The 71,084-nt window shown below is 46.0% G+C and overlaps 4 protein-coding genes and 1 long non-coding RNA gene across 6 annotated transcripts; 2 read left to right on the top strand and 3 right to left on the bottom strand.

Moving 5' to 3' along the window:
* Nucleotides 1-26,630: 26,630 nt before the first annotated feature.
* LOC123051680 (uncharacterized) lies at nt 26,631-27,981 on the bottom strand. The gene is made up of 2 exons (XR_006424231.1): nt 27,453-27,981; nt 26,631-27,270 (listed from the first exon to the last, which is right to left on the bottom strand). It is a non-coding gene; the product is annotated as an uncharacterized lncRNA (long non-coding RNA).
* Nucleotides 27,982-28,969: 988 nt separating this feature from the next.
* Nucleotides 28,970-35,199, bottom strand: LOC123051679 (endo-1,4-beta-xylanase 1). Of its 2 annotated transcripts, none has more exons than XM_044474642.1 (9): nt 34,994-35,199; nt 33,490-33,851; nt 33,263-33,404; nt 32,517-32,881; nt 32,271-32,430; nt 31,591-31,928; nt 31,242-31,419; nt 30,513-31,046; nt 28,970-30,312 (listed from the first exon to the last, which is right to left on the bottom strand). In XM_044474642.1, the coding sequence occupies exons 2-9, from the start codon at nt 33,813-33,815 to the stop codon at nt 29,197-29,199; spliced, it is 3,159 nt and encodes a 1,052-aa protein (XP_044330577.1). In that variant the 5' UTR covers nt 33,816-33,851; nt 34,994-35,199; the 3' UTR covers nt 28,970-29,196. The 2 variants fall into 2 exon arrangements, with proteins under 2 accessions (XP_044330577.1, XP_044330576.1); XM_044474641.1 differs by lacking the exon at nt 34,994-35,199 and adding an exon at nt 34,362-34,629.
* Nucleotides 35,200-43,038: 7,839 nt separating this feature from the next.
* On the top strand, nt 43,039-44,389 carry LOC123048798 (momilactone A synthase). The gene is made up of 2 exons (XM_044471827.1): nt 43,039-43,191; nt 43,284-44,389. Exons 1-2 carry the CDS (start codon nt 43,160-43,162, stop codon nt 44,188-44,190), a joined length of 939 nt encoding a protein of 312 aa, XP_044327762.1. The 5' UTR covers nt 43,039-43,159; the 3' UTR covers nt 44,191-44,389.
* Nucleotides 44,390-46,735: 2,346 nt separating this feature from the next.
* On the top strand, nt 46,736-50,822 carry LOC123051677 (probable membrane-associated 30 kDa protein, chloroplastic). The gene is made up of 11 exons (XM_044474639.1): nt 46,736-47,017; nt 47,649-47,777; nt 47,868-47,978; nt 48,248-48,312; nt 48,395-48,476; nt 48,760-48,834; nt 49,001-49,071; nt 49,153-49,235; nt 49,945-50,009; nt 50,090-50,164; nt 50,410-50,822. The coding sequence occupies exons 1-11, from the start codon at nt 46,868-46,870 to the stop codon at nt 50,503-50,505; spliced, it is 1,002 nt and encodes a 333-aa protein (XP_044330574.1). The 5' UTR covers nt 46,736-46,867; the 3' UTR covers nt 50,506-50,822.
* Nucleotides 50,823-52,725: 1,903 nt separating this feature from the next.
* On the bottom strand, nt 52,726-54,211 carry LOC123051678 (momilactone A synthase). Its single transcript, XM_044474640.1, has 2 exons — nt 53,994-54,211; nt 52,726-53,844 (listed from the first exon to the last, which is right to left on the bottom strand). Exons 1-2 carry the CDS (start codon nt 54,020-54,022, stop codon nt 52,959-52,961), a joined length of 915 nt encoding a protein of 304 aa, XP_044330575.1. The 5' UTR covers nt 54,023-54,211; the 3' UTR covers nt 52,726-52,958.
* Between the last annotated feature and the right edge of the window lie 16,873 nt (nt 54,212-71,084).

Below are 71,084 nucleotides of genomic sequence, written 5' to 3'. Positions count from 1 at the left end.
AGCTTTCACCACCCATAACATCTTCACAGACTACGACAACGTCTTCCCCACCGATGAGCGCATGCACACTCTGCCGTACCCCATCAACAACACCGCGGAGGAGCAGTGAAGGGCGCCCGGAGGAGGAGCAAGGAGGAGCCTGGTGGAGAAGCGGTGGCCATCTATCTATCTATCTATCTTTTTTAGCTAAAAAATCTATCTATCTATATTTGTCTTGGTGTTATTTAAGTTGTAAGCGTACTATTAATTCATGTTGTGGGCTTTGGTTGGCCCGAATTATCTATATTTATTATACAAAGTTTTCCAATGGTTGGGCTTTTTTGGAACCGTTTTAATCTCTGGCATTTTAGTCATAGGAAAAAATTGTCTCAAAAAAAGTCATAGGAAGAAAACAATCACGCGCCGCCCCTCTCATCCAATGCAGAACCGCCGCCACCATCGTCCTTCCCCTCACCCATCGCCATTACAACCGTGACATCTCCTCCCTCTCCTTCTCCTCCTTCTCGTGGCCACAACTTTGCTCGTCTCCTCTTCCACATCCAACCCCCTTCTTCCATCCACGCAAGAACCTCGATGGAGGAGCAGATCGCTGGCGGCGACCAGGTCAAGATGGCCAGGTTGATGGAGATCCGTTCTTGGTTTAACAACATAAGGCAGTTGAACTAGACGGCAATGGCCACTTTCAGGGAAATGACATCCAGGGAGAAGAAAAAGCTTTTTCCCCCGCCCGCACAACCGAGGCACGACATCGAGATCCTCCTGTGGGCGATGGAGCAGGCCAATTCGTCCAGCCCATGGGACAGGCGCAGGTGGTGGGTGTTCAGATCCAGGGTAGAGCATCCACTGGATCAGGAACCCACGGTGCACGAGGTGCCGTTGCAGATTGTGGAGCCTCCAACCGAGTCGAAGATGACTCCGAAGCGCAAGAGGAGGAGGACAGTGGTCACGACATCGCTTCCCCGCCGTTCTCCACGCTTCCCTCGCCGCTCCCCTCAACTAAACGGCGGCGGTACCGTTGTTTAGAGTAAGCTTCCCCACTCCTAATCTTCCTACTGCTCATACTTACAGTCATGGTGGTAGTGATTGAGCACATGCTTTTGGGGGCTGGATTATGATGTATATGAACCCTAGGCTAAATTTGTACTGTTGTAGTGGTAGTATTTGATGTTCACCTGCACTTCTACTCCAAAAATTTGTTATGTGTCTTTCTATTATTAAGTGCTTGATACTATATTTGAACCTTTTTTTGAGTTGTTGATTGCTTTTTGGTAGAGCTACCAGCTCTTATGGAGATGCTCATGTTGTATGTCTTGTTCTCCATGATTTGTACTAGCATTCTGTGCAATTAGATGCCATGACAAGCCATGTAGCATATTTATTTATTGCCTCCAACATGCCATCATTTTACTTTGTGCATATTAGCAAGTATAAATTTGTCAGCTATAAAACTTTGCGAATTTGCTTGATGGTTCCCACTAAACTATAAACCCCCCTTTTTTCAAAGTAAGCCACTGACATCCGGGTCCCACGGCAGTCACGCACACACAAATGCTCCTAGTCATGTGGCCCCTGGCCCACTGGTCATCCTCGATGGCTAGCCAACCTCAGTGTGCCTCTACCAATAACAGCAGCCCTTTCTATTATAAAACTATGCAACTTTGCTTGAAGGTTGCCACTAAAAATAGAACTCCTATGGCCATGCTTCCTAAAAATTATTTGCATTATGTTGTCAATACTTTCATGCCATGCCTTTTGTTGCTATGACAAGTTTATGTTGCATGGTAAAATCTTGCTCTGAAGTGGCCATGTTAATATAATTGTTTGATGTTAAAAGTAAGTTGCACTTGTGAGCTTGGTTTTGTTTGCTTGTTGTAACCATCATGTCAACACTGTTTGTCATTATAACTATTTCAGCATAACTGTAATTTTCACTAAGTCCTAACCTGTAACAGAAACTTTGCCATTCGTGTTTCGCAGGAAAAAACTGGAGTTCACAAGGCTGGAGACCTGGAGTTGTGAGGCTAGGAGGCTGATGGCGCTGCTGCTGACTGATCCTTCTTCTTCCAGCTTTTGTTCCTCCTTCTCTCTACTCGTTGGATTCCTGGGCTACATCCCTATGTGTTGTTAATGTATTAAGTTGATCCTTTGAATTTATTGTATTAGATTTAATGTGGAAGTACCTTAATCTCTACGAAAGAGATGTTGGTTCTATGACTGATAATTTCTAGGTGCATGCTTAAATTCAATATTTAGGGATTTTTTTTGAATTGTTTGGATTGCTTACCACATGTGTCACGTGGTCAATATTTAGGGATTATTAACATATGAAAACAACAATTCGATCACCTATGTAAATGTGTACAACATAATTTTCAAGATAAATTGAAACATGACACGTGCACATGCAATTTGCCAACAAGTCCAGTTGTAGTAGAAAAAGACAGCATGTGCACGTATCCAACCGTGCCTCCTACGATTTTGTTCCATGCTTTTGTCGCCACATGTCTTTGGAAGTAAAAAAATATAAGGTGATTTTCTCATAATAAACCGTTTTGGAGAGAAATTTGCAACCAACCAAAAATATCTACTACCTGCAACTTGGCCCCCGTGGGGAGATTGGACCGACTCCTAGATTATAGGGTGAGGCCATCGTGATCGTGAGAGGAGAATTCTTTTTTTCGAGGGAAGGTAGGAATTTTGTGTGGTTACAAAATGGACCTTATTGTAATTAAGGAAATTATTATTTAACAGAAACCTTGCTATTTTCAAGCCATTATAAAAATAACTAAATTGTTTTGGAAAAAAAGTTGATTATGGGTTAGTTCATTTTGTGGACACATACGTGTAGTGGTGCATGCTGTGGGCCCAGGTGTCTCTAGGTGCATGCAGTGTATCATGCTGGCTAGGGGTGCACAAGGTAGTAACCTGGTGAATCGGGGTGAAAGTCTTGTGCTAATTCTATTTTGTGGTGTGCGACATATGAGTCTACCCGGGGGGAATGCTTGGCTTGGGGGCCGGTGTAAGTGGTGTGGGTCTACTGCATAAGTGGTGCGCCACGTGAGTCTAGACGGCGGGGGTGCATGGTTTGGATCTATTGGAAATATGCCCTAGAGGCAATAATAAATGGTTATTATTATATTTCTTTGTTCATGGTAATTGTCTATTGTTCATGCTATAATTGTATTATCCGGAAATCGTAATACATGTGTGAATACATAGACCACAACGTGTCCCTAGTAAGCCTCTAGTTGACTAGCTCGTTGATCAACAGATAGTCATGGTTTCCTGACTATGGACATTGGATGTCATTGATAACGGGATCACATCATTAGGAGAATGATGTGATGGACAGGACCCAATCCTAAGCATAGCATAAAAGATCGTGTAGTTTCGTTTGCTAGAGCTTTTCCAATGTCAAGTATCTTTTCCTTAGACCATGAGATCGTGCAACTCCCGGATACCGTAGGAGTGCTTTGGGTGTGCCAAACGTCACAACGTAACTGGGTGACTATAAAGGTGCACTACGGGTATCTCCGAAAGTGTCTGTTGGGTTGGCACGGATCGAGACTGGGATTTGTCACTCCGTGTGACGGAGAGGTATCTCTGGGCCCACTCGGTAATGCATCATCATAATGAGCTCAATGTGACTAAGGCGTTAGTCACGGGATCATGCATTGCGGTACGAGTAAAGAGACTTGCCGGTAACGAGATTGAACAAGGTATTGGGATACCGACGATCGAATCTCGGGCAAGTAACATACCGATTGACAAAGGGAATTGCATACGGATTGATTGAATCCTCGACACCGTGGTTCATCCGATGAGATCATCGTGGAGCATGTGGGAGCCAACATGGGTATCCAGATCCCGCTGTTGGTTATTGACCGGAGAGGCGTCTCGGTCATGTCTGCATGTCTCCCGAACCCGTAGGGTCTACACACTTAAGGTCCGGTGACGCTAGGGTTGTAGAGATATATGTATGCAGAAACCCGAAAGTTGTTCGGAGTCCCGGATGAGATCCCGGACGTCACGAGAGGTTCCGGAATGGTCCGGAGGTGAAGAATTATATATAGGAAGTCCAGTTTCGGCCACCGGGAAAGTTTCGGGGGTTACCGGTATTGTACCGGGACCACCGGAAGGGTCCCGGGGGTCCACCGGGTGGGGCCACCTGTCCCGGAGGGCCCCGTGGGCTGAAAGTGGAAGGCAACCAGCCCTTAGTGTGCTGGGGCGCCCCCCTTGGGCCTTCCCCCATGCGCCTAGGGTTGGGAACCCTAGGGGGAGCTTCCCCCTTGCCTTGGGGGGCAAGGCACCCCTTTCCACCCCTTGGCCGCCGCCCCCCAACCCTAGATGGGTTTTGGCCGCCCCCCCCCTCCCAAGGGGGCCTATATAAAGGGGGGAGGGAGGGCAGCAAACTACAGCCTTGGGCGCCTCCCTCCTCCCCTGCAACCTCTCTCTCTCTCTCTCTCTCTCTCTCTCTCTCTCTCTCTCTCTCTCTCTCTCTCGCAGAAGCTCGGCGAAACCCTGCCGGAGACCCGCTACATCCACCACCACGCCGTCGTGCTGCTGGATCTCCATCAACCTCTCCTTCCCCCTTGCTGGATCAAGAAGGAGGAGACGTCGCTGCACCGTACGTGTGTTGAACGCGGAGGTGCCGTCCGTTCGGCACTCAGTCATCGGTGATTTGGATCACGGCGAGTACGACTCCGTCATCCACGTTCATTGGAACGCTTCCGCTCACGATCTACAAGGGTAGGTAGATGCACTCCCTTCCCCTCGTTGCTAGTATACTCCATAGATGCATCTTGGTGAGCGTAGGAAAATTTTAAAATTATGCTACGATTCCCAACAGTGGCATCATGAGCCAGGCCTATGCGTAGTTACTATGCACGAGTAGAACACAAAGCAGTTGTGGGCGTTGAGTTTGCCAATTCTTCTTGCCGCTACTAGTCTTTTCTTGTTTCGGCGGCATTGTAGGATGAAGCGGCCCGGACCGACCTTACACGTACACTTACGTGAGACAGGTTCCACCGACTGACATGCACAAGTTGCATAAGGTGGCTAGCGGGTGTCTGTCTCTCCTACTTTAGTCGGAACGGATTCGATGAAAAGGGTCCTTATGAAGGGTAAATAGAAATTGGCAAATCACGTTGTGGTCATACGTAGGTAAGAAACGTTCTTGCTAGAAACCTACAAACCACGTAAAAACTTGCAACAACAATTAGAGGACGTCTAACTTGTTTTTGCAGCATATGCCTTGTGATGTGATATGGCCAGAAGATGTGATGAATGATATATGTGATGTATGAGATTGATCATATTCTTGTAATAGGAATCACGACTTGCACGTCGATGAGTATGACAACCGGCAGGAGCCATAGGAGTTGTCTTTATTATTTTGCATGACCTGCGTGTCATTGAATAACGCCATGTAAATTACTTTACTTTGTTGCTAAACGCGTTAGCCATAGAAGTAGAAGTAATCGTTGGCGTGACGACTTCATGAAGACACAATGCTGGAGATCATGATGATGGAGATCATGGTGTCATGCCGGTGACAAAGATGATCATGGTGCCCCGAAGATGGAGATCAAAGGAGCATAATGATATTGGCCATATCATGTCATTATTTGATTGCATGTGATGTTTATCATGTTTTTGCATCTTATTTGCTTAGAACGACGGTAGTAAGTAAGATGATCCCTTATAATAATTTCAAGAAAGTGTTCACCCTAACTGTGCACCGTTGCGAAGGTTCGTTGTTTCGAAGCACCACGTGATGATCGGGTGTGATAGATTCTAACGTTCGAATACAACGGGTGTTGACGAGCCTAGCATGTACAGACATGGCCTCGGAACACACGCAATACACTTAGGTTAACTTGACGAGCCTAGCATGTACAGACATGGCCTCGGAACACGGAGGACCGAAAGGTCGAGCATGAGTCGTATAGAAGATACGATCAACATGGAGATGTTCACCGATCTTGACTAGTCCGTCTCACGTGATGATCGGACACGGCCTAGTTAAGCTCGGATCATGTTTCACTTAGATGACGAGAGGGATGTCTATCTGAGTGGGAGTTCATTAAATGATTTGATTAGATGAACTCAATTATCATGAACTTAGTCTAAAATCTTTACACTATGTCTTGTAGATCAAATGGCCAACGTTGTCCTCAATTTCAACGCGTTCCTAGAGAAAACCAAGCTGAAAGATGATGGCAGCAACTATACGGACTGGGTCCGGAACCTGAGGCTCATCCTCATAGTAGCCAAGAAAGATTATGTCTTAGAAGCACCGCTAGGTGATGCACCAATCCCACAGAACCAAGACGTTATGAACGCTTGGCAATCACGTGCTGATGATTACTCCCTCGTTCAGTGCGGCATGCTTTACAGCTTAGAACCGGGTCTCCAAAAGCGTTTTGAGAAACATGGAGCATATGAGATGTTCGAGGAGCTGAAAGTGGTTTTTCAAGCTCATGCCCGGGTCGAGAGATATGATGTCTCCGACAAGTTCTTCAGCTGTAAAATGGAGGAGAACAGTTTTGTTAGTGAGCACATACTCAGAATGTCTGGGTTGCACAACCGCTTGTCTCAGCTGGGAGTTAATCTCCCGGATGACGCGGTCATTGACAGAATCCTCCAGTCGCTTCCACCAAGCTACAAGAGCTTTGTGATGAACTACAATATGCAGGGGATGGAAAAGACCATTCCCGAGGTATATTCAATGCTAAAATCAGCGGAAGGGGAGATCAGAAAAGAACATCAAGTGTTGATGGTGAATAAAACCACCAAGTTCAAGAAGGGCAAGGGTAAGAAGAACTTCAAGAAGGACGGCAAGGGAGTTGCCGCGCCCGGTAAACCAGTTACTGGGAAGAAGTCAAAGAATGGACCCAAACCCGGGACTGAGTGCTTTTATTGCAAGGGAAGTGGTCACTGGAAGCGGAACTGCCCCAAATATTTAGCGGACAAGAAGAAGGCCGGCAACACCCAAGGTATATGTGATATACAAGTAATTGATGTGTACCTTACCAGTACTCGTAGTAGCTCCTGGGTATTTGATACCGGTGCGGTTGCTCATATTTGTAACTCAAAGCAGGAACTACGGAATAAACGGAGACTGGCAAAGGACGAGGTGACGATGTGCGTCGGGAATGGTTCCAAGGTCGATGTGATCGCCGTCGGCACGCTACCTCTACATCTACCCACAGGGATTAGTTTTAAACCTTAATAATTGTTATTTAGTGCCAGCTTTGAGCATGAACATTGTGTCTGGATCTCGTTTAATTCGAGATGGCTACTCATTTAAATCCGAGAATAATGGTTGTTCCATTTATTTGAGAGATATGTTTTATGGTCATGCCCCGCTGGTCAATGGTTTATTTTTGATGAATCTCGAATGTGATGTTACACATGTTCATAGTGTGAATACCGAAAGATGTAAAGTTGATAACGATAGTCCCACATACTTGTGGCACTGCCGCCTTGATCACATTGGTGTCAAGCGCATGAAAAGCTCCATGCAGATGGACTTTTGGAGTCACTTGATTACGAATCATTTGTCACGTGCGAACCATGTTTCATGGGTAAGATGACCAAGACTCCGTTCTCCGGAACAATGGAGCGAGCAACCAACTTATTGGAAATCATACATACCGATGTGTGTGGTCCAATGAGTGTTGAGGCTCGCGGAGGATATCGTTATGTTCTCACTCTCACTGATGATTTAAGTAGATATGGATATGTCTACCTGATGAAACACAAGTCTAAAACCTTTGAAAAGTTCAAAGAATTTCAGAGTGAGGTTGAGAATCAACGTGACAGGAGAATAAAATTCCTACGATCAGATCGTGGTGGAGAATATTTAAGTCACGAGTTTGGTGCACACTTAAGGAAATGTGGAATAGTTTCACAGCTCACGCCGCCTGGAACACCTCAGAGAAATGGTGTGTCCGAACGTCGTAATCGCACTCTATTGGATATGGTGCGATCTATGATGTCTCTTACCGATTTACCGCTCTCATTTTGGGGTTATGCTTTAGAGACTGCCGCATTCACTTTAAATAGGGCTTCGTCGAAATCCGTTGAGACGACACCGTATGAATTATGGTTTGGGAAGAAACCTAAGCTGTTGTTTCTAAAAGTTTGGGGATCGATGCTTATGTCAAGAAACTTCAACCTGAAAAGCTCGAACCCAAATCGGAAAAATGCGTCTTCATAGGATACCCTAAGGAAACTATTGGGTATACCTTCTACCTCAGATCCGAAGGCAAGATCTTCGTTGCCAAGAACGGGTCCTTTCTGGAGAAGGAGTTTCTCTCAAAAGAATTGAGTGGGAGGAAAGTGGAACTTGATGAGGTGATAGTCACCCCTTCTGAACCGGAAAGTAGCGCAGCGCGGGAAAATGTTCCTATGGTGCCTACACCGACTGGGGAGGAAGTTAATGATGATGATCATGAAGCTTCGGATCAAGTTACTGAACTTCGTAGGTCCACAAGGACACGTTCCGCACCAGAGTGGTACGGCAACCCTGTCCTGGAAATCATGTTGTTAGACAACGGTGAACCTTCGAACTATGAAGAAGCGATGGCGGGCCCGGATTCCGACAAATGGCTAGAAGCCATGAAATCCGAGATAGAATCCATGTATGAAAACAAAGTATGGACTTTGACTGACTTGCCCAATGAGCGGCGAGCCATAGAAAACAAATGGATCTTTAAGAAGAAGACGGACGCAGATGGTAATGTGACCATCTACAAAGCTCGACTTGTCGCTAAGGGTTATCGACAAGTTCAAGGGGTTGACTACGATGAGACTTTCTCACCCGTAGCGAAGCTGAAGTCCGTCCGAATCATGTTAGCAATTGCCGCATACTATGATTATGAGATATGGCAGATCGACGTCAAAACGGCATTCCTTAACGGCTTCCTTAAGGAAGAGTTGTATATGATGCAGCCGGAAGGTTTTGTCGATCCTAAGAATGCTAACAAAGTATGCAAGCTCCAGCGCTCAATCTATGGGCTGGTGCAAGCATCTCGGAGTTGGAACATTCGCTTTGATGAGATGATCAAAGCGTTTGGGTTTACACAGACTTATGGAGAAGCCTGTGTTTACAAGAAAGTGAGTGGGAGCTCTGTAGCATTTCTCATATTATATGTGGATGACATATTATTGATGGGAAATGATATAGAATTCTTGGAAAGTATAAAGGCCTATTTGAATAAGTGTTTTTTAATGAAGGACCTTGGAGAAGCTGCTTATATATTAGGCATCAAGATCTATAGAGATAGATCAAGACGCCTCATTGGTCTTTCACAGAGTACATACCTTGACAAGATATTGAAGAAGTTCAGTATGGATCAGTCCAAGAAGGGGTTCTTGCCTGTATTGCAAGGTGTGCAATTGAGCACGGCTCAATGCCCGACCACGGCAGAAGATATAGAAGAGATGAGTGTCATCCCCTATGCCTTGGCCATAGGGTCTATTATGTATGCCATGCTGTGTACCAGACCTGATGTAAACCTTGCCGTAAGTTTGGTAGGAAGGTACCAAAGTAATCCCGGCAAGGAACACTGGACAGCGGTCAAGAATATCCTGAAGTACCTGAAGAGGACTAAGGATATGTTTCTCGTTTATGGAGGTGACGAAGAGCTCGTCGTAAAGGGTTACGTCGACGCTAGCTTCGACACAGATCTGGATGACTCGAAGTCACAGACCGGATACGTGTATATTTTGAATGGAGGAGCAGTAAGCTGGTGCAGTTGCAAGCAAAGCGTCGTGGCGGGATCTACATGTGAAGCGGAATACATGGCAGCCTCGGAGGCAGCACAGGAAGCAGTCTGGATGAAGGAGTTCATTACCGACCAAGGGGTGATTCCCAATGCGTCGGGCCCGATGACTCTCTTCTGTGACAACACTGGAGCTATTGCCCTTGCGAAGGAGCCCAGGTTTCACAGGAAGACCAGGCATATCAAGCGTCGCTTCAACTCCATTCGTGAAAGTGTTCAAAATGGAGACATAGATATTTGTAAAGTACACACGGACCTGAATGTAGCAGATCCGTTGACTAAACCTCTCCCTAGGGCAAAACATGATCAACACCAGGACGCAATGGGTGTTCGATTCATCACAATGTAACTAGATTATTGACTCTAGTGCAAGTGGGAGACTGTTGGAAATATGCCCTAGAGGCAATAATAAATGGTTATTATTATATTTCTTTGTTCATGGTAATTGTCTATTGTTCATGCTATAATTGTATTATCCGGAAATCGTAATACATGTGTGAATACATAGACCACAACGTGTCCCTAGTAAGCCTCTAGTTGACTAGCTCGTTGATCAATAGATAGTCATGGTTTACTGACTATGGACATTGGATGTCATTGATAACGGGATCACATCATTAGGAGAATGATGTGATGGACAGGACCCAATCCTAAGCATAGCATAAAAGATCGTGTAGTTTCGTTTGCTAGAGCTTTTCCAATGTCAAGTATCTTTTCCTTAGACCATGAGATCGTGCAACTCCCGGATACCGTAAGAGTGCTTTGGGTGTGCCAAACGTCACAACGTAACTGGGTGACTATAAAGGTGCACTACGGGTATCTCCGAAAGTGTCTGTTGGGTTGGCACGGATCGAGACTGGGATTTGTCACTCCGTGTGACGGAGAGGTATCTCTGGGCCCACTCGGTAATGCATCATCATAATGAGCTCAATGTGACTAAGGCGTTAGTCACGGGATCATGCATTGCGGTACGAGTAAAGAGACTTGCCGGTAACGAGATTGAACAAGGTATTGGGATACCGACGATCGAATCTCGGGCAAGTAACATACCGATTGACAAAGGGAATTGCATACGGATTGATTGAATCCTCGACATCTTGGTTCATCCGATGAGATCATCGTGGAGCATGTGGGATCCAACATGGGTATCCAGATCCCGCTGTTGGTTATTGACCGGAGAGGCGTCTCGGTCATGTCTGCATGTCTCCCGAACCCGTAGGGTCTACACACTTAAGGTCCGGTGACGCTAGGGTTGTAGAGATATATGTATGCGGAAACCCGAAAGTTGTTCGGAGTCCCGGATGAGATCCTGGACGTCACGAGAGGTTACGGAATGGTCCGGAGGTGAAGAATTATATATAGGAAGTCCAGTTTCGGCCACCGGGAAAGTTTCGGGGGTTACCGGTATTGTACCGGGACCACCGGAAGGGTCCCGGGGGTCCACCGGGTGGGGCCACCTGTCCCGGAGGGCCCCGTGGGCTGAAAGTGGAAGGGAACCAGCCCTTAGTGGGCTGGGGCGCCCCCCTTGGGCCTCCCCCCATGCGCCTAGGGTTGGGAACCCTAGGGGGGAGCTTCCCCCTTGCCTTGGGGGGCAAGGCACCCCTTTCCACCCCTTGGCCGCCGCCCCCCCAACCCTAGATGGGTTTTGGCCGGCCCCCCTCCCAACGGGGCCTATATAAAGGGGGGGAGGGAGGGCAGCAAACTACAGCCTTGGGCGCCTCCCTCCTCCCCTGCAACCTCTCTCTCTCTCTCTCTCGCAGAAGCTCGGCGAAGCCCTGCCGGAGACCCGCTACATCCACCACCACGCCGTCGTGCTGCTGGATCTCCATCAACCTCTCCTTCCCCCTTGCTGGATCAAGAAGGAGGAGACGTCGCTGCACCATACGTGTGTTGAACGCGGAGGTGCCGTCCGTTCGGCACTCAGTCATCGGTGATTTGGATCACGGCGAGTACGACTCCGTCATCCACGTTCATTGGAACGCTTCCGCTCGCGATCTACAAGGGTATGTAGATGCACTCCCTTTCCCTCGTTGCTAGTACACTCCATAGATGCATCTTGGTGAGCGTAGGAAAATTTTAAAATTATGCTACGATTCCCAACAGGATCTAGCTACCTTGAGGTAACGCATCCGGTTTGCCTACTGAGTGCGGGCCCGTTCCTCCGTTTTCATCGGTGCTTTCTCTTGGGTCAACGGAGAACAATCCAAACGCACATGCTAGGTCCCGGCCTTTCTTGGGTCCCGTGTGCCATATTCGGGACAGTTGCCGCATTTCTAGGGTAGTACATCGGGAATTCACAATCTATACCGCGGCCACATGAAATCAAAGCAGGGAATGGGGTAACAATCACATGCTAAGCTCTTTGGTCCATATATATGGGCCATGTGCCACCAAAGAGAAGGGCCACCTCGGAGCCATTGTCCATTGAGAGGAAACGAGTCTGGCCTATGAACGGTGTGCGGGGCCTACCCCTTCATCTGCTTCAGAACTCCGTGCCGCAAGATGTGGACCCTAGCAACCAAGGCTCGTCCCGTGCGCCGCACGCCAAATGGACCCACACCATGCATGCACGCGTGGCCAAGTAGACACTCACCGGTCAACCTTGACAATGTACACAAGACGCATGCGCACTCATTAGCCATCTAGCCCCCAGCCATGCACACCTAGCCAGCTTCACTCAAACCGTGCACCGTTTGCCAGGTTCACCCACACCATCCATCCATTATTGACCCCACCTCGGTTCGTTGGACCTCCGACACGAGTCCCTTCCCTCGGCATGCCAGGTATGTCAAAGCAACACGCCACTACACATATTGCACACCGAGATACGACGTCATTCACTAGTGCCAGCAAACCTGTGCACCTGAGCATCTCTACCCATGGTGGACACTAGCGCATGGTTAGGATCGAGAAGCCTAGCGGCACATGATGTCGGCCCGATTGGCTGGGGGTGCATGACATGGGTCCAGATGAAATGCATGGCATCGCATGGATCCACATTCCCCTGCCCAATACCAAACAGCGGGCATATACCAGACGAATCCAAGCGGTCGCTGACGAAGCTTGGAAGCCATGTGTTATGTGCATGCTGAATTTCAATATTTAGGAATTATTAACATACGAAAACAATAATTCAAGCGTCTATGTAAAGGTGTACAACATAATTTTCAATAAAAAATGAAACATGACACGTGCACATGCAACTTGCCAACAAGTGCACTTGTAGTACAAAAGGACAACATGTGCACGTATCCCACCATGCCTTCTACAATTTTTGTTCCATGTTTTTTCGCCACATATCTTTGGAAGGAAAAAAAAGAATGTGATTGTCCCATAAAAAACCGTGATGGCGAGATGGTTGCAACCAACCAAGATAGATAGTGCATGGAAGTTGTCCCCCGTGGGGAGATTGGATCGACCACTCCTAGATTATAGGGCGAGGCCACCGTGAACGTGATCGTGAGAGGGTGAAGAAGGATTCATTTTTTCGAGGGAAAGGAAGTAATTTTGTGGGTTTACAAAAAGGAATGCACCCCTTTTTGAGTGACAAAAAATGCACGTTATAATGTGTAATTAATGAAATTATAATTTAACAGAAACCTTGCTATTTTCAAGCAATTTAAAAACAACTTACTTGTTTTGGCAAAAAAATGTTGATAATGCGATAGTACATTTTTTGGACACTTACGTGTAGTGGTGCATGTTGTGGAAATCGGGGTGGAAGTCTTGTGCTAAGCTATTTTGCGGGGTGCGGCATATGAGTCTGCACGGGGAATGGTTGGCTTGGGGGCCGGCGTAAGTGATGTGGGTCTAGTGTCTAAGTGGTGCACCACGTGGGTCTAGACGGCGGGCGTGCATGGTTTGGATCTAGCTACCTTGAGGTAACGTGTCCGGTTTGCGCAATGAATGCGGGCCCGTTCCTCCATTTTCGTCGATGCTCTCTCTCGGGTCAACAGAGAACAATCCAAAAGCGCATGCAAGGTCCCGTCCTTTCTTGGAGCCCGCGCTTGCCATATTCGGGACATTTGCCGCATTTCTAGGGCAGTATCCTCGGAAATTCAGGATCTATACAGCGGCCACATGAAATCACAGCAGGGATTGGGGTGACCGTTCCATGCTAAGCTCTGGTCCATATATGTGCCATGTGCGACCAATGGGCAGGGCCGCCTCAGAGCCATTGTTAAGGGCAAAAAATGCCGGGTCTCGTCTGCCGCCGCTATAATCCGTGCAAATTCATGAGGGATCCAAATTTCTTGGGACCTTTCGCGGTGTGGGTGTGGTCGAACATCGAGAGCGGCACGCATAAGCCTTCACATAGGTTGTGTGTAAACGAGACCAAAACACATCCCGGAGCTAGCCATCGAGAGGGAACAAGTCCTGCTTGTGGACGAAGACTGGGGCCCGTCCCTTCATCTGCTTCAGAACTCTGTGCCGCAAGTTGTGGGCCCTACCCACCAAGGCACATCCCGTGCGCCGCACGCAAACTGGACCCACACCATGCATGCACGCATGGCCACATAGACAACCACCATTCAACCTTGATAATGTACAGATGACGCATGCGCACTCATTAGCCATCTAGCCCCCCAGCCATGCAAACCTAGCCACCTAAACTCAAACCATGCACCATTAGCCAGGTTGACCCACACCATACATCCAGCATTGACCCCATCGTGGTTCGTTGGACCTTCGACGAGCCCCTTCGGTATGCCAGGCACGCCAAAGAGACACGCGGCTACACATATTGCACACCGAGATCCGACGTCATTCACTAGTGCTAGCAAACCTGTCCACATGAGCATCTCTGCGCATGGTGGACACTAGCTCGTTGTTTGGATCGAGAAGGCTAGCGGCGCATGTTTTGGCCCGGTTGGCTCGGGGTGCATGATATGGGTCCAGACGAAACACATGGCATCGCGTGGATCAACATTCCCCTCCTCGGTACCGGACATCCGATATATGGCAGACGAATCCGCGCGGTTGCTGACGAAGTTTTGTCACATCCATTTGCCATTCCATTGTTTGTAAAGTTTTACAACATATTTTAGGACAAATATAAAACATGACACGTGCAGATGAAACAAGCCTACAAATTCAGTTGTCCCACTGTATGACTTTGTTCTGTGTAATGAGGGAGCAGTTGCATTACACAATTTTTTGAAGGGAAGTTGCATTACTCCTAAATCATGGCTGTGCACGATCAGGCTATTCATTTTAGTGAGAAGTTACATTTTGACGTGGCAAGACGTGGTGGTGTGAACAACGCACAGGGAGGTGTGAACGTGGCAACAACTTCTTTTGACTGCCCAGGACTAAATCGGCGGCTCCGCTTCCCCATTAGCATTTATCTCATCGCCGCCCCGCTCTTCCCGTCCTCTTCTCCATCCACAAATACGAGGGTTTTCTCCTCCCACGCCTCACCACTCGCCTGCCCATCCCGCCGCTGCACCTCCGCCGTCGAGATGCCCAAGCGCACCATGGGAGGGAGGGCCGACGCCATGGCGCACGAAGCATCCAAGCGCCGTGTGAAGCTGCACATGGAGAAACCCCTCCCCGCCGGCGAGGGGTCCAGCCGGCAGCAGGGCGGCCTTGACGTCGTCGACCACGTCCAGGCTCCGGTGCAGGTGTCACCTACGCCGGAGCAGGTGACTCCTCTGCCACGCCATCTGCCTCCTCTCCCGCAGCCCGTGGTCAACGTCGACGGCGTCGACGGCGACAACGACGAAGAAGAGGTCAGTCCTATTTTAGGAAATATCCTAGGTTTCCTTGTTCAGTCCCTTATCTATTTTTGGGCATGGCTAGGGTTTCTGCTTTTCTTCCATCTATGAAATCCGTACCTAGATTCATTAGATCTGGTAGGTTTCAAGGGCGGATCCACATGGGTGCATGGGTGTGGGGGTTGGCTCCTCATTGTATAGGTTATCTTGTTTTTAAGATCTACCAACCACTCCGATCCATGGCTCTCGTGCATCCAAAATGTGTTGATGCCAAATTTTAAGATAGATCTACCAACCACCCAAAAAAATTTGCCCGAAATTTCTTATATATGGTTCTTTTATTGCTAAATGGACTAAAAGTGGTGTAGTTTATGCACTAAACTTCATGTCAATTTGTATAAAACTAGCCTCTCACGCTTAATCTAGCAGACACATTTTTTGTCGTTCAATTTGCTCAACACCAATTGCTTGATTCCTGGAGTCCAATTACCATAGGCTGTAATATTTTAGACTTGTTATCATCCCTACTTGAAATATATTATTTGGTTGCTTATTTTCAGCATAATATTTTCTGCAAGTAAAGGATAACAACACCATGCCTTGTTTACGAAAATGTCATACTAAATAATCTTCATTTTCTGTCATTCATGTCTGTACTGTCAGTATGATGGAAAAATAATATTTTCACATGAACATTTTAGATATTACTCCTAACTCTTTAATTTCTTGAGTAACAGAAGCAGAGGCAGAAGAATGCCTTCTGGACTCAAAAGCCAACTTGATCTCAGCCGTTTGAAAAATATTGTTGTGGTTTTGGTTTGCAATATAAATTTTTGAACACCCAACTTTGAAATCCTGGATGCGAAGCTGTGTTGCTAGGTTGCATTAGTTTAGGCATGTATATGACATTTTTTGATCTATATAAAATATTCTGCTATTTATGTGGGACCAGGTAGCTGCTCTGGCTCCTCAGACGGAGCAGGTGTCTCCTCTGCCACGGGTGACGCCTCCTGTGCCCGAGCCTGTGGTCGTCGGCGATGTCAACAAAGAAGACGTTAGTCATCTATCTCCTTTAATTTTTTGTAAAATCCTAGGTGTGCTCTGGTCAGTCCTTTTGTCTATTTTTGGGGAAGGCCAGGGTTTCTTTTTATCTTTGATCGATGGACTCCATATCAATATTCTATAGATGTGTTAGGTAACTAGCTAGGTTACATGTGTTGAGCCCTGTATAGGCAATATTTTGATCTAGATAAATTATTCTGCTAATAAATCCACCTAGGTTTGGTGACTGTGCTAATACAAATACGTAGCTTGACCTTGGAATTGAATTGGTCATCCTGATCTTTTCTGTTTGGCCAGAATTGGTAAAGCTGCCAAATCTGCATCTGATCCGGCCCAACACTTTGTTCCTTTTGTGGGCCTGCACAAGTGGGAGGCAGAGAGAAAAGCGAGCGATGGCCCCAACCCCAACCCCACCCCCATTCCCAATCCCACCACACTTCGTTCTTTGCAGAGACAGAGAGGCGACGCGGAGGGCGACGGCTAGGGTTTGCCAAGCCGTCACCTTGGCCGCCCCCGTCGTCGTCAAATCGGCCGGATCCGCGTGGCCACCCACTCCCCCCTGCTCCGGCCACGATCCTCCACTGCTTCGTTGACAGCAACGTCCAACAACGGCACCTCTTATTCCCAATCCTGGTCACGCCGCCCGAAGCTCCGGTGGTGCCAGCTTCGAACAAGTCTACTCCGGCCCCATCTGGTACCACTTCGCAGGTAAGATTGATCTTCCATGCCCTTCGAATGTCGATCTGGCCTTAATTTTGCGATCTAGCAGCACCGCCCAAGTTAAAATCTGACACTTGCTTGTGTGCATGTTTCGGGTATTCGCAGATTTACTGTCAACTAGTAGGTCATATTGCAACAAGTAATTTTACAGCAAGATAATCTGACAATGTACTGCGTAATCATGGTTTTACTTGTTCGTATGGGTAGTAATGGGTAAACACTTTCGTGCAAGTAAGAGAAAAAGGTGGGTGTTGGCCAGCATACCTTGCTCGTCGACATAGCCTTCACTATGCTATCATCTTGCTTGACAAATGCTATCAAGTACTTTTTCCCCATGGAAAATGACCCCCCCCCCCACTGCTAGATATAGAAAAAGTATATCCACAGGAGCATACACATGTTTTGGTTTGTTGGGATAGTTTGGAGACTGTGTATATGTATTTGCTGATGCTTAGTTATTAAAAACTAAAAAGGCGAGCACAGAAGCAGTCCATGAGGAAATTTGTAATGATGGAATGAGGATCAGTTATAGTTTCATGTATTACTTGATGGTAGTATGATGATTAGTGCATATTTTGAAGGATTTGTCAAGTATAGACTGCTCTTGATTGGTGCATGTTTTTGATGATATGTGCACACATGTAATATTTTTGGTTGGTGCATATTTTTGCTGATTGTTGTTACTGCTTACTTGAATTATGTCAGCCTATCTCCAAGATATGGTATGGGCTTGTTGGGGTCAATGAAAATTTGTTGTGAGCTAGTAGTTCACATTGCAACAAATTCCTCACTGTTGGATTTTCTGCCATTATACTTCATAATCATGATTTTACTTGTTGGTATGGGTAGTAATGAGTAAATAAATAGCAAGTATACAAAAGGGTGACTATTGGTCAGCATACCTTGCTCGTTCTCATAGCCTTCACTATGTTGTCATCTTGCTTGAGAGATTCTATCATGTCCTTATTCTCACTGGAAATTGGAAAATTAACCTCCACAGCTACCTCTAAAAATGTTATGTACAGCAGCAAATGCATTATTTGTTTTGTTGGGACAATTTAAAGACTTTATATTTATTACCTGATGGTACCACACAACAGCCCATCAGGAAATTTGCAGTGATCAAAGGCAGATCAATTATAGTTTCACGTATTGCTCGATGAGAGCAGTCAATCATGGTTCATTTTTACATGGCTACTAATTGGTTGGTTACCAAGTTTTCTTGTCCAGCTCACAAAATTGTAACCTTGAAATATCCTAATTGGTTATGTCTGCCCAATGATTATGAGTCTAACCACTAGTCTTGACTAGTCGTGTGAATAGTTGTCGACTAGCTTTTTCGTGTAGATGTTTATACATGAACTACGTACTTAGCAAGAAGTATGCGAAAAGATTATTCACATTGTATATGGTGCTGACAAGTCCTAATGGAAGACTGATTTCGTATATCAATAACTAACATTTGTTCATTGCAATGCATGCAACAGGTTTGAATGGCAAGGGAAACCATCCTCATCAGCAGTGAAGAGAGTGATCACTGGACCACCTCAGATGATGCTTCAGATGGCACTTCACGTGGGAGTGGCGACTATAGCGGTGATGACGACACCTCTAGCGACTATGACACTGATGATAGTTCTGATGGAGATGGAGATGTGGACCACGATCCTATCTTGGCACTACGGGGTAAAGTTCTATATGGCTGGTCAGATATTAAATGAACCGTGAAATATCGAAAGTTGATGTTTGAGTGACACTTGATTACCACACATTGCTCTGTTTGGGTTCTAGATAACCTTCCAAATCAACATTGACTGAACTAGAGCTTACATAGAGCAGTGTTTAGTTGTTAGTTTAAATAAATCAAATATTCAATTTGCCCATGTTTCTATGAGATATTGCTGGGTGGATGTGATTGGGTTATCTATGTCCTTCATTTCTTGATCATTGGAGTAGGCATTGATCATTAACCCAGTGCTGATGTTCTAGATCTTACGTATGAAATTATTTACTACTCTGTCATCTTAATTTTTTTGATACAGGTCCGGGATACCTTGTGAGAAAAGGAACTTTCGAGGATCGCATCTTCTACGGCAACCATGTATCGCTAAACAAGGATCGGTGGGACTGTCTCAAATCCATAGTAAAGAAGTGCCAACCTACCATATCATACTATGTCAGCACCGTCACTCGCTCGGCAGCCATCAGAGGGAAGAGCAAGATGGTAAACACTTGGACTTTTCTTTTTGCAAATCATACTTCACTAGTGAAAATGCCATCATGTAGAGACAGAGAGGAGGACGGGCGTGGTTGTGCAAATCATACTTACTTTTTTTGTGCAAATCATACTTCATTTTTTATGTAACATTATTTATTTCCCCGTGCAATCAGTGCTTCTCAAAGGATTACAGTCAGGACTACCTCAAAGATTATCTGCGAAAGCCCATGGTTGTGCGTGTCACCAACGAACATTTTGAAGGTAATAAAAAGGTCTTGTTCAAGATGGGCAAGAAGGACGGGCGTGCGATCATGACGAAGAACTAGAGAGAAGTCGTTGAGGGCGCCAGAATGAAAGAAGATCAAATGGCTATCTTCAGGTTCATGGAAAGGAGTGGAGGTGGGCTTAGGGTGAACATGGTTAGTGGCATGAGGATTCGTTGACCCATGGCAGTAGTTTGACGCTAGTTTTATACTCTGATACTAGCCAGTAACTGCAAGTTGGTAGTATCAGCTTTTGGGTCCAGTAAGTGCAACTTAGTAGTAATTGGTACTTGGTAGTAACTGGTACTTTGGTGGTATAACTTTTGGGTCCGACTGGATATGAAGATCGTCCAGTAAGTGGAACTTGGCAGTAACTTGGTGGTAGTATGAATCCTATGTGGCGTAATGTACTTGCTATGCAAGTCTATATATATAACGCACCCTGGTACCCTCCTTGATATAATTACATTTATGGACTGCAATTATATTTCCTTTTTTTGCCACAGTGATGCTAGTATTTTTAGAATCAAATCTAACCGGGTTTCAAATGGATTAGACACTACTTTCATTGTTGAACAAGGTTTTTGTGTTGGCTAGTACGAGTTAGTTTGAAAATGCGGTTTGTATGTGTGTCGTACAAAAAAATGCAATGCAAAACAAAAACTTGCAGGTCGAAATGCAATGCAAAAAATGATGTTTCTGTTACTTTCGAGATGGCATGCTATTTTCGAAAACAGAGCAAACCAGCATGTTTTTTTAATTTGAAAAACATTATACTAAAAAACATGCTATCTTTTAAAAAGTGTAATTAAAAAAATGATGTTTTCAAAATCAGCACGCTGCTTTCAAAACAGCATATTTAAATATGCATGTAATTTTTGAAATCAGCATGCTATTTTAAAAACAGCATTATATTTTTAAAAACAGCGTTATATTTTTAAAAACAGCGTTATATTTTTAGAATGAGGTTGTTATTTTGAAATCAGCATGCTATTTTTAAAAACAACATATTCAAAAGAACATGATTTTTTTATATCAGCATGCTATTTTTGAAATCAGCATGCTATTTTAAAAGTAACATATTGAAAAGAGCATTATATTTTTTAAATAAGCATGCTATTTTTAAAATAAGCATGCTATTTTTCAAATTAGCATGATATTTTCGAAAACAGCATGCTATTTTAAAAGTAGCATATTGAAAAGAGCATTATATTTTTAAAAGTAGCATGTTATTTTTAAAATTAGCATGATATTTTTGAAATCAGCATGTTATTTTAAAAGTAGCATATTGAAAAGAGCATTATAATTTTAAAATTAGCATGCTATTTTTAAAATTAGCATGCTATTTTTAAAATAGCATGGTATTTTAAAAACAGTATATTCAAAGCAGCATGCTATTTTTAAATCAGCATATTCATTCTATTTTATTTTCAATTGAACATGCTTTTTTCAAATGAGTATGCTATTTTTAAAATATCAGTATGCTTATTTTCTATTTGAAAATAAACGATTCTCAAGGTTATTTGAAAACGAGGTTTCTATTAACGTTCTATTTTCTTATATATATAAATTTTTGGTTTCTTTTTTATATTTCAAGTATGAAATTTGACTACACTTTGAACAAATTTCAGCAATATATTATGTAAAAAATGAAAAATACACAAAACCAATCTCACTAAAAATGCATTGTTTCATCGATGTTGATAAATCATAACTAGCCTACCATGTCGACCCGTCCATAATAAAATGAGGGTGTACCAATCAAACGATGAATTCAGAAAAATAGTGGCAGTCCATCAAATAGGTCTAATACATCAGAAACAAGGTGGATCACGGCATGAAAAACTGTCTACTTTAGTTTGTTCTCAATTTTTCGACCCCAGAAATCCTTTTGTTTTCTCTGCTTGACCATGTGCATCTAAACATCCTGTCTCGACTTCACTTTAGCTTTCCTGCATGAAACAACGTTTGTTAATAGGATAGCAAAGAAGATTTGAGCATGTACAGTACACTATAACAGAAAAAACACTAACTTCACTGATTTTCTCTTCATAGCTACAGAAGCTAACTTGACAGCTCTTATTCGCTCAGCCTGTGGTACATTCCTAGCCTTTTTGTCTTCATCACCCCTTCGGCCTGTTCTTTACCGCCCTTCCTAGAGTCTTTCCTGGAAAAGTTAACAAACGTCAACATAGTACTAGCAAATACCCGACTTCTAGAGCGGACATGTAAGTACAGACACTAATTTCACTGGTTTTCCTCGCGCACCCTTGTCATCGTTCTTTTTCTTTCTCCCAGCATTGACATTTGGAGCGCCTTTGCATTTCCTGCAAAAAATGAAATAGATGAATCTGCAGTCAGCATTCGAAAACATGTTTAAGTACGCACAATTGTGCTAATGCCCACTTGTTTGGTTTTGTGTAATCCTCTTCTGCAACCTCCAATTGTCTCTTCCTAGCCCTCCTCAGCCCACCATCTTCTGCATCTGAATCTTCCTCTTCTTCCGCATCTGAATCTCCCTCTTCTTCTGCATCTGAATCTCCCTCTTCTTCTGCATCTAAATCTTCCTCTTCTTCTGTACCTGAATCTTCCTCTTCTTCTGTATCTACTCTGTCTCTTCTTCTGTATCTGTCTCTGACTCTTCTTCTGTATCTGACTCTGTCTCTTCTTTTTGCTTCTTCCTCCTTGTGCTATTTGATTTCTCTCATCTTTTCCTGTGTAAATTGAAGAAAAACATGTGAACACTCTCCGGGAGAACATATTAACACTGTAAGCATGTATGGAAATGAACAATGAGATTAACATATGCACTAACTTCGTTGCTTTTTTTGAATCTTCCTCTTCTTCTGTATATGAATCTGTGTCTTCTTCTATCTCTGAGTCTTTCTCTTTTCGCTTCTTCCTCCTTGTGACCTTTGATTTCCCCTATTTGTTCCTGAGTAAATTGAAGAAAAAGAGAGAACATATTAACATTGTAAGCATGTATGGAAATGAACAATGAGATAAACATGTGCACTAACTTCGTTGCTTTTTTTCCCTCTCATCCGCTCGCGCCTGGATTTAATCCTCTTGTTCGATTCTTCGGTAGTTGGTCTCCCTTTTGGAACTATTTTGATTGGATTTTTCACGTCATCAGTGCAGCATTCGTGAGCAGCAGAGAAGTATGCCGGCAAAGGAACAAACGATTTATGGCCTTCATCCAAATCAGTTTTTTCTCCATCAACCAATATACTCCGGAGGAGCTCCATCACCTGTTCTGACTGTGAATCGCTAGCTGCGGCTGTGAATAAAGCGTCACTAGCCATGTTGCGTAGTTGATGATACTTATTCATGTGATCAGACCATACATGAGTATTCGCAGTCCTCGAAGAAGGGAACGCTGGCTTGGCATGCATTGTCCATCTTTTCTTGACAATTTTTTTTGGAAATGTGCGTACACCAAGATGATCCAGAACGCAGAATATATGTGCGCATGGGTAATCCTGACTTTCCAACTTTTTACATTTACAAGCTGCATCATCCAGTCTTGCTCCTGTAAACAGACAAGTCACGTGATATATAAAATCCACAGGCTTAGCATCCACGCCTTGTGCATCCAACTTTTTTGCATCCAACTCCTCACTGTCCTTACCTTCCAAGTGATTGGGATCCTTAGCATCCAGGTTTTTGGCATGCAAGTCCACACCATCCTTGCCTTCCAAGTCATTGGGATCCTCAGCATCCAAGTTTTTTGCATGCAAGTCCTCAGCATCCTTACCTTCCAAGTCATTGGGATCCTCAGCATCCAAGTTTTTTGCATGCAAGTCCTCAGCATCCTTACCTTCCAAGTCATTGGGATCCTCAGCATCCAATTTTTTTGCATGCAAGTCCTCAGCATACTTACCTTCCTTACCTTGCAATTCTGTAGCATCCCTGCCATATGGGACTTTATCATATGGGGCTTTGCGCAAAACTCCAAACACGACCAAACCATCACATGCTACCCGGTCCGTGACCTGCCAATTTGTCCCTTCGACAATCTGACGCTTTACCTTTGGAAACATCACAGTTGTATAAATATAAGAGGCAGCAATCTCCAGAGGGTGTGCATTCAGCTTAGTGAAGGGTATCGTATGTGTTGCTACTGCGTCTAATGCTGCTTCATTCTTACGCATTATGGATACACAGTGCTCAACATGCTGCAACAAATCAACAAGCTGCATCTTCCTGTTCAGGTGCACATGAAGCCTTGAGTTGAGAGACTCACTCCTCTGATTACTCATCATGCCTAGGAAATATCTACCCTTTGTGTACGCAGCAGCCCATTTGTGTCGCAGCTCGTACATCCTGTTAACCCATGACGACCTCTTCCCCGTTGGTTTTATTTTGAACCGAACCTTATAAGCCTCCCATCTTTTCTCAAACTCATCAACATCCCAACGACGGTAAATGAATTCCCTAAATTCCTCAAGCTTTTTCTTGCGGAGGTGCATCACCATATTCTCCTCGATATGCCACGTGCACAAACGATGATCTGTTCCAGTCCAGACAGTAGCTATTGCTTTAGCCATTGAACCGTCCCCATCGGTGATTGCTGAAATGGGTGCCTTCTGGGACATTGCCTCCAAAAATACATGAAGAAGCCACTGGTATGATGCAACTGTCTCGTCTGACACTAGACCGACCCCAAACAAAACTGTGTTGCGGTGATGGTTCAGACCAACAAATGGAACAAACGGAAGTCTGTACTTGTTAGACCGGTATGTACTGTCGAACACCACGACACCACCAAAGGCAACATAGTCAATCCGGGATTGTGAATCAGCCCAGAATATGTTCCTCAAATGGCCTTCTTTGTCTTTTGTGTATTTGAAAAAGAATTCTGGGTCTGCTTTTTTCTGTGCAATCATATAGGTGAGCAAATATCTAGCATCACTGCCTTCTATCTTGCGCTTCTTCTGAATTGAAACATGGTTGTATAGATCTCGATCTATAAATCCAAGCTTGTCGGGACCTCCGGCATTCTTCTCCATTACATTCATAATCTGATGTGTTCGAAGTCCACCGACAGCATACTCGATGACATCGGCCTTTTGTGCGTCAGTCATTCTACGATGAGCCGTTAAGTAGGGAGTCATGTCAGCAGGGACAAACAGATGGTTATGCTTGTCCACAAAATTCTTGACGAACCAGAGGCCACTGCTATCTTGTAGCTCAACCTGAAAAAGAGCGGGACACCCACACCGAGAAAGACCCCTCGGTGTTTTTTTTCTTTCAGCTCTGTTAAAGTGCTTAAGGGCCCGCCATCCTTGTTTGCAGCACTTGTATGTCCTTCTGTATGCATTTTGTTTCGGACCCGGACCCCTGTACTTCAGATCATCCTTTCTAACACCAAACCCTATTTTTCTCGCATAGCCTACTAGAACATGTAGGCTTCTTCCTCAGTACTGAAAGTCTTCTTCACAATCTCTAAGTATTCCATACACTCATTCAGGTCTGAACCAGCCATGCCTTTATTATCAATTCCTTTACCTTGCATGTGTACATCATCCATGTCTATGCCATCCTTGCCTGCATCCTCATTATCCTTATCATCCATGCACATACCATCCATTCCTTTGGGGTCCATGGCTACGAAATCATTGTCCTTATCATCCATGCCTTTGCCTTCGTTGCCTCTATGACCCATGTCCTTGTCATCCTTGCCTGTATCACCCAAGTTTTTGCCATCGTTGCCTTTATCATCCATGTCGTTATGCTGCCAGCGAAAACAGATAGTCAATGTAACGGATGGATAGCATACGTTACCGAAATTATGCACTACTCTACTTAAATAATTGATTTAATTTTTCATATCGGATTCATGTACCTAACTCAGTCCTTGAAAAGCTGTAAGTAAATATGCCCTGACTAAATCCAGAAATTTGTAATTGATTGTACTAGCTCTAACTAATGATCTCCTAACTAAATCCAAAGTCGACGAGTCCTTCAAATGCCTTGATAGATCCACCCTGATAGATCAATTATCTCCAAACTCCATTCAAAATTATGTCCTAACTAAATCAAAATTATCTCCTAACAAAATCCAAAAGTATCTCCTAAGTAAATCCAAATTATCTCCTAACTAAATCCAAAATAAGTCCAAACTCCATACAAAATAATTATCTCCTAACTAAATCCAAAATATCTCGAAACTCAATTCAAAAGTATTTCCTAACTAAATCCAAAATAACTTTCTTTGAATCCAAATCTGCTGACAACTTTCTCATGCCACATAACCCTAACGAAGTCCTTCAATATGTCCTAGCTACATCCGACTTACACTTCCTTTCAATCGTAATCTCGTCACAACTTTCTGAAAACATAAACCCTAATCCTCACATGACATATCCTAAACCCTAACCAAATCCGATCGAAATCTCGTCACAACTTTCTTGAACGATAAACCCTAAACCTCACATGACATATCCGAAACCCGAATCAAATTCAACCCCTATTGGTGCTATATGCAGAAGGGACCGGAAACGATTTGAGATGGCTAGGCACTTACAGCGAAGATCCGGCGTGAAAAAGTTGATGCACGTCGATGAGGATGATGTGGCCTCTCAGGTCGGGGAAGGTGGCGTCCGCTCGGGGAAGGAGTGATTAGCGGCTCGTGGGGTGACTTGCGATGGAGGGGGAGGGGGGAGTAGGAGCAGGAGGGGTAGACACGGCGGGTGCGATCGACGGCGATCGAGGGCACCGGGGGCGATCGGCGGCAATCGAGGGCGCCGGAGGCGATCGGCGGCGATCGAGGGCGCCCGAGGTTAGGGCTCGAGAGGAGGAGAGAGGACGAACCGCTCGAACCGAAATTCAAAAGAGTACGCACGATGATTGGACCTCTATAATGAAGTGCTTTATTAATGCAATTAATTTAATCAAAAAATTTAGGACGAGAATACCCTGGACCTAATTGGGCCGATTAAAGGTACAAAAAAATTTAGGTCAAAAATACCCTTAAGCTAAAAAGGCCCAGTTATTCTCATCCATTAGATCGCCCATATAATACACGTGCTCTGGTGTATTATAATGCATCGTAAAATTTTCCTTGACAATTTAAGGCCAGTGCTAGGCGTCGGTCCACCGGCGCTAGCTTTGGGCCGGTCCTGCATGCACCGTACGATGTGACTTTTTGCAGCCGTCTGATCCAGCTTTAATCCCGACTCGCTCGTGCCTTCTTCCTTCATACGTCTTCCTCACAAGGCCCACCTCTCCACTGCATCTCCGTTCCTCAAAAACAGCATATGCCGTCTCGATTTCCCAGCAGCCCAACGACGCAATATCTGCATCAGCGATCGTCGGCTACAGTAGCCACCGGCAACCCGCGCTCACCCTTGGCCGTCCGCGCTCGCCGTCTCCCGTCGCCCCTCCGGAAGATGAGGAAGACGATTGCAACTCTCCGTGGGTCAGTTCCAGCACGGGTCGCCCTGGTTGCAGCATTTCTGGCATCACCACCTCTAGCTCGCCGTCGTTGTCGGCTTCTACCACCGTGTTCCAGCAACAAAAACGATGTCACCGGTTGTAGCAAAAAAAATCACTAGTCCCGGCAAAAAAGATCAATGGTTCCAGCAAAACATCCATCGCCGCCGCCGGTAGCAACAAAAAATCTCGTCGGATCCAGCAAAAAAATCTTGCAGGTTGTAGCAAAAACAAAAGTTGGTACCAGCAAAAGATGACTCGACGGTCGTCCTGTTCCAGCAATGAAAAGTGTGGTTTGTAGCTTTTTCAACAGCCGGTTCCAGCAAATAGTCTCACCGGTTGCATCACCAAAAGGTCGCCGTCTCCCTCCCCATCAGCTGCTGGTTGTAACACCAGTAGTTGCCGCCGGCCATCTCCGCATAGCCGGTAGCAGCAATTTTCATCACCGGTTGCAACTCCTGCCACAACAGCATGCACCCCGCGTCTTTGCAGCGATGGCTGAGGGCTCCCTGCTCTGGCGCCACGAGCACGAGGGAAGGAGGAGGAGGCGGCGACCATGGCTTGACGGCCCGCAGCAGCACCTTCACAGCGCCAACTCCGCTCCTTCCCGGCCCCGCCCCCTTGCAGCGGTGGGAGCTGCAGCTCCGTATGTACTGCCGCGGGAGGAAGAGGATGAGGTGCAGCGGCTAGGACCTCATCGCCGGAGGAGCATGTGGATCCGAGAGAGAGAGAGATGAGCGGTTGGGAGAGATGATGAAAGGATAAGGCCGTCGTTCTTTCACGTGTGGGCCCGTGAAAAAGATGTGTGTCATGCGCTCGGGAGGTTGATGACACAGCGTGAGGCGTGCGAGACGTACGATTCAACTCTAATCGAACAGGCAGCAATGGACCGGCGCAAGAGCGAGCCGGTCAGCCGGTGGGAAAGATTTCCCTTTGACAAAATACACCTCGGTCGTTGGCACCAAACATGGGGATCCTCGCGATACCAGCTCGGATCTACTGACATGATCTGATGATCACTCTAATCTCACCTCCACAGTCGCTACTGTCTTGCAACATTGGCTGTGTCTTCCGCAACACGGGAGGGGACCTCGCAACTTCCAATTGGATCTACACCAACAACTCGAACGATGAACACGTCCCAGGGTCTGCTACCAGAAGGAACCCATGAATCAGTGAAAATGTAATCAGAGTTTTCTCTCCGGTTTCTCTTTCATCACAATACACAGGTTGATATATTCAACGTAAAGCTTGTATGTTTCATCCTTGTACGTTAAAATTGTGCACGTGTTGACAATTGATATTGTAGTGCCGAGTTCTAAATAATCATGTTGTGAAGATTATCTTTTTTTAGGGGATGCTGTGAAGATTATCGACGGGCAAAATAAATATGATAGTATACCAATGGGAATCTCGGATAATGAAAACAAAGATCAGATTCATGAAAAAAGAATCTGTGCAATGAACTCATCCATTTGGCCCACTACTTTTGGTATGATAACTGAATATATATTGGAGTTTAACTTCTATATGGTAAGAACTCATCCAGTTGGCCCACTACTTTTGGTATGATAACTGAATATATTGGAATTTAGCTCCTGTTGACATATGGATTATTTCTGGACCAGTGTCTTTGACTTGCGTAATCAAATTTAATGAATCTCATGCAGCAGCACCTTATGAAAACAGATTGATTATTGTAGCGCTACTTGTCCATATCCCTTATTGATATAAGGTATACAACTAGACAAAGAATATGCGGAACTATAAAATTAACCTTTTTTTTCTCTTATGATGTCGCAACACACGGATCCATAAGCTAGAGGCATGGTAAGAACTTTTTTTTCTCCCAATGCAACGCACATGCATATTTGCTAGTAAAACATATACTCCTATAAGGGAAACTGACAACATATGGCACATCAAACCGAAAAAACTCAGTACAGTGCACACTGCTGGAGTGTAGGAAGTACTCCATTTGGTACAAGCTAAATGTTCAAGGTAACCACCTGCACAGGGTTCTCCTTGTCAACAACAAATGACCGTGTCACCTTCCCCGAGGGCGTCGCTACTTCTACGGTGTATGACCCATGGTAGCCTCTGAATTTGAACTCCCCATGGTGATCGATGTCACCATCCGTTTGGGTCAACCACTCCTGCTTCAGGGCAAGGTACCTTTTGCCGGTCTCGTTGATTGTTCCATCAGCATCGACCAGGTGAGCATGATTCCGAAACATGAACGTCTCCCAGAACCCCCAGAGGACCACCCCCTCCACAGCGGCATGGGCGAAGCATTCACGGAGGCACACCTCGAGATCGTCCGCTCGGATGTGTTCGTTCTCCGCCGAGACATCCAGCTCAGTGATCCAGATAGGGAGACCCAGTATAGCTAGCTTGTCTAGAGAATCGCAGATGATATCTCCCACAGGATGGCTGATATGACCTTGCACGCCGATCCCACCAACTGGGGCGCCCCGGTCTTGGAGATCGACGATCTGCTCCACAAACTTTTCTGGGGTGGATTTCGAGTCGCACCCATCTTCGACGTTGTAGTCGTTGACAAAGAGGACTGCTGAAGGGTCAAGCTTATGGGCTTCTCTGAACATGTGAGCTCTGATGTCCCTTCCAAGCCTATCTTGGTAAAAAGATCCATGAAGCATCTCGTTGTTTACATCATGATGTCTAAACTGGCCTTTGTACCTTGACAACAGGCTCTGTAAACGACCTTGTACAGCAGCCATCAAGTGGTGTCCATGCAGTGATCGAAGCCATGGCTGCACTGAATCCTCCACTTCCCAGAATAAGCAGTGGCCGCGAACTTGTTTGTTATGTTTCTGACAGAATTTAAGCAACTCGTCAGAGTCTTTATAATTTATCTTCCCTTGTTCCGCCTCTGTCCAGTACCACTTCAGCTCATTCTCAAATACAGCCCAATTAAAATTCTTCACGAAGAAATCAGCAAGATCCTCATTCTCAATGTTACTTCGGTTTATGCATGACCCAAATGCAAAACTGTTCTCAGTCTGTTGTATCCTGAGAGCTGAACCGAAAACATTCGCAGCATCTAATCCTTCGAACTTCAGAACAATATCACGCTTCCTTACCTAACAAAAGAAATCAGCAAAATGAATTTAATATTTCTCAAGAGCATCACGGTTATAAGCAACCAATGGATGATGTGCAGGCGAAAATTTTCAGTTTAATAATGATATTGGGGGAAAAAGATATCTTAATATGCTTGTGTAGGCACATCAAAGTTTCATCCTAACATGAAAAACGTTGAAGGGAGAGGGGGCAGTTTCACCTTATCTGATTTGTCCTTGAGATACTCAAAACGTGCTTTTCTATCAACCGGATAAATTTGGAGACCCATGACTCGGATATCAACACCTGGAGGGGGACCCTGAACATATGCAATAACTTTAGATGGCTTCTTTTCAAGCTTGAATGCTCCTTTGATTTCATACCATTGATCCCCATCGGCTTCTATTTGCCCACCATTAACCCATTGGTCATCTACACCAAGACAAACATTGACATGGTGACGGCCATGTCCTCCAGAGCCAGCTCGTACCCAGGCAGAGACTCTGTAAGTAGTGTGTAGCTTTAGCTTGTCTGTTATCACCTGAGAAGGGCCCATCCACACATCAGTGCGGTTTGTAGCAAGGATATAGCGACCACTTATATGTTTCTGATTAGAGGGGTCCTTCAGGATGGAAGATAGCATATGGGGTGATTCGGTATGGATACTCAATCGACATGAACCCATAGGACTCCACCCAGCAAGACCACGAGAGCAAGCGCTATTCTGCATGATATTAGCTCCATACAGAACATTCTGAAATACAAGCAAATCATTCCATTAGAAAAAAAGAATACTTGAGTTCGAAAGAAATGGCCAAAACTTTCTATCCAAACAATCATGATCCATTGAGAAAGTCTACCAAAACAACTACTGTATACACACGAGTTGAGACATTTGAAGACACGCTTCCGCGGGGACATAATTTAATTTAGTAATTAGCTTACAAACCTCAATTTTTGGGCATGGAGCAGCATGAAGTTTTCTTGCAGGAGATAGGACAAGGCCATCTACAAGGATGTCAATTCCTGCTGGTGGCCCCTCTATGAAGAGGACAACTTTGGAGAAGGGAGCATGAAGGATAAACTTTCCTTTCAAATCTGTCCAGCGCTTATCAGAGGCCTGGTTTCTATGTTAATAATAGAAAAATCAGTAAACGGTAATATCTGTGACCCCTATAAGATACTGTAACATTTGGTAAACCAGTGACAATCGATGACCCTAGAAGATAACATTTTGTAATGGAAGATAAGATAACATTGTCAAGAAAGCGTGTAAATAATAAACTCAATATACTTACTTTGAAATGCATAGATATTGTTCACGGCCATATTCTTGTACCCACAAAGTAGCACGAACCTCAGTCTCATTAGCACTGCCAAATATGCGAACAGGAGAACTAATCTCGTAAGAAACTTTTCTCTGCACTCTGCCTGTGATATCTTGCTGTATGCCATTCCAACTGTGAACCCGTCCAGTTGCTGAAGCAAAGTAGCTGCCATTTACAGGCTTTACATTCCCATATGCAGTGAACTCATGCCTGCTGATATTACATCCTCGTCCAGACCAATTGCTTAACCCTTCTTCAAACTGAGGATTCTTGATAATAGTCTCGATTCCACTTGGTGACTTTACTTCCTTTAAATGAAAGATTAACAGGTCAAAAGCATCACCAAAAAAAAAGGATTGCATACCGCACATACAAGAACATGAATATACAAATAAATGAGCACGAGTATTATTGCATATTCATGCTGAAATTTGTGAAAATTAATAGATGAAGACTTGGTGAAATCAATCTTTTGCACCAAAAATATTTGAATGTAAAGACTATCAGAACTCCTCAATGGCTCAAGCATAACATGCAGTACATTCTAGTTAAACTTTAACTCCTGAGAGACATAAAGCAGGTTATCAAATGAATTGTAAAACGTGTTGTTCAGGAATGGGTAAGACAAATGCACATAGAAAAGCACTCACCTTTGGCTGCTTATGTTCAGACCTAGCAATAGTAACAGAATCAATAATAAGATCCGCCCCAGCAGGAGGCCCTTCAATGTAAAAAACCACGCATTTTGGCATATTTGTCAAAGAAAAGGAACCTTCCAACTTCTCCCACTTTTCTTTTGAGGCTAATACTCTGCCACATCAGGTTCTACCACAAATTAGGGCTGGTGGTAACTGGTATGGTTAGAATATTGCTGTTAAAGAACTTCAAAACAGTACCTTCCAATAGGATTGTAGTGTGTTGATCCATCTGGATTTTGCAACCTCAGGGTTGCTTTAACTTCAGCTTTGCCATGGATATTCCCATCAACTCTAACACGCGCCGAAACTGCATAAACTGTACCAGCAGATACTCTATCTGTAATATCTTGCTCAAGACCTTGCCAGGGTTCAGTTCTCTTTGAAACAACAGCATAATTCTCTCCCGAGTCCCCTCTAATACCATCAAGGAAACCGGACCATTGTGATGCCACATACGCATGGCAGCAGATAGGATGCCATGAATGAAGGCCTTCGGAAAAATCACAATTTAAAATGATGTTTGCTGTTCCACCAATCAATGAAGAAGTCTTGCTCTCTGCTTTCTGCAGAAATTTGAACTAGTTAGGAAAATAAAGCACACATAATATAATCGATTGGTAATACAGAAGTAGCTGGTGTTAACAAAATATTAGAATACGGAATGTACAAACTATGGTGGCAATACTTGTAGTACATGTGCTGAACGGTTAAGCAAAATATATTGCAGTTGTAGGGTCTCATAAATTAGTCGTAGCAGACGATGTTACTTCCTTTTCTATGGGCACTGCGAAATGTGGTCCCAACTAATTAACATGTTGCTAAATCAGAATTTAATGCATGATTGCCATTATTTCTTAGCAATACAAGATTGGTTCACACTTCACACACAAGCATATACAAGAGTTCCCGCAAAACAAAACATATACACGAGTTGAAAAACATACCTTGCAGGAAATGGTAACTGAATCTATGAGCAAGTCTACACCAGCAGGGGGGCCTTCAAGATAAAACACCAAACGGCTTGGTATAGTTGTAAGCTCAAACGAACCTTCCAACTTCTCCCAGCATTCTTGTGAGGCCAAAATCCTGGTCAAACAATTTCCCTTGATAAACAAATGATACTGATATAGCATCATATAAGGCAATAAATAGCACCTTCGAGTCGAAGTACCTTGCAACGGAATGGTAGTTGGTAGGAGAGCCCTCTCCCTCAAGTTTTAGCGTGGCCTGGACTCCAACTGGCTCATGAAATTCCCCATGAACTCTAACATAGGCAGTAACAATGTATTTGGTACCGGCACTAATGTTTTCTAAGACCTGCTCAAGCCCTTGCCAAGTCTGTGTGCGATGAGTAACTACAGCATATTTAGACCCTGAATGTGGCTTTATACCATTATGGTAACCAGACCCTTCAACGGCAACAAACGCATGGCAACCGTTAGAATGCCATAAACATAGATCTTCAGAAAAATCGCCGTTTGGTAGAATGTTCTCCATGATAACTTTGTCAGAAGCGCTGTGATTCTCCTCTCCCTGCTCAACATTGCATAGTAATTAATTTTGAATGTGGCAAAATTCAATGTCATGAGCTATAACATAGGTATGTTGTCAACTATTTTGTGAGTTTAGCCAGTGTTCATCACATTCGTCAGATTATAATTTGACGCACACTTTGGTGCCCGTCCGTTCGAGAACAATTTTCCTTGAAACATATGCCTAAAGAGCTACCGAATGTGGCAGGAAATTCAAAGAACAGCAAGGAGCATGTGGAATGTAGCGATTGACTTGATAAGGTCTCCGGCACATAAAGTGCAAAGACGAGCAGAGGCGTGATTTGTAAAACTAGGGCCGTCCTCCCCCAATTCCTACGAATGGCACCAAATGCATCCTGAATCTTTGTTCAGTGGGCAATCAAATAGATGACCGATGGACCAAGGAGAAGAGTGTCAAACAATGCTAAATTGGACACTACTGTACTTCCCATCGCCCATAGCAAGAAACGAAGGCGGAATTTGTTACTAGTTACTAGTACTACGACGATACCTTGGGCTCGGGAGGGGGTGGATCTGGGTTGGGCGGCGGCAAGACGGCGGCGCGGGCACCCCGGCGGGGGCGGCAGAGAAGCGAAAGCCACCCGCAGCGCCGCATCATGTCATCCGGACGCCCAGGCGGCTCGGCGACGGCGGAGGGGCGCGGGCGCGGGCGGGGCTACGGCTCCTACGGCGTCGGTGGGCTGTGCTGGCAAAAGGCAGGGGAGCGAAGCAAAGAAACGATACGGAAGGACCCTACCTACCAAACCACCACCAGACGACAGCCAGCTTGGGCAGGAAGCGAAAGGGAAGCATATAAGGACCGGACGACAGCGCCACCGGCCGGCGCGTGTCCGCTTGCTTCTTCTGCCGGAAATGGCGGCGCGGACGGGAAATGGGAAGGAATCGGATGCCAAGGAGGCCACCAATGGACACAGCCGTGTGGGGAAGAAGAAAAGGCAATCTTGCCAAGAATCTCCGCTAGTCTACGGCTCCTCTGCACTGCTCCTTGGAGGCATTGCGGCGAACACCTCGCGGGCACCGACCGACCTTGGAAAGTCAAGCGCACGCGCGCGCGGCGGAGCAGACAGATGCACAGCACGAGCACGAGCAGTAAGATTGAGCCTCTCAGATCGAGTTGTTTACCTCTGCGATGAGCGACGAGCCGATGACCCAGATCGAGCACCTTCTGTCCTACCAAATGCGATGATGTCCCGAGCCTACGCCGGAGCCGGAGCCGGAGCTAGAAAGATCGCAGGAAGAACAAGGGGGAAAGGTCACAGTTGACCGATAACAATTAATTCGATGTCAATGTTACAGATGCTACTGGTACTGGGAGTACTTAGACTTACAGCTGGGCCCCACGGGGACTCGCGCACGCTTTGCCTGCCCTGTCATTAATAGGAGGACACCGACGGGCCGCCATGTGTACAGATCGATGACCTTCCAGAGGCGGGAGATCCAACGCGGGAAAGGGCGCGTGCAACATGTCGACGGCCGGTGCGCGCCGACGCATTCTGTCCGTATGCGGGGTTTGGGTTGAAACGGACACCCACCACACTCAAGAGGAGCGTCCATTTTTTGTCAATCCACGACTCATTTCCGATATAAATTGGGTTCGGTTTGTGCTGGCGTGGACGCGTATGACGCCCACCCTTGTCCTTTTCTATTCCCCTTCTCTCTCAAAAGCCTCTCGCTCTCTCGCCATGGCCGACGCGCCGAACCCTAGCAGCCCTGCTTTTCCAGCCTCCACAGATGATGGAGCGGCCGGCAAGCCCCACACCACCCGCAAGAAGCAGACCAAAAAAAACTTTACAAGGCATGATGACCCAAGAAAAGCAAGGGAGGAGAAGCGTCGACAAGAGAAAGAGGAGCAAATGAAGGCTTGCACCAAGATACAAAAGAAGAAGCTCGACATGGAGGCGGACAGCGGCGTAGCCAGGCCCAGGGCTGCCCTGACCGTGGCCTGGGGCGTGAAGAGAAAACTCTTCGTATAATGCAGCTACAGTCACGCACTGTAGCTACAGCATGTACTGTAGCAACACTGCTGGCCCGGGGCGTAGGGATTTCCTGGCTACGGCACTGGAGGCGGACATACAAGCAAAGAAGCTGGGGATAGAGGCGGCCAATACCAAGACCAAAGCAAAAGGAGGCAGCGCTCGCTTTTATGGTGAAGGAGATGGAGATCATGATGTTGCATTTGGGCAAATTGTCCTCGAGTAGGAGACTTTGATTCCAGAAGAGGCAAAAGATGAGGCTTCAGCTAGATGGTTGATCTATGGTCGAGAGCGTCATCTTTTTTGTATGTTGGCATGTGTGCCAGTATGAACTATGTCCGTCTTTTTTGTGCTGGCAACTCTGTCGGCCGCTAGCAAGTGTGCCGGCATGAACTATGATTTTTTTTTAGGTTGACATGTATGCCGGCTGCTGGCCTTTTCTTTAGATTAAATTTGCTTGTCAGAAAATCAGATACAGACGAAAAATGCGCCAGCCGGTTGGACGCATCGGTCGAACGCGGGCAAACATCGCATCTTCAGCCGACCAAAACGGATGGAAAACGAACAAAACGCAGCGCGTTAGAGTTGCCCTAACAGAGAAGATGGAGGTAGGAGCAGGGAAACGGGGTGGGATTTTTTAGTACTCCGTGTCTCCCTCAGACTCGGGTTAGGATCCTCTGTTGTAGCGCACCATACAGTACGGTTGATGTTGTATGGACCCGGCCTCATGTGTCATCTGCACCACAACAGTGTACAGTACTGCAGAGGATCTTAACCCCTCCGACTCGCATGTTAGCTTTGCTTATAACAACAAACCTATATGACATGAAAATATATTCAATCTAATGGTACTGATTTGATGGTGTGTACGTTTCCTTTCGATTCATATTTCTTGTCGTTGGTTTAGCACACAGTTAATTTTCTACAACTTAATGAAAGTGTAAAGTTTGATTTTAACAAAACTAAAGAGTAAATAAAACCAAAGAAGCAGCCCAAGAAACCTTGCAAGGCATGATGACCCAAAAGAAAGCAAGTGAGGAGAAGCGTCGGCAAGAGAAAGAGGAGCAAATGAAGGCTTGCATCAAGATACGAAAGAAGAAGCTCGAGATGGAGGCGGACATACAAGCAAAGAAGATCGAGATAGAGGCGGCCAATGCCAAGACCAAAGCAAAAGAGGTAGCGCTCGCTTTCATGGTGAAGGAGGTGGAGATCATGACGGCGCACTTGGGCAAATTGTCCTCGAGGAGGAGAGTTTGATTCCAAAAGAGGCAAAAGATGAGGCTTGAGCTAGATGGTTGATCTATGGCCAGAGAGGGTCATCTTTTTTTTATGCCGGCATGGGTGCCAATACGAACCAAGCAAGATGTATGGCATGGTTGAATTATGTCCGTCTTTATTGTGTGTCGGCAACTCTGTCGACCGACCACTGGCAAGTGTACCGGCATGGACTATGAACTTTTTTTGTAGTCTGACATGTATGACGGCCGCTAGAATGAACTGTGTTACCAACCGGGACTAAAGGAAATTTTATGATATTTTTTTGAAATTTTTTTTTGCGATTTTTTTAAAAAAATTTGATTTTCAAATTTCTGAATTATTTTAACCTCTAATCTCTAATCACCACCCCTCATCACTGCTCAATTTATCCTCTAATCTCTCATCATTCCAAATCATCTAACTTTCCGGACGGTCACCCATCCTCTCACTACTCCAGCCTGAGCACGCTTAACTTCCGGGTTCTATTCTCCCTCGTTTCCAAGTCTGCACTTGTTGTTTTCCTGACAATAGTAAGATGTCAATTCTATTAACCCTTAGGAATTTAGCTTGAGCATGAAGTGACACATTTCACTGTTTGAGTTTGAAACTATTGTTTTAAAAAACAATAATTATTTAGTAACACTAATATTTCTGGAATAATTAGTTTGACCATTGTTTGACCACAGTTTGACCAGATTTGACCAAAATTCAAAAAAATGAAATAATTATTTAGTAACACTAATATTCTAGAATAATTACTTTGACCATTGTTTGACCACAATTTGAATTTTTTTGAATTTTTTTGCCTCTCCAGATCTTAAAAGCCCCGTATCTTTTTTCTGTTAGGTTTTTGAGGATTTTGAAAATGTTTAACGGGGTTCCCCGTGTTAACTTCGGATGTAACTTTTCGAGTAGATGATTTTTCATATAAAAACTTTTTCATCCGAGTTCGTATGCAAAAGTTATGCCCATTTTAAGAAATTCCAGAGAGATTTTGCAAATAAAGTCGAAATTCATATTTGTTAATTTTCCCAACAACTAGACCACATATCACATGGGAAACATATTTTATTTTATTTTTTGGCATTTTCATCATTTTCTTTTGTTTTTTCTAAAACTGAAAAAGGCGGTCCGGGGGGGTGGGTGGGTAGAGTTTGATGGGCCCTTTAGTACCGGTTCGTGCCATGAACCGGTACTAATGCCTCAAAGCCCATTAGTACCGGTTGGTGGCACCAACCGGTACTAATGGGCATCGCACCCTTTAGTCCCGGTTCGTGGCACCAACCGGGACTAATGCCTTAGCCGCACGAACTGGGACCAATGCTCACATTAGTCCCGGTTCGTGACTGAATCGGGACTAATGTGAATATTGCCCTGTGACGAAAGCCCTGTTTTGTACTAGTGGTTTACAGCAGCGCGTTGGAGTTGCCCTAAGATAGGAGATGGAGGTAATTAAGAGTAGGGAATATGGTGGCTTTTTTTAGTACTCTGTCTCTCTCCGACTCGCATGTAATAGCAAATCTATATGACATGAAAATACATTCAATCTAAATCTAGTGGTAGATTTGATGGTGTGTACGTTACTCCTTTCAATTCATATTCCTTGTTGTTGGTTTAGTATACAGTTAATCGTCTACAACTTATTGAAAGTGTAAAGTTTGATTTTAACAAAATTAATAGGCAAAACAAATAATAACAAAGAGAGTACAAAAATACCCCGTACTAAATTATGCCGATCTGCCGATAGCTTGAGACAGACGACTCGCTCATGGTCCATTTCATCTTTCTTATCGTACTTTAGGCAAATTAACAGACTACAGAAAGCTTAGACATCAAAATATCAAGGAGAATGCAGCTGAAGTGTCGCAAATGATGCGGGAAAAGGCCTAGGACCTGCTGGTTTAGAGCTTACCCATTCTAAAGCCTGGGTATTAGCATGGGGGCCGAATGTAGTCTCACAGGAAAAAGGGGATATCTCTTCAGACAAGGAAGTTGAAGATACAGACAGTGTCAACAGTCCAGATACTGGACTTGTCGCTACTGAGATTGCATCGTTTGTATAGGACCCAAAATCTACATCTTTGATAAATTTATTTTACAGTTACTTACTGGCTGTGTGACATTGTTTTTTACGAACGTATGTCTTGTGACCTAAAATGTGTGAAGAATACACTTGTATACCTGCAGGAAGTACCCCAAGCTCTCAAGAAGACCCTGCCACGCAAGCTGGATGAAATTTAGGCCATGAATATTTTCGTGGCAGTGCTTCATGAACAGGTTTAGTCTACCAAGATTGCACTTAAAGTCTACACCAAAGAACACGAAATCCTCAAAGGCAACGAAGAGAATTTTTTTGCTCTCGGAAAGACTCTTCAAGATACTGAGGGTGCTCTCTACTACATCATCAGGATGCTGCCACAATAATTCATATCCCATAGCTGAAAAACATAGTCATCATACTAGTGCATTGTTTGAAGGTGATGAAACTGCGTCCAAGTGTCTAATTTATTTGCGACTATGTGCTATGGTTGCCTATTGTAAAATCTTAGGCAGTCTGAGAAACAATTGTTATATTTGCGATGTAGTCACTGCTGCAAGGGATGTATTTGCATTGAAATTCAAATTTTGCACAAATTCATAAGAAAATTATTGAAAAAAAGTCAAATTGTATCAAATTTGCTAGCCAATTGCATACAATACAAATTGACCGCCCCAAAATAGAATACTGTGACAGTTATGCACCCCGCCACAAGCATATGGACCCACATGTAAGAAGCCACATCACCCACGTATGGAGCCGCTTACGAGCATCCATGTCAACACAACATTGGGCCCACATGTCAGAATCTTTGATCGGTCAAATGACACATCGTCATAGGAAAAAACAATCACAGGTCTCACATGTAAGCAGCCACGTCGCCATCTTCTGGGCCTATATGTCAGCAGCGTTGACCAGTCAAAACTGAAACCCGACTTATAAAGGGGACTCTCGATACACCAGCCATGTTGGGCAGATAAAGGGGACTCATCGGCCATTGTTGGGGGCAAAACAAGAGAGATGGAAGTACAACCAAAACGACCAGTCCTATTTGGCGCATAGATCGCCAAATAACAACCTAATGCGTAACCCAGGCGTGCGCATGTTCTCTGTATGGCCGGACCATGGAGGCTTTTTCCCGACTGGTTTGAGGAAGATTCTAGAACCTTCTTTGACTAGTTTTTCTTTCTTTTATCTTATTCTTTTTTTGCCTTTTTCTCATGTTTTTCTCGTCATTTCAATTTCAATTTTTGTTTTTGTTTTTATTTCTTCCAGGTTAGTTTTTTCTTTTCTCTTTATTGTTCATTTATTTTTTTATTTTTTATCCTTTTCCCTTTTTAATTCTGTGAACACCTTCCAAATACATGGACATTTTCTAAAATCGTGAACATTTCTAGAAATCATTTTTTTAATTTGTGAACATTTTTCAAAATTGCGATCATTTTTCCTTTATTTTCCTTTATAATTTTGTGAACAATTTTTGAATTCATGAATATTTAATGAAATCATGAACATTTTTCAAGTTCAGCGATCATTTCCCTTTAGTTTTCCTTTTTTCTTTTTCCTTACTTTTCATTTAGGACCATCTTTTAAATTCACAAACATTTTCTAAAATTCTGTATATTTAAAAATCATGAACATTTTTTTATTTTCCTTTTTAATTTTTCATCTTCCAAACATCTTTGAAATTTGTGAAGATTTGAAATCATGAATATTTTTTGAATACACAAATGGTTCTTGACTCGTAAACGTTTTCTGAAATTTGGACTTTTTTTTTCAAATTCACGAACACATTTTTGTTTGGATTAGCATGTTCCGAAATACATGAACTTTATGTGAATTCATGAACATTTTTGGATCAGCGAACATTGTTTAAATTGATGCACTTTTCAGAAATTTGTTTTTTTATTCAAGACCATTTTTTATATAATTTTACAGATTCATGATTTTTTTATATTCATGATCATTATTCAGATTCTTAAATATTCAAGAAATACCAAACACTTTTTTAATTCTTGAACATTTTTTGAATATGTGAACACATTTCAATTTCATGAACAATTTTTGAAATTGCGGACCATTTTTGTTTTTGCATTCTTTTACAAATTCATGATTATTTTTAATGCTTGAACATTATTTGGTTTCTTGAATATTTAAGAAATCCCGACCATTTTTTGAAATTTGTGAACAATTTTTTAATACATAAATAGTTTTGAAATTCGTGAAGAATCTTTGAAATTAATAATTTTTTGCAAAATCCTGATCTTTTTTTTTTAATGTTAGATTCGTGAACAAGCTCAGAGTAGAAAACAAAAGAAACAAAAAATGAAAGAAAGAAAAGTCAGGGGCGCCACGAGCCTGCACATGAGGCAGACCAAATCATGCGCAGGGGAGGAAGGGGGGGTGCGCATTTGCTGAGTACCCAACCAAAACCTCGAGACGTACGCATGTAGGAGTCTTTTTCACTTCAAGAAGACCTTGGAATCCATAGGGCAGTGGTGGCATCGGGAAAACAGAACAACTTTCAAATTTATGACCAAATTTGAAAATTATAAATTTTTGTGAAATCCTGATCATTCTTTTTAGAATTTTAGATTCGTGAGCAGTCTCGGAGTAAAAAAAGAAGAAATAAATGAAAGAAGAAAAATCTGGGGCGCCATGCATTCATTGAGTACCCGGCCAAAATCTCAATCACTAGTCTACCGTTAAATTTTTAGAGAAAGGCCATCATGGATTTTATTAAAATCAAACAATATTTACATCACCCGCTAAAAGTTCAGAAATAAATGCAGAAGGTGAGTGAGAACGGACGTTTGGCTCTCCGCCTCCACGGAGGCCTTTAAAAAAACAAAATTCAAATTTTTTGATTTTAGAAAAATCTGAAAAAAAATTATGCAAATAAATATGGATGTTTTTTTTCTCGAATACGCACAAGCATGCGTATCATAGCATTAAAGAAGAAGCGGCAAAGAAGCTGGATACAAGGCCTCCGGCCATTACAACGCTAATCACAAGAATTAGCCTCCACATACACCACGCACACCCACCCTACCTACTAAGATACATGCTCCCTAGACAACCTCATGCCAAGGACGATGAGGCAAGTCACTGAGCAACCTAGCCACGTCACAATCAACGCCGAGACCTCTACGACAAGACCAAGACCCAAGGCCAACACAAACCAACGTACCGCCACCCATTTGCGCCAAGAGGAAGTCGGCAAGTGAACAATAGGGCCCGGGCGGACCAAGGGAAGGTGCATCTCAGCCATATACATAACATCCGGTGGCGCACGAGCTCCATGGTGCATCTCAACCACGTACGCATCTCAGCCAGGCACCGGGGATGTTATGTATATGTATGTAAAATTTCAGGATGAAATACATTGAAATGCGACCTGTTAAAAGAAACAAATTCATGGCGTGAGAAAATTTGTCTTTTTTGCACGGCCCTCATTTCAACGTATTTTGCCCTGAAATTTTACACACATGTGTGTTATGCCTCCATGTATATCTATATTTTTTTCAGAATTTGTTGAAACGTAGAAAATATGAAATTTGACGAATTTTGAATTTTTTCAAAACCGAGCTCCATGGAGCTCGGCCTCGAAGGCAATATCCGAAAGTGAGTCTTAACAACAAGTTTGCTGGATAGTCACAGCCATTTTACAGGAGTATCGAGCCAAAACCTCCACCACTAGTGTACCTATATCGTACTCTATCAAACAAAAAGTACTGTGGTCAGATATAGATACGTATCCAAGGGCTGAGCACGATTTTTCTTAGTCCACTCGTGTGAAACGCGCGCGCCCTCTGATTCCTCGCCTCGTTCATGGCAGCGACTCGTCGATCATCTACCCCCACCGAGTACGTCTTGCTCGATGTGGATTGCTCAACACGCAGAAGCCACGCATTGTCCCCTCAGCACAATTCCGTAGTAGATTATCATAGTACTATAAAGATATTTCCAGCCTTGTTACATTTGGCTTGGGTTAGCCTAGTTTGGTGTTGTCGAACGAAGATGATGTTCCCAGCAATGCGCGCCGTCCTCAGGTACGCACACGATGCCATCAAGAATGGCGAACCCGCCATTTTGATGTTCTGAAGCTGCGTTGCTCACCTGTTCTGTTTTCCTGAGAGTGTAGCGCGGCGAGGAGCGGAGCGGCCAGAAGGGCGGGAAGCTCGTCTCGCTTCCTCTCTGGATCCTCCGACTCCCGGAGGCTGGCCGGGAAGGTGGCCGTCATCACCGGCGCGGCGAGCGGCATCGGCAAGGCGACCGCAGCGGAGTTCGTCCGGAACGGCGCCAGGGTCGTCCTCGCCGACGTCCAGGACGAGCTGGGCCGCGCCGCGGCGGCCGATCTCGGCGGAACGGACACGGCATGCTACACCCGCTGCGACGTGACCGACGAGGCGCAGGTGGCCGCCGCCGTGGACCTCGCCGTCGCGCGGCACGGCCGGCTCGACGTCATGTTCAACAACGCCGGGATCACGGGCGGCAGCTACGCGGCCGCCCCGATCGAGTCGCTGGACATGGCCGACTTCGACCGCGTCATGGCCGTCAACCTCCGCGGCGTGGCCGCCGGCATCAAGCACGCGGCGCGCGCCATGGCGCCGCGCGGCCAGGGGTGCATCCTCTGCACCTCCAGCACGGCCGGCGCGCTGGCCGGGTCGGCCCCCCACGCCTACAGCGTCTCCAAGACGGCCGTCGTCGGCATGGTGCGGTCGGCGGCCGCGGAGCTGGCGGCGCGCGGCGTCAGGGTCAACGCCATCTCGCCGTACGCCATCGCCACGTCCATGGGCGCGCGCGCCGTCAGGGAGATGCTGGGGCTTCCGCCGCGGGGTGCCGGCGACGAGGAGGAGGAGGAGCTGGTCAGGCGGGTCTTCGAGGAGGACTTCAACGAGATGGGCGGCGGCGTGGTGCTGCGCGCGGAGGACGTCGCGAGGGCGGCGGTGTTCCTGGCGTCCGACGATGCCAGGTACATCACCGGGCATAATCTTATGGTGGACGGCGGGTTCTCCGTGGCGAAGCCGCTCAACGTGCCGGCGAACTGACGACGGCGGGAATCGTGTCGGGTTACAAGAAATTACCAAGGAACAGAGCGAGCGAATATAAATCTGAAGAGAAAGAAACAGTGCAGTACTTTGGTCTCATCAGTAGTTGCAGACAGCAGCTGTTGTCAGACATGCTCGTAGCACCAATGTCTGTTCAGACCCAGCGAGTAAAAATCATGACCGTGCCCATATTTTTTAACACGGTACAATCAAAGTTGCGAGCATATACTCACCCCCTATGAACACACCCATACACGCCCTACGTCTATAAGCACATCTGAAAGACTGAGCCAGCATATCATTTTGAGATTGACAAAATCATCGCATTCATTATTTTTTTTCTTTTCTTTTATGGTCGACACGCATCCTCCCATTGAATGCACGTGCTCATATCTTCGATGTATAAACAACGAGTACTTTCTTTTTTAATTGTTTGAATTGCTTATCACATATATCACATGGTAACAGACAGTTCAACACATTTACGAAATAGACTTTTGATAGAAAAGAAAATACGGAATTGAACTGGTTTCAGAAAAAAAAAAATTTAAACTTAGTTTCATGGGTCAAATAAACGAGATTCAGCCTTTCAAACAGAGAAGTTCAGCCAAAAGATCAAACGAACGGCTTCATGGACATGCTCACATGTTACGATTAAAGTGTGTGACTTTGATAGGTTAGGAGATTGTTGTGTTGGCTTCAGTCATGTCAGTGGTGGTCAAAGAGTTGTACCCATAGGGTTTGGCACTCTCCATGAGTTGTACCTATAGGCTTGAGGCATGTCAGTGGTGGGCAAATAATTGTACCCACGGATTAATGTGCCCGAACACTGTCGATGCGAGTCGGGCACACATTCGTATCATTCACACGGGTAAAAATGACATCCTTACCTGTGTATATTGGTGTATTTTTTTTATGGTAGAATCCAATTGAACTGCTTTGGTACACACCTCTGATGGTTTCGACATTGATGAGAATACGCAGTCTAGAAGGAGCTGAGGATGCTGACGGAAGAGCTTTGTTGGTTCTCAAATAGAAGTCGGCTCGCCTTGAGAACCGGGCCCATTGACGCCGAAGAAGAACAAGTTGGCGGCGACGAGGAGGAGGGCAAGACAAGAGCTTCAGTGGTTACGAGGTGCGTGAGGAACGAGGACAATTTCATGAAATGGCAACAACTTTAGTCTACCGAGTTGACCAAGGGAATGACTCACTATGATGCCGTGAAAACCACTATGGAGATAACAATGTGGTCATCAACATCGCCGAGAGTGACGACCATGCCATGTTGAAGGAGGAGATATTCGAGCTTAGCAGGAGGTTGTAGGTGCTAGAGGTGGTCTACGACTTCCTGGAGCACACCAACTCTGTAGCTCACAGGCTACTCTGTGCCCGCGAAGATGTCAGGCATGTTCTAGATGGAGCTTAGGTGTGAAACACTAATAATTAGGCGGTAATTGAGGATAAATCTCCTACTTCGTGTATTGGATGAAAGTACCCTTTCAACAAAATTGGGTCGAGGGGAAGGGTGTACCAAAGCACACCCCAATATTGGAATTGGAATAGAATAAAACGACATTGCCCAGTTGAGTGTCTCATTAGGGGAACAAAAATTGGTATCCTGAATAGTAATACGATGTTTGGTTGGAGGATCATGATAGAGTAAAAATCACTTTAATTTCTTCTACAAAAACTTTGGATAAGGATGTTTTGGCCACTATATAAAGATAGTGATCTTGAACTCTAACCAACATCGTGTTATGATATGATATCATAGATATTTGAGACATTGTCTTCATGGCCACAATTCGACATCTAGTTACCAAAGATTTTACAACTTTCTCATAAGATAAAACTTACATCTAATTTTCCATAATTGTTTTCTTTAAACCCATGGCCGAACCAAAGAAATCCGTAAGCAAAGCCAAATCGTCCAATCATCGGACCCGAAGAAAAGACGGTGAATGATAGTTGATTGTTGGTTTTATGATAGCTAACCAGTCTTGCCGGCCGTGGTTACACTGGCATGATGTATCATGTTGTCTATTTTCCTAGGGAAGATCATTATGGATAAATTTATTAATTATAAAGTAAGGATACATCATCTACGAGCTTAGTAATCAGAAAATCTAGAGGCTCGTCCATCCATAAACTAGCGGAAATCTTTTTTGTCTAACGTTCGATGGGAGAGGGAAGACAAACGAACCCCTTTTGATGACAGTTTTAGTTTTGAGAAGAGATAAAACAGTGGCAATTTTAAATAAAAAATCGCTGTCTCTTACAGAAACTGTAATGTCGCTCTACAAAAATTGTCACCCCTCACAACTAAAATTGGCAGCGAAATCGTACGCAAATGCCACCCCTTATGACGAAAGTTCGCGAGCTAAGGGGTCTAAAACAATAAGTCTTATTAAAAGAGAAATTAGCTAGCACATGTCTGTTTTTGATTTCAACATTCGTATACTACTGTACTTATATTGTCAATATAGGATATTTATAGACAAAAAAGATCTGATTTTCCATTAAAAATAGAAAGAAATGCGAGAAAGATAAGGTTTGGGCCAGCCCAGCCACTACTTCTCCCTCGCTGCGTACCACCGTTCCCCGAGCTCAGCCGTGCTCCGCCTTCTCCCTGCCCTACCTCGCCGGCGCCGCCGCTCCTTCCACCCCACCGGCCCTCATGCTCCTCTCGGTGCGCCGCCTGCCCACCGCTCCGTCCCGCCCAGCGGCCCACCCGCACATCTCCCCTGCGCCGCCCACCCTCCGGCTCCGGCGACAACACGGTCGAGTGGCGGTGGCGATGGCGAGGACGGCGTCAACGGCGCCTGCGGTACGCCGCTCCTATCTTGATAATCGAACAGAGAATGAGGGGATGAAATTCGAACCCCAATCTAGATGGAGCCCGAGCCCGAGCCAATCCTGTAATGGAGCTTTGAGCTGTGCAAGCAGCGCCCCCCCCCCCCCCCCCCCCCCCCGACCCTAATCAATCCTGCGTATCCCTGATTTTGAATAAGATGCATGGGTTATAGCTTCGCTAGTACTAATCTCGACCTGAGTAAGTAGCAGTGCAAGCTGCAAAGCATAAGATTTCATTCATTATCCATGCACACATGCTGTATGTTGTAGACAATGTAATTCTATTGAACATTCGAGGAGGCATGTTATGCAGAAGTAGACCAATTTCCCCAGAAGAATGTTCCAATGTTTCATCTGTCTTGCGAGTTTAGCTCTTGATCAACTGATTCATGCGCATGTCTAGTTTTCATCGCAACACCATTGACTTGGTAAACTATAACCCCGTATAAATGCGCACTAGGCCTTGCCATTTAGTGACTTTGAAAAAGAATTAAGTGTGTGCAAATTAAGCTCCATCATGGTTATTTCAAACTCAAATTGTTCTTTGATGTTCTTTTGTTTCTATGAGTAGCTCAAAGCATCTACATTATGATGACATTGTGTAGATGAATTCGCATATCTTCTCGGCCCCCCTCACGGCAAAATTCAGGCTCCGCCGCCAACCAAATGTCAAGAGATATAAGTGCAATGTCATACGGAGTAACCTCTTCGATAGATTAACCAGGGTTGCCAGGGTGAGTGATACCCTTGATCATTACCTCATTATGCATTAGCAAAGTTTTGTATTCAATTAATGGGAGCTCTGTGACCTCTTGGTTATCTAGTCCTATGCAAATGCAGTTATTAGTTCATTTGAAGACCCCGAGAAGATCCTAGATCAGGCGGTTCTGGAGATGAATGATGATTTAATAAAGATGCGGCAGGCCACTGCACAGGTTTGTTGTGACTGTACTTAATCACAAAATTTGATAACTGACAGTACATGCTCTTTTTTCTATTCTTTTTTTTTTCTGTTCTGTTATCTTAAACAGTCCTTGCTACATGTTCTTTAGGATTTTGTTGCTTTTTTGGTTATCTGCCTCTCATGTACCAGATTCTTGTATGTTTGTTGGGCCTCCCTGTATAATTATTTAAATGAAAATGTGAGCGTGTTATACATGTTCTATTTCATTTTACCTCCTAATATGGATTTTTGTTTTGGAAGGTCTTGGCATCCCAAAAGCGGCTTGAGAACAAGTGCAAAGCGGCTCAACAAGCTGATGCTGACTGGTAATCATGTTATCCATAACTCTAAAGCTTACTTTGAGCCCCATCTTTTTTTTACAGGATGAATATGTTCTTACAATTGTAGGTATCGGAGGGCTCAACTTGCTCTTCAAAAGGGCGATGAGGAGCTTGCACGTGAAGCCCTGAAACGCCGTAAATCATATGCTGTAGGTATCATTTAGATCTAGAGTTTTGGATCAAATGTCTGCCCAGTCACACTATTTAGCTACAGTGTAGGGAGTTACTTGCTGGTAGAAAATATAATTCTTTCTGGTGGTGTGTAATGTGTTGTACCTTTGTACCTTCTTATGGCATTAACATGTATGTTGTATATAGGTGTTACATTTATTTAGTAAAGATCTTACATGTTTTTAGAAGCAAAGTTCTTGCATGCAACGCATGTTAATTTGAATATTAAACTCATGGTTATTTGTTTGTTTCTGTACTTAGGACAATGCAAGCTCCTTAAAGACCCAGCTTGATCAGCAGAGGAGTGTTGTTGAAAATCTTGTTTCAAATACCAAGGTGAACATAATAGCTGGAATGCTCTTTTCGCTATGTGCATTATGCATGTCATATAAATCTATATCTTTCTGGGCCCACGTGCAGCACAGGCTGGACAGTACGTATTCACATTTAATAGGTATTTGTTATGCACCTTTGTTAACATATTGATTACATCATTCTGTAGCTTCTTGAGAGCAAAATAGCAGAGGCCAGGCAGAAAAAGGATACCCTAAAAGCCCGTGCTCAATCAGCCAAGTATGCGTCTTTCCTTTGTTGATTGTTTGACCATCTGCTACTTCATAGTTTGGATGCTCTGACAATTGGCCTTTTTTACAGAACTGCAACAAAAGTGAGTGAAATGTTGGGGAATGTGAATACAAGTAGTGCCCTGTCGGCATTTGAGAAAATGGAGGAAAAAGGTATTCTCTTCATTACTGATTTTGTCTCACCAGCGTTTTTCATCTTTTGTGTATAGTATCATGTCCGTGTTTTTGTGGTGGCTATGGACAATAATTTCGGCTTAGGCCAGAGGTCATGCTCTATATCAAACATAGACATAGATATCTTTATTGTTATGGTTCAAGTTAAAGCATCTCAGTATACAGTTACAAGCTGCCATACTAAGCAATAAACACACTAGTAGTCAGCAAGTTACCTTTATGACCGAGTAGAGGCTAGAACCTCAAAATGTTATCAAATTAATATCAGTGCCGAAATATTCATAATGCAGCAGGTAGCAATTAGAACCTTCTTTTATTGCTGGCTGTGGCATCATAGAAGCACATTTCAATTTTTGTTTTACTTGCCTTTTTTGGGTGGTAATTTTCTAGCGATGAGAAGTTCAGCCACTTGTACAACCGCACATAACTTCGAACACACGAATGAAATTTGAGTTTTTATAATAATTGTTTTGATTGGCATATGGTCTGATTTCTCACTTGAGTTGTTCTGAGCATGACCTTGGCAAATTATGTCTTTAATTCTTCTTTTTCGTATGTTTTTTCAATTGGTTAGAATGGCATATGCACTAGCCTCTCTTATTGCTTGTGTTCATCAGCGGCAAGTGATATCTCATGGAAAATTATTTGAACACTTTTTTCTTACAAGTAGTGTTTTTTATGCTTTTAGTTATGACGATGGAATCCCAAGCTGAGGCACTTGGTCAGTTAGGAGCAGATGATCTAGAAGGAAAGGTAAAATTGGAAACTGCATACTTTTTAGTAACATTCCTTTTTGTAATAAGATCTGATCACCAGTATTTATTTGTGGGCAGTTCGCTATGCTTGAGACTACATCGGTTGATGATGATCTTGCACAAATGAGAAAAGAACTGTCTGGGAGCTCTTTGGTATGTGTCATTTTTTTGTACTGAAAACTATAATTGACTTTCAAGTTAAAACCTGTGTGTTTTAGATTTTCCTCTCTTCTGCTGGCATGTGCACTATGGCATGCACATAATCACTGGAGAAATAGAGTAGGATATGCAAACATGGATCATAAGCTGCCAGCCAACTAAAAAAACAAAAATAATAATCTAGTAAGTGCTTCCTGTTCGTTCCATGCTGCATGACTATAATTTCATGTCAACGGCAGAAAGGTGAACTTCCTCAAGGTAGAACCGCTACTCCTCGAGACAGGGATATCGAGAGGGAGTTAAATGAGCTGCGGGAGAAGGCCAACGATTATTAGATTTTACAGGACATGTCCGTGCACCGGGCTTGATGAGATATCAGTCAGAGAACCCCAGAAGAGAGTATAGCCTGCAGATTTGTCCAATGCGCGTTTGAACCTTCAATGCATGTGTTTCTTTTGTGGTAAAGGTATGAAGGCGTCGATGTGAAGATTCTCTGCATTTTTCCTGTGAATGACATTGTACAGTTAACCATTACCTCAGTGTAAATCACTAATATTCATAGAGCTTAGCCGAGAGCCTAAATTGCCCACCCTTGTGTACCTTATACCATTTGGTTGGTGTCATAACATGTATGAAAAATTTGACCCAGTGATCCAGTTGAGTTCTGATGCTTCAACTCGAACGCAAGTCAGGAGATGCCACACTTACCGTCTTGATTGTACATCCTACCTCCTTTTGGAGTTTGGACTCTGTAAATCTGCGCCTCAGTTCGTACTTAATGGTGCTTGTATCATCTCAAATATTGCCAGGCAGATGTTTAAAAAAAGATGCAGCAGCTGCTGCTGCACCACACAGTAACAAAGTTGATATCAGGATTGAGACACTCGGCTCTCATCTCTGGGCAAGTTCTCAGGTATGAAACCTCGGGTCCCGACACCTCTTCTTCATCTTCCCATGGCCTGAATGGATCTTTATCTACGTCTAGAGGTCAAACAATCATTGGAGTTTTAGATGGATATGACCTGGCATATTGAATTTATCCAATATTTTGTGGATTGGAGTACCATCACACCAGGGTTAAGGTGTTCGAGTTAAAGGCCCAAGGAAATTTTTGGTTTTGCCCAAATTCTCATTTCAAATTCCATCTTTAGTTGATTGCGTACTTCATCAACTATCTTGTGTGCTACCAGTTACATCGACTGAGATCATGCAAAATCTTAAATGAAAACACATGGCAATCATGGTTGCTGGAGTAAGCCTTTGGCAGAAGGAACCCCACCAAGTGCGTTGTACTGCATCTGTCTCCACTGTTTTAAGTCACAGACAATACACGTTGCGTCTTGCTATGGATTGAGGATACTGACACCTCACCAAGAATTTCATGTGGATATCCGAATCAAGCAACCTATAAAACAGGATTTAGGATACAGTCTTGCTAAGTCTCAGTCGACTGAAACTTAACGAAGTCTCAATCAATGCTATATCTATGAGATCTTACATTAAAATTCATGCAAAATTTTCTTTTCAATTTTTTCCTTTTCTTTTTTTCTTTTGCATGTTATGTCACTTGACCGAGACTTGGTTAAATCTCAGTTGATTGAGACCTAACCACACCCTTTAGGATACTGACATCTCGCCAAGAATTTCATGTAGATATCAGTGGCGGATGAATGGTGAAGGGACGATGACAACGGCTCGAAGGAGCAAGGAATTCTCACCTCTCAATCTCCTTCTATCCTTTCCTGTGATGAAAAAGCTCTTTCGACATGTCGTGCTCATAACTTGCAGTGTAGATCTACCTGTGTGTGAGCGTCTGCGTTTGCGATTTTTTTGAAGGATCTGCGTCTACAACTGGGTTGAAAATGAAATGAACTCTGTTGCAGTTTTATTTACCCTACGGCTTTGCCTCCTCCTCCTCCTCCAAGAAAGGAAGTTAGGGTTCGTGCCTCTCGTCGGCGCCGGGGCAGGTCCGCCTCATCTCTGGTGGCCCTAGGGCCATGGAGGCGTGGTGGATCCTGGCAAGGGCCAGCGGGAGGGCTCCGTTTTTAGTCTTTTTTTCAATCTTGTTAGGGTTTGTGTCCTACTCAGGAAGGCGAGACGGCGGCGGCTCCCTGAAGATGGAATAAAGGTCTCCCCGCCTAGTCCCCGTTTCGGTGGTGCGTCTAGCATCGTTGGTGGGCGTGTGGAGGTGTGTCTCCGGCAGATCTATCTTTGGTGGATTTGCTCGGATCTCGTCGTTGTTCGTCCACGTTCGTGTGTCTTTGGTTTGGATCCTTCCGATCTACGTTATTTTTCATCGGCGGCGGTTGCTGTTCTGGGGTGCTGGTCCTATGGGGCCTTAGCACGACGACTTCCCGACTGTCTACTACAACAAGTTGTGCCCGGCTCCGGCGATGGAGGGGCGATGACGGCGGCACGCCTTCGGCTCACTTCGATGCTTGTAGTCGTCGCTAGGTGGTCTACGGATCTGGATGTAATTTTTATTTCTGATGTTCGTTATACTGCCATGATTGAAGATGAATAGATTGGAAGTTTTTCCGAAAAAAAAAACTTTCTAGCAAAAAAAAACTTTTTTTTCACCTTTATTGCAACGCCAGCATGCGAGCAACCGTTGCTTCGTTTGGCAAAGCCTAACTGCCGGCACACTTGACTGGTGGATGTGGATCAACTCATTAATCAACCTAATCAAATCTCAACTAGTCATGACAACAATGACTTAGTACGCCCGGGCTCTGCACCGTCGACTCACTACTACGGCACACTTGTAGTACGGAGTAAACCACGTGTCTTACTGCGCCGGTGCCGGCTTGTTGGCCCCCTTCCACACCGTGCACCCGCCGTCGACGACGAGGTTGTGCCCGTTGACGTACTTGGCCTCGTCGGACGCCAGGTACACGGCGGCCCTGGCGATGTCCTCCACCTCCAGCACCGTCCCGCCGCCCATCTCGTTCATGCCCGTCTCCACCATCCGCCTCAGCTCCTCCTCGCTCGCCTCCGGGAACAGCTGTGCCAGCCCGCCAAGCCCGAACTGCGTGGCTATGCCGTGCGGCGAAATGGCGTTCACGCGCACCCCGTGGCGGCCCAGCTCCCCGGCGAACGCGCGCACGGCGCCGATGACGGCGGCCTTGGAGATGCCGTACGTGGGCGCGATGATGCCGCCCAGCACCCCCGCGGTGCTCGCCGTGCAGATGATGCACCCGCTCCGGCGCGGCACCATCACGCGCGCCGCGTGCTTGATCCCGGCGACGGCGGACCGGGCGTTGGTGGCCATGGTGCGGTCGAAGTCGGCGAGGTCGAGGGACCCGACGGAGTCCAGGACCATCCGCCCGGTGACGCCGGCGTGGTTGTGCATGATGTCGAGCCGGCCGTGGCGCGCCACCGCGAGGTCGACGGCCGCAGCGACCTGCGCCTCGTCCGTGACGTCGCAGCGGGCGTAGGCCGCGTCCGGGCCGAGCTGGGCGGCGACGGCGCGGCCGAGGTCGTCCTGGATGTCGGTGAGGATGACCTTGGCGCCGTTCCTGACGAACTCCGCGGCGGTCGCCTTGCCGATGCCTCTGGCGGCACCGGTGATCACGGCCACCTTCCCGGCCAACCTTTGGGAGTTGGAGGCCGTGGAGTAGCCACAGTGGCTGACGAAGCGAGCCAGCGCGGCCGGCCCAGGAACGGCATTTCTCCTGCAGACACACGCAGACAAACACATAGAAATTCGGGTGTGAGAGATCATATCGTGCTTCACTTCTTATTCGTAATCCAGGAACACGCGCCGGGCAGGGTCGGATATCGATTTGTTCTTGTTCAGAAATCAGAATGCACCTTATCGTACCTGAGGACGGCCTGCACCCCTAGGAACATGTTCGTGGATCTTCGGAGCTTTCTCCTTTCAAGTTGATGTGTGTCCTGTGTGTGTGTGTGTGTGTGTGTGTGTGTGAGATACTGTGACTTGGCGAGGGGATTTATCAAGACGCCGGCCCGCCAAGTACGTACGTCCCGCTCGCAGCTCCCTCTTGATCATTGACAAGGGAGCATCTGCGGCCAGGCTCCCCAAACTACCCATGCGAATCGCCCGGTCAGTGCCCCGGTTAGAAAACGTGACCAAGCCAGTCTTCCCTAAACCGGCCTTATACGAACCGGCCCCTCTCAAACCCATCCTAAATCTGAGACGAATTTGAGGATTGTGGAGGCTCAGACGCGTCCGCCACGTTAAACCGGCCCACCCGGATCCCACAAATACCACCCAGATGAACCCTAGACCCGGGTCAAACCACACTCTTCGTCTCTACTGCACTCTCCATCTCCTTTCCTCGTCCCCTTGCCTTTCTGATTCAATGTCGAGCTCCCGCAACGCAGTGTCTGGTAGCAAAGACCTCATCGACCGAGAGTCGCTGCAACGTGAGGTGAAGGCGGACGACGATGAGGAGTTCGCTGTACGCATCCGCAGCGCCGGTCGCAACTGGACAAGGGCGGCAACGGAAGATCTGGGCCCGCGCTGTCCCACATCACTCGGTGGCGTAGTGCAGACAACGACGCTGGCCCATTGCGCCCTCGCAGCTCCCGGTCCGCCGCCCCCGCCCCTTTCCGCACCTGCTCCTGCTAGCGTCCCCAGCCACCACTGGGTCCTCGTGCCTGTGTTGGTGCCGCCGTGAACGCAGAGGTATACATTGAAATCGGAGGCTCGCGCCGCATGCCGCGAGAGGCAGCGGGGAAAGGTTGAGGGTGGCGGTGGCGGAAGTGATGTCCTCCCGCAGATCCCGCGTGCGCGCGCCGGTAGATTTGGACGACCAGCTCCTCGCTGCGGTCCTCCGCCGATCACTCGCCAAGGCAATCCGGCTCGCGATCGAGCAGTCGGAGTGCAAGGCGGCGGAGGATGCGGCAGCCAAAGCAAAGGCGGCCCGGCTATCGAAGGAGCAGGCGTGTGCTGTCCATTGGATGACCGGCATGATCTCCTCCTCCGATGACTCTGACGGCTTCGACTTCAACTATTTTGCCATTCCGCCGTTGACGCCTACACGGAGATGTACAACTGCACTAGCGTCCGCAAGGGGAAGGGGCCGACGTGGAAATGGTGGTTTCGTCCCCCCTTACCCGTCTCCGTTTATTTAGTTTTTTAGTATGAATCTAGTCATGTCCATATATATTTTGGTTTTATGAACTATGTCCGTTTGTTGGATGTATTGATCTATGTAATTGCTAGTACTCCGCCGCCTATGAAGGGAAGATCGTGGAGGTAATAAAAAAGGGTTGATCGATTACTGTCTATGGACGAGTGTGCAGATGTTTAGTGGTGGAAGGGGTGACGAAGCCCTGTGATAAGCTGTGACTTAGTAGCAAGTTGCAATCATGCGGAGAAAGGGCACGGGCACGCCGGGCTTGTACACTAACATAAGAGGGTGAAACACCTTTGCCACCCCCCACGCCCCATCTAGATTCTCTCACCGATTAGGATACGATACGACCTAAGCAAAAGTTCACGCGACGCATTCGACCGTGAAGTTCACCCTCTTGCTTTTGCATGCTTGCGTTGCAGCCCTGCCATGCACCCGAGTTCACCAAAGGACCCCAACCCGCCCGCACCGTTGACGCACATCCTTTGGTATTTACTCGGGATGCACTTTAGGAATGATCGGTTGCAATATTGACATTATGAGAAAAATTGAGGTGGCTAGGCTTGATATGCTTTTGAATAAGGATGTTGGCGATAATGAAGAAATGGGTCGCAGCTCATCTGGTCGTACTGACACTAGTGATACTGATATTAACACTAATATTAATGACTTATTATGCTCTGATGGAGATAAGTTTGAAATTGAGGAAGAGAATATCTCGGCAAATTAAAGCAAGTCTTCTCCAAGAAGACCAGGGATACCTTTTCAAAAGTGTTATTCCGTGCTAGAGCATAGATGCTCTCCTTGTCCAATCCATTCTTTCTCTTAAAGAATGGGGCCTCCTGAAGTATTTCAATTTGTATATAGCATCATATCTCTTCACATACTCCCTCCGTCCGAAAAAGCTTGTTCCATACTTGGTGCTAAATACATCCATAAGTTTTTTTCGAACGGAGGGAGTATCTTAAACGACGAGGCGTGCCGACCCTGTCTTAGATCTTAACCGACGAGGCGTACCATTGCATGGCTTCCTGGACCATTGTCACCCTGCGCTGCTTGTGCACAGTTCATAGTTCCATTTCCATTCCCACCCGCGTACACCAAATTTCAAAACCTCAAACTCGTTTCAACCTATCAGCAATACTACTATGTCCATGCTTGGCGGTAATCTAGCTTTAAATGCAAACACAACTCAGCCGTTATCACTCAACACTTAAGTTTACTAGTTGAATGCCCGTGCATTGTCATGAAATAAAAAAAACATGGACTTAAACAAGAGTGCTGCTACACGTTCGATGTTTTTCATCCGACACTCGTCCGACGGTGCAAATCAAGAACCTCGATCAATAATATCCACTGCTATGGAAGCATCGAATGCGTGTCATACGAAAAAGATCGCATGCACAACAATTCCGTTCAAAAAATTATTCTAATTCAGAAAAAAAATGAGCATAACATCTTTTCTACTACTCATATTGCGACAAATATTAATTATATCTTCTACTTTCCACCACATCAATTGTTATGTCTCGTTAACCACCCTCTCTGATAGAAGACAAAGCATCATCTTTCTCCCCACCTTGCCTTCTCCTTCGCCTCCATTGTTTTCATCCGCCCTTACTCTGGCATTGTCGACACTTCAAAAGTGCACACCTTTTTCAAAACTTTAGCAAATAAATGAAATAATATTCCTTCTTATTTACAAATAATGAAATGTTCTGCTAAGGATATCCCTATTGGGATGCTTGAGCCTTCTGGTACAAATTATGTCAAGTTGTTTTACAGGTTGATCAATTTTGGGGGGATTTCTTATATAGTTCGAAATTGTGTTTGGAAAATTAAGGTGCCCCCTTATATACATGTCTTCCTGTGGCTTATTATTCATAACAAGTGTTTGACTAGGGATAACCTAGCTAAACGTCGTCAGGTTTCAGAACCCTCCTGTGTTTTCCACACAGAGCTTGAAACCATTCAACACCTTTTTTTTATTGCACTGTTACACAATATATTTGGTAGGTTGTTGCTGAAATACTTCATATCGGCGCCATGCTCTTTTGAGTCCTTGTCTTCCTTCTGGAAGCACAAAAAGGATTTGATGCTATCAACTCAGTTACTTCTGCCACCTTGTGGGGCTTATGGCATTTGCGCAGTGATTTTGCGTTTGAGGGGCAAGAATGGCGAAGTGTGAAATGCATCCTGGGTTTGGTATGTTCTCTGGTTCGTCAGTGGAAGATTATGTGTTCAGGTGCCAAAGCTACTCTACTACTCGAATGCCTAAGACTGCTCGATCATCGGTGAGGAGAATTGCTTGGTAGGGATCTTCTTCGAGGTTGTAGTTAGGATTACATTTGTGGCTGTGATTTTGTATTCCTCTCTTAAGCCCGAGACTTGCAAAACTTGTTCGCTGAGATGCAGCTGTAGTAAGTCCACTGCAGGTGCTTTGGTTGCAGCCAATAGATGTGAAATGTTGGTATCTTTACCTTGACTTTAATAAACGTTGGGGGTAGGGGGAAACCCGTTTTATTCAAGAAAAATAATAATGAAAGGTCCACATAGTGCAATGTGAATGCTTGCCTCTCCTTATTATTTGGCCGCAAAAAGATTTTTTTGTGGCCACGAGAAATGAAAAGTACAACAAATACAATGTATAGTTGAGAAAAGCAAACTAAGAATAGATTAATTTACAAGCAAATAGGCTCTCCCCTGATTGAATTTACGACGGGCCGGTTGTGGGACATACCTCTTGGCAAAATACTCTTCTACATACAACACATTCTCCCTCCATTCCAATGAATAAGGCACGCACGTATCCCAAATTCAGCTTTGACTATAAATTAGACCAACCAAATGTTGATTGTATCTGATAAAAATTATGCCACTGAACTCATATTGAAAAGAAGTTTTTAATGATATAAATTTGAAGTCATAATTTTTTATTGATCTAATTTACGGCCAAAGTTAGATTTTGAGAAGCACGCACGCCTTATTCATTGGAATGGAGGAAGCAATATGTTTGTACCCCCGAATCACAATGCTCACGTGTGGCCTGGATTATATGAGCAAGTGTACTCCTATCACAATGCTCACGTGTGCTCGCGCCTGATTGAATTTACGATCTCATTTTTGTTCCCTTTTTGTGCACCTCGGATATACAGAGTCATTAAAGCATTGGATGTGCTTGGGCTATGGAGAGTTAAGCTGGTCGTAGTGGGGAGTATCATATACTAGTATCATGCATATGATACCATTGTATGATACTACATCCTAGTGCATAGTATCATATGTTGGTATCATAGATGACTTTATTTATTGGCACGCATGACACAGAGTAGCACATCATTTAATATGATACGGTGTCATGATATGATACTCAACCTTCTTTTTCTTCATTTAATTCTATGTCACCTCATCAAAATTGCCTAGTTGGCATGCATGATACTACCTATCATACTCCCATTATGGGCATCCTACAAATGCTGAAAATTGTGGTGGTACTGTGTCAATTTCTAGGTTACATCGTGGTCCCTTTTTGAATTCATTCCTATCAGTACCTAGGGACTACCGTCATGAACAATTATTTTGATGAGGAGTTAAGTGTATTACCCTAGAATAAGCATAACTAGATTGAAACTAATTTTGACGTAAACTATTTTTGGGATGAGAACTATGATTTGATATATCTTTTCAGTTTAGATGAAAATTGTTTTGGAACATGATCCATATATATCTGAGAGGAAAACATAATCAACTACATATAAGCTAACAATTATGCACTGATCATTAATTAAGAATTGTGGCAAATTGATGTAAGGTGACTGTCATTATTTCTGGAAAATACTTTACATGTCATGTTATATACATAACATGCCATTTGAATAATTATATGATTCTGCCATGAGCCTACAACGTGCTTGCTTGGGCTCTGGACTAATGGATATAGGTGTAGCATGATTCCCCATATCGTTGCACAGTTGATACTTTCACACCAGCATATCCTGTAGAAGGGTGTGGCTGTGTGAGAGTATTGAGGGGGTATAAGTAACACGACTCAAACTTCATGCTATTGTTCATTTGATCTTTATAAAATGCTTTTGTCAATGTACCTCGCTTTGTTGTTTTACCTCCCTATAGTTAGCTTCTGTCGGTTTTCACTTGAAAATTGAAAAATGGAATTATGGAAAGTTTTTAGAGGCTACAGCTCATTGCAATATGCTAATCTCTACAAATTTTTGGCAGGAACATAGAAGAGAGAAAAGATTCACCTCCGCATGCTCTCCAAGTGAAATCATCAATTGGATTTTAGAAGCTACTAGGCCACTTGGGTCTGACCATCAAAAGAAAATTATAAGGTACTCATATTTCTTATTGTTCCCATGTTCATGTTGTTCCAATCAAATCGATTGCATAAATCTTCCCATGTATGTTGAGTTTGTCAGGAAAGGAAGCAGATTACTTGGAAGTCTTCTTCCAAATTCATCGATACGTTTATGTTCTTTCAAACTTTTGAACTCTTTTCTGCACATTGAATTGATGTCAACTTTGCGGCTAAGAGTTAATGCTTCTAAACAGGACTCCTGCAAATGGTTTGTAACGCCCGGATAATCATGCTACAGTAATCCCACGCTAATGGTGCCACGTCACCACGGTTACTTTGCTAATCTACCGTTAGGTCAAACCGTTTAAAAATTCAAATTCAAATTAATGTCAACAATAAAAGTTTTTCAAAATTTAAAACAAAAATATTCGGGAGGTGCCATATTTTGGATAAGTAAATATGGTGTAATAAACACATTTTTATAAAATGCTTAAATAATTTAAATTGAAATAAAACAGAAAAGAAAATAAAGAAAAGAAAAGAAAAAGATCCCCTCCCTCACTGGACCAGGCGGCCTAGCTCACAGGCCCACCTGGCCCAGCCGGCCAACCGCCGGCCCAGCCCCTCCCCGGGTCGCCTCCCCCCTGTTCCCCCGAACGGGGTCGCAACAGGGGCACGTCCCCGCCCGACCACCTCGCCGGCGCCGACGCCGGGAGGGGATAAGGCCGCCCCGACGCCTCGGCCTCCACCCATCTCTCCCACTTGCCCCCCTCTCGCTCGCCCCTGCGCCTCCCAGATCCACGCGCTCCCCCCTCTCTGTCTCGCTCGCCCGCCTCACCCGAGCGCCATCACCGCCGTTCTCCGTCGTTCCCGCGGCCACCGTCATCGCCCTGCACCCCCGACATGCCGTAGGTGTCCGCCGTCGTCCTCTACCTCGTCTACGCCTCGCCATCGAGCCCGAGGAGCACCGCACGGTCGGGATTGAGCTCGTACGCATCTTCTCTGTCGCCGGTGACCGCCGTCGTCCCGGCCACCTCTGCGCTCCTAAACCGTCACGGGCCAACGTGTGAGCCGCGCGGTGAGCTTCTTCACCCCTTGCTCCTCTTCATTGACCTTTCGCGCCCCGTAACTACCTTGTCGTCGTTGCCGTGAGCCCGTCGCCGCGGATCGCCTCGCCGCCGTGGCCACAGCCGTCGCCACGCTCGTGCAAGCCCACGGTCGAGTTCCTGGTGCTCCCAGGAGCCCAACGAGCACGAGCCCGTGCTTCCCCGTACCCCCTAGCTCTAGATCCGTCGACGCCCGAACTTCGGCGTCCGCTCCGCCGCTCGCCACCGCCGTCTTCGGCCGTTTCCGGCCAAGCCACCCCCATAGTTCGACGCGCAAGCGTGCGCCCGTTCGAACGCGGGTAGCCGCGCACGAAACGACCCACCGACGCGAAATCCCGAGGCTCGCCGGCGCCCTCTGCCGCGTTTTGGCTCGCCGGAGCCAACTCCGGCGCCGACCGCCGACGTGGCTGGCCTGGGGCCACGTGGGTCCCAGTTGACTGGGTTGACCCAGTCAACTGCTGACTGGGCAGGCCCCAGCCACTGACGTGCGGGCCCCACCGCTTAATCCTATAATTAAAACATTTTAATAATAAAAACTAATTAGTTTAGTTGATTAGACACTGACAGGTGGGGTCCAGTAGTTAACTAATCTAAATTTAGTTAGTTTAAACTTCTGTTAGTCCATTGTCTATGACAGGTAGGACCCACTGGTCAGTTTGACCTGGTCAGCCGCTCTGTTGACTGCTGAGGTCATCATCACGTCATGCTGACGTCGTATTCCTTTTCTGTTAAATTAAATAATTCTAGAAAATGATTAAATCTTTCGAAAATCATATAAAACAATCCGTAACACGGATGAAAATACTTTCTACATGAAAATTGCTCAGAACGACGAGACGAATCCGAATACGTAGTCCGTTCGTCCTCCACACATCCCTAACATATCGAACTCACAACTTTCCCCCTCCATTTCATCTGTTCGAAAATGCGAAACATCGGGAATACCTTCCCGGATGTTTCCCCCCTTCGCCGGTACCACCTACTACCGCATTAGGGCACACCTAGCACCGCTCATTGTCATGTCACGCATCGTCATGCTTATGTTTGCATTGTATTTACTGTTTCTTCCCCCCTCTTCTCTCCGGTAGACTACGAGACCGACGCTGCTGCTGCCCAGTTCGACTACGGAGTTGACGACCCCTCCTACTTGCCAGAGCAACCAGGCAAGCCCCCCCCCCTTGATCACCAGATATCGCCTATTCTTCTCTATACTGCTTGCATTAGAGTAGTGTAGCATGTTACTGCTTTCCGTTATCCTATCCTGATGCATAACCTGTCCTTGCTTCTACTGTTGTTACCTTTACCTGCAATCCTACATGCTTAGTATAGGATGCTAGTTTTCCATCAGTGGCCCTACATTCTTGTCCGTCTGCTGTGCTATACTATCGGGCCGTGATCACTTGGGCGGTGATCACGGGTATATGCTTATATACTATATACATGACACCTGTGGTGACTAAAGTCGGGTCGGCTCGTAGGAGTACCCGCAAGTGGATCTTTGTGGCGGAGCGACAGGGCAGGTTGAGACCACCTAGGCGAGAGGTGGGCCTGGCCCTGGACGGCGTCCGCGTGTACTTCGACATAACACGCTTAACGAGTTCTTGGTATTTGATCTGAGTCTGGCCATTTGGTCTATACGCACTAACCAGCTAAGCGGGAACAGTTATGGGCACTCGACGTCGTGGTATCAGCCGAAGCCTTCGTGACGTCAGCGACCGCGCGGCGCGCGCCGGATTGGACTAGAACGCCACTAGGCTAGGTCTGCTTCCGGCCGTGTACGCAACGTGTAGGTGTGCAATGGGCGATGGGCCCAGACCCCTGCGCGCATAGGATTTAGACCGGCGTGTTGACCTCTCTGTTGTGCCTAGGTGGTGCTGCGACGTGTTGATCTTACGAGGCCGGGCATGACCCAGAAAAGTGTGTCCAGCCAAATGGGATCGAGCGTGTTGGGTTATGTGGTGCACCCCTGCAGGGAAGTTTATCTATTCGAATAGCCGTGTCCCTCGGTAAAAGGACGACCCGGAGTTGTACCTTGACCTTATGACAACTAGAACCGGATACTGAATAAAATACACCCTTCCAAGTGCCAGATACAACCCGGTGATCGCTCTCTAACAGGGCGACGAGGAGGGGATCGCCGGGTAGGATTATGCTATGCGATGCTACTTGGAGGACTACAATCTACTCTCTTCTACATGCCGCAAGATGGAGGCTGCCAGAAGCGTAGTCTTCGACAGGATTAGCTATCCCCCTCTTATTCTGGCGTTCTGCAGTTCAGTCCACTGATATGGCCCCTTTACACATGTACCCATGCATATGTAGTGTAGCTCCTTGCTTGCGAGTACTTTGGATGAGTACTCACGGTTGCTTCTCTCCCTCTTTTCCCCCTTTCCTTTCTACCTGGTTGTCGCAACCAGATGCTGGAGTCCAGGAGCCAGACGCCACCGTTGACGACGACTCCTACGACACTGGAGGTGCCTACTACTACGTGCAGGCCCGCTGACGACGACCAGGAGTAGTTAGGAGGATCCCAGGCAGGAGGCCTGCGCCTCGTTCGACCTGTATCCCAGCTTGTGCTAGCCTTCTTAAGGCAAACTTGTTTAACTTATGTCTGTACTCAGATATTGTTGCTTCCGCTGACTCGTCTATGATCGAGCACTTGTATTCGAGCCCTCGAGGCCCCTGGCTTGTATTATGATGCTTGTATGACTTATTTATGTTTTAGAGTTGTGTTGTGATATCTTCCCGTGAGTCCCTGATCTTGATCGTACACATTTGCGTGCATGATTAGTGTACGGTCAAATCGGGGGCGTCACAAGTTGGTATCAGAGCCGACTGCCTGTAGGAATCCCCCTTTCCACACTCCTTGGCCGAAGTCGAGTCTAGACATTACAAAACTTTTACTAACATGGCTGTGTGTCTTACGGGCCCACGTCGCCATTGGGTGGTACTAGGATCTTTTACTCCTCGACCTTACTCTAGGACTCTGAACTCTCTTCTACTCGGGTTAAACGAATTTACTAACTCTAACACTAGGATCCCGTGACCGCATTCACCCCAAAGTTGGATAAGCCATAGTTGTTTCTTAGAATAGTATTTTGAACAATTCACACACTGTCATTTGACTCCTTTGAAACGTCTTTGCTTTCAGATGGAACCCACGAGGCAGGTCGTGCGCCACACGACGGCCATTGGTGCCTCGGGATCACCTGCTGTGCTAGCTGAGATGATGACCTATCTGGGTTATCGCTGGCACCCTGAGTACACCGTCTACGAGGAGTACCAGGACTTTAACCAGGAGCAGTACCGTGCCATCGTCCACCTCTACTCGCGGGAGTATGACTCCACTACTGTGCTGCACACCGCTCATGGTGTTGGAGTGACCATCGATATGGCTGTCCACGATGCTGCCTATGCTGCTCTGACACGTCTTCGTGGAGAGTATCGGGAGTTGGACACCTCCCCTTTCAGGCACATTGCTATCGCATCTGATGTTGGTGCGGAGGGATACTATACTGCTGCCTACTCCACTGTCACCCGAGAGCCCTTCTACCATCAGAACCTGGTTCTGCATGCTGATGGGCTGGATCGAGCTAACCGAGCTCTTCGCCACGAGTTGTACACCACCCGTCAGCACCTTTACCGTGCTCTGACGCTGCTGCACCCCTTTGTCCGATCTAGGGAGCTGCCCCGTTCTGCGATCTACCCAGCCAGGACTGTGATGCCCCAGGGTGTCGGCTGGCCAGATGTGGGAGGCCACTCTCCCGCACTTGGACCTCTTCTGCCACCTGAGCGTCAGGTTCTGCACCAGAGTATTCGCGGACCCCAGGTTGCTGACGTGGAGTTCCCGATGCGACACTACCAGCTTTCAGGCTACACCTACCTCCACAGTACCTCTTGGGACTGATGTAGGCTTGCTTGTAGTGTTAGATGCATTCGCCGCGAGCCTGTGTGCCGCCTATGTTGTTTTAGTCTATGTACTGAACTCTGTGTACTGAACTCTATGCATGACCCCTTTTGTAAGTTATGCCGACTACTATGTAGTAGCTATCGTGCTCCTTTCATTATGCATGTTTCATCATGAATGATTCTTGTCTTTGCAAATTTCTCAATGCTGAACTACCCCTGTTATATATTAGCAGGATGGTTAGACCAGGTGGTCGTGGTAGTGGTGGCAATGCCCCACCACCACCTGAGTACATGGCTGGTATGATCCAACAGTTCGAACTGAACCGCCAATTCATGGAAAATATGATGGCTCAGTTTCCTCGCCCCAATATGGACCAGCAACCAACCCCAGTAACTCTGCAGGATTTCATGCGCCTCAACCCAACTGTGTATCGCAGCTCAACTCAGCCTCTGGATGCTGATGACTGGCTCCGTGACATCACCTATGAGATGGAGTCTGCCGATGTAGCCCCTGCCAGCTATGTCACCTTTGCTTCCTTCTTTCTGAAGGGACCCGCAGCTCAATGGTGGGACAGCCACAGGCGTACTCTGCCAGCTGGAACAATCATCACCTGGCCAGACTTCCAAGCAGCTTTCCGTGCCCGCTTCATTCCTCAGGGAGTCATGGACCGGAAGAAGCGTGAGTTCCGCAACCTCACCCAAGGCAACAAAACTGTTGAAGCTTATCAGCGGGAGTTTCTGGACTTGTCTCGCTATGCTGAAGAGGACATTGCAACTGATGCACGCAGACAGGAGAAGTTCCATGATGGCCTTCAAGCTGACATCAAGCTCGCACTTCTAGTGCATGACTTTGCTGATTTCGCCACCCTGGTGAACAAGGCCATCAATGTCGAAACTGGTCTGCAGGAATACCAGAGCTCTCACAGGCGCAACCGTGACACGGGCTCATCTTCGGGCCCGCCCTCACAGAAGCGTAAGATATGGATCCCGAACAGCATGTACCGTCCAAATGCATCTGCCCCAAGGCAGACCTATGCTGCACCTCGTCTGCCTCCACCACCATCTAGGCAGTCAAGACTTCCAGCTCCACCACCCCAAGCTCCGGTTCCCACTCCCAATAATGGTTTGTGCTTCAGGTGTGGTCAACCAGGACACCGTGCTAGAGAATGCAACCAGAACCAGAATCAACTGGCCCTTCCAGCAACTGGCCATGGAAGCAACCAGCCCCGCAGCAACAAGGCCAAGTCTTATGGTCGTGTTCATGCCAACCACGTTGATCTCAATGAAGCTCAAGACCAACCTGCTACTGTGATGGGTACACTCCTCATAAATTCAGTACCAGCATCTGTTTTATTTGATACAGGTGCATCGCATTCATTCATGTCAGAAGATTTTGCATACAAGCACGACGTTAAATGTGAGGAGATGAACACCTCGGTATTGGTCAAAACCCCCGTGGGACAGTGTCAAACCTCCCTGGTTGGCATCGACGTCCCCGTGGAAATCGAAGGGCTGGAATTCTATGCCTCTCCCATTATCCTGAAGTCGTCTAACATCGACCTCATTTTGGGGATGGATTGGTTGAAAGCGCATACTGCTTCTATAGTTTGCGCCACTAAGACCGTCCATCTACTTCACCTTTCAGATGAAATAGTTGCTTACCAAGCTCATCTGGTGCAAAATGCCGAGGCCAGGCTCTATGCATTGAATGCCTTGAACGCCGCACCACTCGAGGGCATTGAAAACATTCCCGTCGTGCGTGAATTCCTCGACGTCTTCCCTGAAGAACTTCCAGGGATTCCCCCTGCTAGAGCTGTCGAATTCATCATCGACTTGAAACCAGGCACCACTCCTATAGCCAAGCGACCCTACAAAATGCCGCCGCATGAACTCCTTGAGCTTAAGGAGGAAATCGACAAATCTCTTCGCAAAGGATTCATTCGCCCAAGTTGCTCTCCTTGGGGAGCACCTTCTCTCTTTGTCAAGAAGAAGGATGGGACAAACCGATTAGTTCAAGACTACCGTCCTATAAACCAAGCTACCATTCAGAATAAATACCCTCTTCCTCGGATCAATGATCTATATGATCAACTGGCGGGTTCATCAGTGTTCTCTAAGCTCGACTTGAGGTTGGGTTACCACCAGATCCGTGTTCGCGAAGAGGATATCCCAAAGACTGCCTTCGTGACTCGATATGGTTCATACGAGTACACCGTCATGTCTTTCGGTTTAACCAATGCTCCAGCCACCTTCTCTCGTCTGATGAACTATATATTCATGGATTACCTCGACAAGTTCGTCGTGGTTTATCTGGATGATATCCTGGTATTTTCCAAAAACAAAGAGGAACATGCTGAACATCTTCGTCTTGTGCTGGAAAAGCTACGAGAGCATCAACTATATGCCAAGTTCTCCAAATGTGAATTCTGGCTACCCGAAGTAACCTATCTTGGGCATGTCATCTCTAAGGATGGTATTGCCGTCAACCCTGAACGAGTCCAGGCTATCCTTGATTGGACTCCTCCCAAGAACGTTAAGCAAGTCAGAAGTTTTCTCGGTCTCGCCAGCTATTGCCGTCGATTCGTCGAGAACTTCTCCAAGATCGCCAGGCCTCTGACTAACCTGTTGCATAAGGGCGTCAAGTTCCAATGGACAGACAAATGTCAGGAAAGTTTCCAGGCACTCAAAGACAAGTTGACTTCTGCCCCAGTTCTAGCTCCACCTGATACTAAGAAGGACTTCGTCATTTACTGCGACGCTTCCCGTCAAGGATTAGGCTGTGTCCTAATGCAAGACCGCAAAGTGATTGCTTATGCCTCTCGGCAATTGCGCCCTCACGAAGAGAACTACCCAGTTCACGACCTCGAACTTGCTGCTGTCATTCATGCGCTGAAGCAGTGGCGACATTACCTTCTCGGTAATCGTTGCGAGATCTTCACTGACCACCAAAGTCTGAAGTATCTGTTTACTCAGCCAGACCTGAACCTCCGTCAGCAGAGATGGATGGAGCTTGTTGCAGACTTTGACTTGGGTATTTCCTATACGCCAGGCAAGGCTAATGTAATGGCTGATGCCTTGAGCCGCAAGTCTTACTGCAACCACCTCCAGGTTCACAAAGTTCAGCCCTCGCTTGTTGAAGAATTCAGGAAGCTGAACCTCCATATTGTTCCTCCGGGTGCACTCGCTCCCCCTCCTAAGGAGTTTCGCAAGATGAACCTCCGTGTTGTTTCCCAGGGTTCCCTCAATACCCTGGCCGTCGAACCAGATCTCTTGGACTCCATCAAGAGAATACAGGGATATGACTCTGAAGCCCACAAGATTAAGCGCTACCTTGCAGAAGGAAAGCCCTCATTCTTCACTATTGCTGAAGATGGCACTTTGTACTTCAAGGGCCGCCTAGTGGTGCCATGTGCAGAGAAAAACCTGGATATGACACAGGAAGTTATGAAAGAAGCTCATGATACGCCTCTATGTATCCATCCTGGTAGTACAAAGATGTACCAAGACATCCGTCAAGATTCTGGTGGTCTAATATGAAGCAAGACATTGCTCGTTATGTTGCTGAGTGTGACGTTTGTCGTCGTATCAAAGCAGAACATCAAAGGCCTGCTGGAACTCTGCAACCTATCTCTATTCCTGAATGGAAATGGGACCATGTTGAGATGGACTTCGTCACTGGATTTCCCAAATCACAGAAAGGTAATGATGCTATTCTTGTCGTCATTGACCGGCTTTCCAAAGTTGCACATTTCCTGGCGGTCAAAGAAACGATCACTGCTAGTCAGCTGGCAACGCTCTATATGTCCAGGATTGTTTCACTCCACGGTATTCCATTGGTTATCAGCTCAGACCGTGGCAGCTTATTCACTTCAAGATTCTGGGCAAGTTTCCAAGAAGCTATGGGAACTCATCTGTCATTCAGTACTGCGTTTCATCCTCAGTCGCAAGGGCAAGTTGAACGCGTCAACCAAGTTCTCGAAGACATGCTTCGAGCTTGTGTTATTTCCTTCGGCAAGAAATGGGAGGAATCTCTCCCGTATGCTGAGTTCTCTTATAATAATAGCTATCAAGCTAGTCTGAAGATGGCCCCCTTCGAAGTGTTATATGGACGAAAGTGCCGAACCCCTCTGAACTGGTCAGAAACTGGGGAACGTCCACTCTTCGGTCCGGATATTATCCAACATGCCGAAGAACAAGTCCGCATTATTCGTGAGAATCTCAAGACTGCTCAGTCACGTCAGAAGAGTCAGTATGACCGTCATCATAAAGACATGGTCTATCAACCTGGCGAAAAGGCCTATCTTCGAGTTACACCAATGAAGGGTGCTCACCGCTTCGGGATCAAGGGCAAGCTAGCTCCTCGCTATATTGGCCCATTCACTATTTTCGAAAGGCGTGGAAAAGTGGCATATCGACTGGAGCTTCCGCCGAACCTTTCTCAGGTTCACGATGTGTTCCATGTGTCACAGCTCCGCCGTTGCTTCAAGGACCCAATCCGAGCAGTGGATCATGAAGTGCTCGAATTGCAGCAGGACCTCTCCTATAAGGAGCATCCGGTCCGCATTCTCGACCAAGCTGAACGCCGCACACGTCAGAAGGCGACCAAGTTCCTCAAAGTCCAGTGGTCGCACCATTCTGAAGATGAAGCCACTTGTGAACGCGAGGATCGCCTGCGTGATGAATACCCCGCCCTTTTTCCTTCTACCTCCTAAATCTCGGGACGAGATTTCGTGTAGTGGAGGAGTTTTGTAACGCCCGGATAATCATGCTACAGTAATCCCACGCTAATGGTGCCACGTCACCACGGTTACTTTGCTAATCTACCGTTAGGTCAAACCGTTTAAAAATTCAAATTCAAATTAATGTCAACGATAAAAGTTTTTCAAAATTTAAAACAAAAATGTTCGGGAGGTGCCATATTTTGGATAAGTAAATATGGTGTAATAAACACATTTTTATAAAATGCCTAAATAATTTAAATTGAAATAAAACAGAAAAGAAATAAAGAAAAGAAAAGAAAAAGATCCCCTCCCTCACTGGACCAGGCGGCCCAGCTCACAGGCCCACCTGGCCCAGCCGGCCAACTGCCGGCCCAGCCCCTCCCCGGGTCGCCCCTGTTCCCCCCACCGGGGTCGCAACAGGGGCACGTCCCGCCCGACCACCTCGCCGGCGCCGACGCCGGGAGGGGATAAGGCCGCCTCGACGCCTCGGCCTCCACCCATCTCTCCCACTTGCCCCCCTCTCGCTCGCCCCTGCGCCTCCCAGATCCACGCGCCCCCCCCTCTCTATCTCGCTCGACCGCCTCACCCGAGCGCCATCGCCGCCGTTCTCCGTCGTTCCCGCGGCCACCGTCATCGCCCTGCACCCCCGACATGCCGTAGGTGTCCGCCGTCGTCCTCTACCTCGTCTACGCCTCGCCATCGAGCCCGAGGAGCACCGCACGGCCGGGATTGAGCTCGTCCCCATCTTCTCTGTCGCCGGTGACCGCCGTCGTCTCCGGCCACCTCTGCGCTCCTAAACCGTCACGGGCCAACGTGTGAGCCGCGCGGTGAGCTTCTTCACCCCTTGCTCCTCTTCATTGACCTCTCGCGCCCCGTAACTACCTTGTCGTCGTTGCCGTGAGCCTGTCGCCGCGGATCGCCTCGCCACCGTGGCCACAGCCGCCGTCACGCTCGCGCAAGTTCCTGGTGCTCCCAGGAGCCCAACGAGCACGAGCCCGTGCTTCCCCGTACCCCCTAGCTCTAGATCTGTCGATGCCCGAACTCCGGCGTCCGCTCCGCCGCTCGCCACCGCCGTCTTCGGCCGTTTCCGGCCAAGCCACCCCCACAGTTCGACGCGCAAGCGTGCGCCTGTTTGAACGCGGGTAGCCGCGCACGAAACGACCCACCGAGGCGAAATCCCGAGGCTCGCCGGCGCCCTCCGCCGCGTTTTGGCTCGCCGGAGCCAACTCCGGCGCCGACCGCCGACGTGGCTGGCCTGGGGCCACCCCAGAGCCACTGCCAGTGGGCCCCGTGGGTCCCAGTTGACTGGGTTGACCCAGTCAACTGCTGACTGGGCAGGCCCCAGCCACTGACGTGCGGGCCCAACCACTTAATCCTATAATTAAAACATTTTAATAATTAAAACTAATTAGTTTAGTTGATTAGACACTAACAGGTGGGGTCCAGTAGTTAACTAATCTAAATTTAGTTAGTTTAAACTTCTGTTAGTCCACTGTCTATGACAGGTAGGACCCACTGGTCAGTTTGACCTGGTCAGCCGCTCTGTTGACTGCTGAGGTCATCATCACGTCATGCTGACGTCATATTCCTTTTCTGTTAAATTAAATAATTCCAGAAAATGATTAAATCTTTAGAAAATTATATAAAATAATCCGTAACTCGGATGAAAATACTTTCTACATGAAAGTTGCTCAGAACGACGAGACGAATCCGAATACGTAGTCCGTTCATCCGCCACACATCCCTAACATATCGAACTCG

Source organism: Triticum aestivum, chromosome 2D, assembly GCF_018294505.1.
Source record: "Triticum aestivum cultivar Chinese Spring chromosome 2D, IWGSC CS RefSeq v2.1, whole genome shotgun sequence".
Lineage (NCBI taxonomy): Eukaryota > Viridiplantae > Streptophyta > Magnoliopsida > Poales > Poaceae > Triticum > Triticum aestivum.
Note: the sequence above shows the minus strand (reverse complement) of the source record. Positions and strands in the feature narration are given on the sequence as shown.

Excerpts from the sequence above, each read along its gene's own strand:
- LOC123051678 (XM_044474640.1), bottom strand. The coding sequence starts at position 54,022 with ATGTTCCTAGGGGTGCAGGCCGTCCTCAG. Across the intron at positions 53,845-53,993 it reads GGGGTGCAGGCCGTCCTCAG|GAGAAATGCCGTTCCTGGGC; the intron begins GTACGATAAGGT and ends GTGTGTCTGCAG.
- LOC123048798 (XM_044471827.1), top strand. The coding sequence starts at position 43,160 with ATGATGTTCCCAGCAATGCGCGCCGTCCTCAG. Across the intron at positions 43,192-43,283 it reads GCAATGCGCGCCGTCCTCAG|CGCGGCGAGGAGCGGAGCGG; the intron begins GTACGCACACGA and ends CTGAGAGTGTAG.
- LOC123051679 (XM_044474641.1), bottom strand. The coding sequence starts at position 34,469 with ATGATGCGGCGCTGCGGGTGGCTTTCGCTTCTCTGCCGCCCCCGCCGG. Across the intron at positions 33,852-34,361 it reads CACCCCCTCCCGAGCCCAAG|GGAGAGGAGAATCACAGCGC; the intron begins GTATCGTCGTAG and ends AATGTTGAGCAG. Across the intron at positions 30,313-30,512 it reads TCAAGGACAAATCAGATAAG|GTAAGGAAGCGTGATATTGT; the intron begins GTGAAACTGCCC and ends TTCTTTTGTTAG.
- LOC123051677 (XM_044474639.1), top strand. The coding sequence starts at position 46,868 with ATGCTCCTCTCGGTGCGCCGCCTGCCCACCGCTCCGTCCCGCCCAGCG. Across the intron at positions 49,236-49,944 it reads TGAGAAAATGGAGGAAAAAG|TTATGACGATGGAATCCCAA; the intron begins GTATTCTCTTCA and ends TTATGCTTTTAG. Across the intron at positions 50,010-50,089 it reads CAGATGATCTAGAAGGAAAG|TTCGCTATGCTTGAGACTAC; the intron begins GTAAAATTGGAA and ends ATTTGTGGGCAG.